The following is a 72,089-nucleotide window of genomic DNA, read 5'->3' on the forward strand; positions in this document are numbered from 1 at the left end:
AAGGGAACCTACTGTGCTTATGAGATGTTGGCTCCTAGAACTATAGGAACATGCAGTTCTACGGTAGAACCTAGGCTACCCTAGAAAATTAAAATATTTTGAAAGAGTTTTTGAAAACAAAAATTTTGAAAGAGGGATTTTTAAAAATAATTTTGAAAAATAAACTGAGTATTAATTTTCAAAAATAAAAAAAAACCTGCTCTATAAATATTACCAAAAGAATACTAACAAAGATCATAATTGAAAAGTACTTAAGATTATTCATAGTCATAGTCCAAGGTAGTGAATATATACAACAAGTCAAAAGTAAGAGACACTAAGATCACTCCTCCGCATCCTCATCATCTCTAAGATAGTCAAATATCCTCTGCTGCTCCTTTTCTAAAGCATCAGTACGATCCATCATCTCCTGACGAAAATCTGCAATCTGACCCTGAAGGGAGCTGTACTGATCATCCATCTTCGTCTCTAAGGAGGTAAATCGACTAAAAATATCCTCACGAAGACGAGTAAAGAAGTCACTAATCGGAGGAGGAGGAGCATATGAACTGCTCTGAGGAAAATCAAAGTAAGGCATCATGGCAAATCCTGGATCAATAAACACCGGAGGAGGCACAGTAGCTGGGACCGAATCATCTTCAGCAATGGATTCTTCAATAGTCGGTGGTATGTAGTATGGATGAGACTGTTTATACACCAGACCCTCGGCGCTAGTCTTAATCTCAGCCAAAGACAACTGTCTAATACCAACAAGATCGAAATCAAATAACTCAATTAGTTCACCATGGTGAACTCCAACCCCTAAAGAGGCAATATAGGCAGTGAGAACATGACACTGGATCATATGAACTTTATTCGAGGTGTTGTACCCTGAATAATAGATGATGGATCGGAATACCCAGTATCCTAAGTCAAAGTCTAGTCTATGTCGCAGTGCATACATCAGAAAAAGATGAACTGGTCGTAAAACACCCTGATCTCTAGATGACAGGGGATGAATGCAGAAAACAACCATCTTATAAAAAGCATTGTCTGTCGGACTAAGGGTACAGTAGACATCTTTTTAGGGTGTGGTCCCTCAAAGAAGTCGGCATACATAAGATCAAGAGTAAGATGTGCAAATGGAGCAGGTAATGGATCTGGAAGAGAAGCACTGAAAAATATACGATTCATCGAGGGTCAGATCCATAGAAATCGAAGAAACATATCTAGATCAAACAACATCTCTCTGGTGGCTACTCTAGTCTTATAGTGATGATGATCAAGTTCACATAGATTGTGATAAAATTCAGAACAGAAGATGGAATTGTAAGCATGCCGGCAAAAGACTATGCTATCTAGTTGAAAGTATTGATGGATCTCTATGACTTCAGGACAGAATGTTTGGTAGAATTGGAGATCTAGACAACGACTACCTATCACCTTAAATTTTTTATTTGAAAAATATTGCCTTAATTCCTCAGTTGAAAACCTAGGGTCCTAACTGGGATTAAGAGAGCTAGTCTCTCTTTGCGCAATTGCTCTTCTCTTTTCACTAAAAATAATAACATAATTTAGCAACATGAAAATTAATTAAGAGAGGAATAAAGGAGAGTACCGAGGCATTATCAGGTGTACTTGAACCGGTGAAGAACTTCTAAGGCAAGGAGGAAGGTAGGTAAAGAGAAAGAGATTTGGGGATGTGGCTTGCGGTTTGCCCGACCCTGTATATATAGAGGTTTATCGGTCGACCGATCCATGGTTCGGTCGACCGATCCCTTTAAATCATCGTCCTTTTTGACCAGGGAAGCAACATTCGGTCGACCGGACACTTGTTCGGTCGACCGATATATTTATTTTGGTACAGATACAGGGCAGGTGTAGAGTAGGAGAACGGGTGAAAAGTTAATACAAGTTATTGGTTCGGTCGACCGATAAAAATGTTCGGTCGACCGATTAATTGATTATCATCCTTGACTGATTCAACGTTGGTTCAGTCGACCGAACACTGGTTTTGATCAACGAATTTTTTTTTAAATAATAATAAATTTTAATTAAGTTTTAAAAAGATTTTTAATTAAGTTTTAAAATAATTTTTAATTAAGTTTTAAAAGGTTTTTAATTAATTTTTTTTTAAAGTTTTTAAGTTAAGTTTAAAAATTTTAATTAAGTTTTAAAAAGATTTTAATTAAGTTTTAAAAAGATTTTTAATAATTTTTAAAAAGATTTTTAATTAATTTTTAAAATAATTTTTAATTAAGTTTTAAAAAGTGTTTAATTAAGTTTTAAAAAAGTTTTTAAGTTAAGTTTAAAAATTTTAATTAAGTTATAAAAAGATTTTAAATATTTTTTTAATTAAGTTTTAAAATAATTTTTAATTAAGTTTTAAAATTACGTTTAATAATTTTTAATTAAATAATTTTTAATTAAGTTTTAAAAAGTTTTTAATTAAGTTTTAAAAAGTTTTTAGTTAATTTTTTTTTTTAAAAAAAATTAAGTTAAGTTTAAAAAATTTTAAAAAGATTTTAATTAAGTTTTAAAAATATTTTAATTAATTTTTAAAAATATTTTTAATTAATTTTTAAAATAATTTTTAATTAAGTTTAAAAATAATTTTAAATTAAGTTTTAAAAAGATTTTAATTAATTTTTAAAAAGATTTTAAATTAAGTTTTAAAAAGATTTTAGTTAAGTTTTTTTTTAAAGTTTTTAAGTTAAGTTTAAAAAGTTTTAAAAAGATTTTAATTAAGTTTTAAAAAGATTTTAATTAATTTTTAATTATGTTTTAAAAAGATTTTAATTAATATTTAATTTAGTTTAAATAATTTTTAAATTATTTTTTTTAAAAGATTAAGTTTAAATAATTTTAAATTAAGTTTTTAGAAAGATTAAGTTTAAATAATTTTTAAATTAAGTTTAAATAATTTATGTTAATTATTTATTAATTATTAAATTATTGAAAAAGGTTGTTGAACCCATGTTAGATTCAAACTTAGCTTTAGGTTAATCAAGCAGGCTTCCTAAGGATAAGCTTTCAGTTCAGTGGCGAGGCTTATGGCCTTCTTGTGTATCAACGGTGGACCACTTGCTGAAGACTTTCTAAACTGTTCCTACCCAAAAAATTTAATACTAAATTCTAGTCTAACTAGCCCATGTTTGACTGGGGTTGCTTCAGTCAGATCTACAAAGTCTAGTGCACTAGGTAGAATTTCATATTCAGCGTAGACATGCATTTGACAAAGTTTCCTTGACGTACTATCATCCCAATTCATTCTGATGCTATGTTGTAGGGTTTGGTAAACTTTTTTCATCTAATCATTCTAAGCAGAAAATAAACCTAATCCTAAGTGTTGAGTTTGGTTAATCAAGTTGGTTGTATTTTTTTTCTACTTGCTTCCCCTGGGTCATAGCTTAGATAAGGCCTATCTAAGTAATGAATCTGACTCTTAGGGATTAAGTATAAGTTTGCTTCAATTTGTTTGGTTAAAAGTTTTGTTTGAACCCATGCTTGGACTTGACTTCTAGCATTTTGGCTGATTAAAGATAAATATGATTTTTTTGTTTTATTTGATTTATAGCCAAGCCCCGATTTGTTGTACACAGCTCGTTGCGATCCAAGTACCATATTTAGGCATTTGGATCCCAGTTCGAACCTATCCAACGTTTTCTTGAGTCGCTCGACTTGACCTTTCAAGTTGAAATTTTCTTCCTCAAGTTTTTCAACTTGAGTTGAAGTTCCAACTTGAACTTGGTTAGTCGAGTCACTCAAGCTAACTTGTTGCTTAAGGTGGTCTATTTCCTTAAGTAACAAGTTGTTTTGTTTTTCTGATTTTGACAATTTTTTAAACAAACACTTAACTACTTTAAGCATATTAGACTTAGAATAAATTGTTACCATATTTGAATCTTTCGATCCGTGGCTTTTGTCGGAATCGAGGTCGATCTCGGACTTGTACTCTTCGTTAGACTTAGAGTCAGAAATTTCATTTTTTGCTATAAATGCAAGATGGCTCGAATGCTTTGTTTGCTTAGTGTCGGATTCGTCGGATGAAGTCTCGTCCCATGTTTCTTGAAGAGCCTTCTTTCGTCTTGTCGATTTAGGTCTTTCTTCCTTCCGATTCGAGCAATCGATTTTGAAATGTCCATTTTTGTTGCACCTGTAACAAATCACTTCTGATTTGTTTTGGGTATGGTTGAGCGGTGTCTTCTTGCCATTTCTTCTAAACTTCTTTTTCGTCAAAAGTCTCCAGACCATGTTGACTAACTCTTCTTCGTTTGTTAAGCCAGAGTCAGACTCACTTTCTAACTCGATCTTTGTTTTTGACTTTGCTTCCTTGCTTGGACCTGTATACAAAGCAACTTCTTTCTCGACATGGCTTATGTTAGACTTAGATTATTCATGTAATTCCAACTCGCAAAATAATTCATCTAACTTAAGTATTAAAAGGTCCTTAGAAACTTTGTACGCATCTACAATTGATGCCCACAAAGCATTCCTTGGAAAAGAGTTCAGAGTGTACCTTATCATGTCGCAGTTTTGAAGATTATGCCCGATCAGGTGGAGGCCGTTTAGGATGTCCTTCAGTCGAGCGTGTAGTTGCAAGGTCGTCTCTCCGGGAAATATTTTTATATTAAATAAATTGTTTAAAAGTAAATCTCGTTTGTTTACCTTGGACTCATCAGTCCCTTCGTGTAGTTTGACTAGCGAGTCCCACAGTTCTTTGGCGTTGTCGTAGGGGCTGACTCGGTTCAATTCCTCCATTGTGAGTCCGCACTGAATGGTGTTGATTGCCTTGTAGTTCAGTTGTGCCTTCTTGATCATTTGGGGAGTTCATTCTTCTGGTTCTAATATTGTTCCATCTTTCGTCGGTAGAGTGTAGCCTTTCAAGATCGTGAACCAGAGTTCGATGTCGGACTTCAAGTAACACTCCATTCTATTCTTCCAATAACTGAAATTTTCTCCTTTGAATGGTGGAGGTCGGACCATACTGTAACCTTCTTGATACGAGTTCATCATCCTTGCAAGGAAAAAATTAAAAGAGAAAATATTTTTAAGACTTTCATCTTGGGATTAGCAGTGCTTGAAAAATAGAAATGAGAAAAGAATTATTCTACAAGAAAAGAAAAAGAAAACAGTTTTAAAAAGTGCTTTGAAAATAGGTTAAGAACTTTCAGAGCTAACGAGGCTATGATACCAATTGATAGATCAGATGTAAGGGATAGAGGGGTTGAATATCGCGCTCTTTTAAAACTCTTGTGAAGTCCAAGAAACTTTATCTTCAAAGGAATGCAACGAAAAGGACAAAGAGGGAGCATACTCTTTGTTCCATGTACAAGATGACGATGAAGAAGCCTCTACCTCTAGGATTGAGGGAGAGCGACCTTTGTTGACATCAGATCAAGAAGAATGAGAAGCTTCTACATCCGGGTCAAATGGAAAAGAAGACATTGCATCCTCCAAAGATCAAGAAACATCAAATGGAGGATCAAGTGTCATCCCTACATGTGAAGGTAAAAATATTTCCATTAAAAATAAAAATCACATCATATGTTTTGAATGTAGGGAACATGGGCACTACAAGAGCAAGTGCCCTAAATTGGCCAAGAAGAAGGGTCAAGTGGCACCAAAGGGCAAGGAGAAGCCCAAGGAGACCGCTCCCGGAATAAAGAAAAGCAAGGAGCACATTGTGTGCTTCTCTTGCAATCAAAAAGGACATTATAGAAGTCAATGTCATAAGGGGAAGAAGGCGGTCAAGCCTAAGGGAGGAAGCATGAGTAAAGGGAGAGCCTCCAAGGTAAAATGAAAGATATCATTTATTGAGCCTACCCCTTTAAATAATGGTAAAAAGCATGCTAATTCTAATTTTTATCATTTTAATGCTATTTACCATAAAAATAGGAAGCATGATAGCATTAAAGAAAAGCATATGACTCTTCATGCTAAAACTACCACACCTAGGGTTAGGAAGGTAGGTAAAAGTTTAGGCAATAACACTAAGGACCATAGTTATAAGCCTAGAAATAAAAATGCTCAAGGATTTAAGGAAAAATCAAAATCTAGGGATTTATGGGAAGAAAATCAAGTCTTGAGGTCAAGGCTTGACAAAATGGAAAAAACCCTAAAAATGATGGAAAATATCCTAAAAGGGAAAAGTGAGCAAAACCTAGATTTAGCACAACAAGGATCATCCAAGGGCCATAGGGGTTTGGGATACAAACATAAAACCAAAAAAGATGTGCCTTCTTACCATATGGTTCCATATAATTATGAAACCAACCCTAGGTCAAATGGTCAAGTCAAAAATACAAGGGAAGTTATCCCTAGAAGTATTTTTGCAATAACAAACGTGACTAAGACTTCTAAGAAGTCTAAGAAAGTCACTAGGAAGATCACAAGGGAAGAAATCCCTAGAGTTGATCTAGAAAAAGTGACCAATGCTTCTAAGAAGCCTAACAAGGTCACTAAGAAGGTATCTTGGGAAGTTATCCCTAGTGAGTACCTAGAGCATCCAAGGAGCTCCAATAGGTTTTGGGTTCCTAGGAGCATTTTCTCTACCCCTTAGATGGGATAGAGAGTGTCAACTCCGATTAGAAGGGTAGTTAACCCAATTTTGATGAAGTTGGCACTCAGAGAGCATTTTCAAGGTTATTATTAACCTTTGAAAATGAAAAGGATTATTGATTTACTCTTGGAAAGAGTAAGATGTGCCATAATGTGAGAAGTTTGATTTTAAAATAGAATTGGCACATTTGGAAAAATCATAAGAACTACCAAGTTGGGATTGTGGTATGTTCTTAGGAAGTTAAAGGAAAATCTAAGCCTTAATTTTTGGTTACTCTTGAAAGAGTAAATTGTGTCAAAATTTGAGGAATATACTTAATTTAAATTGGCACAAAAAAATGTATAAAAGCAAAAGAAATGTCAAATTTGGGCGTTGGCATTTTCTTGGGAAGTAATGGGTAAATCTAGGTTTAAACTTTAAGTTAGCTAAGGTTTAAGGATACTTAGATAGTCATTCTATGTATTTTATTTATGCTAAGTTGCCATGCTTTGTTTTCCCATCATATGTCATGACATCATATTTATTCTTGCACTCATGCCTTATTATGAAAAACATAAAAAAAAAAAAATATCATGTCATGTCATACATAAATCATGTAGTCATAGGAAATTTTCTTTTGAAGATTATTTATCTTTGATGTATGCCATAACACATCATGCATTATTTTAATTCCTTGCAAACCAAGGACAAATGACATTCATTAACAAGTAACATCCTTGGTGGATGTTTCTAACCTCAAAATGCCTAGAGAGATATGCATGATCCCTAGATTAGGACAAAACCAAAGTTTACATCTCACTAAAAAACTATAAGGTGACTTGTATGTGTTTTTGTACACATTAGATGCAAGTGAGATGTTAGGATGATGAACAAAACTCAAGATGTTGATTTAGTGCATTTTTATGAGTTTTAAGTTCATCAAAAACACATAGTTATGTGTTGTCCAATCATTGGGAAAGCTAATGTACAAGTCATGTGCATTGAGCCCAAAGAATATGGTTGGATATTGATTTTGAAAATGATTTTAAATATGTTTTGGAAAACCTTGATAAAGACTATCTTTTGATAGTAATCATCATTGAATAGTTGAGCACAAACTTGGAAGAAAACACTAAACTTTTTACAAGTTTCCAAGTTTGTGTCAATCTTTAAAAATAGAAAGTATTTTCATAAAAAAAAACTATTTTTCCTTGAAAGTATATGCCCTAAGAAATGTCTACATGAATTTTCATGATTTTTCAATTTTTCTAGAATTTTAGGGGAGTTTCTGAAATTCACTGAAATAAATTTTCAATTTTTCAGAGCTCTAATCGATCACCCGATCGATTGGAGTGCCTCAATCGATCGGGTGATCGATTGAGAGGAGTTTTCCCGTGAGCAGAAGCTCGCTAAATCGATCAGTCGATCGATCCACGCAGTCTGAATCGATCAGTGGATCGATTCAGCAGGGTTCAATCGATTAGGACCCAACCCTAATCGATTGGGGGTGCTGATTTTGGCTGGGAAAGCTTATGTTCAGCATTCTAAACCATTTTTATGCTATAAAACCTTTCCTAATCCCTTAAAACACATCTATATACATTTAGGGGGAGTTTTCATGATGAGAACAAGAATGGATTGGTTAAGAAAGCCTAAGTAGAGGTTTAGGTTGAGGTTTGGTTTCATTATTGAATTTATGAACCTTAAAACTTCTAAATTTGGGTTTCCTATATGTTTAGGATTCCAAGCCATTGTTGGTGCAATGACAGAAGTAATGTGCATGTCTTTAGGGGGAGTTTCTCTTTAAGGACATGAAAATCTATTTTTCATACACCTTGGAAGGTGGTTAACCTTCTTTAGTGAAAATGCTCAAGGTTGGGCATTTGAATGTAATGAAGAGTGGATATCTTTATTATTCAAGTGGTGTATGCTCACGAATGAACATTTGATGACAATGAAGGGTATGAGACCTTCATTTGAATCATGTGTAAATATACCAAGTGGTATATGCTCAAGGATGAGCGTTCAGAATAATTAAGAGTATGGGACCTTCGTTATTGTATTGTGAACTGTTAGAGTGTATACTGAAAGCCTAAGCTTTTGTAAACATTTATTTTGAATAAAAAATCACATTTGGTCAAATTATCTACATTTAGTTGTAGTTGTTCAATTAATTTATATTGTAGATAACATAGTATGTGGTGCCACATACAGAAGAGGATGTTATCAGTACTTTATAAATTATAAACAGTAGCTCACGACCAAAATGGAAAGGAACAAACCATTGGAAGGTCGTAGTGTAATTAGGTATTAGTTTATCTTGACTATATAATTACACTAGTACACTTAGAGTGTATTGAGTAGGACCATTAGAGGTCGTTTCTTTTATACTGACTTTATAAAGGAACAAAGACCTCAGTTATCATGGAAGTGTGTACTCTTAATCCTAATATAATAACAAGCACATATATTTGATATTTATTTCTTTAATTTATCAATGGGTGAGATTTAGTTCGATAAATTAATAAGCTCGAAAAGTTGGGAAATGATATTACTTATAGTGTGTGTTGTTGATTATAGAAGGAAACTGTGTCCTAGTAATCTAGGTTGACAATGTCCCCAAGATGAGCTCATAAAGATTGTCATGTTAAACCCTGCAGGTAGACTTAGTCCGACATGACGATAAGGTTGAGTGGTACTATTCTTGTATTAAGATATTAATTAAATGAGTTGTCAGTAACTCACTTAATTAGTGGACATTCGACATCTTAAACACAGGGAGACTAACACACTCATAATAAGAAGGAGCCCAAAAATGTAATTTGGGATTGGTGCGGTAGTTCAATAATAGTTCTCTAGTGGAATGAATTATTATTGATAAAATTAATTGTGTGTTCGGGGCGAACACGGGATGCTTAATTTTATCGGGAGACCAAAACCAATTCCTCCTCTCGGTCCCTATCATAGCATCTTAACTATAGAGTACTATACCCACCTATACCCACCACCTATACCCACCTAAAGGGGGCCGGCTAAGCTAGCTTGGGGATCAAGCTAGGGCCGGCCTAAGCATGGTTTATGGGTGGCCGGCCCTAGCTTGAACCCAAGCTAAAGGGGGCCAGCCCTAATGAATTTAAAAAGAATTTTAATTTAAATTTTTTCTTATGTGGAAGATATAATTTATTGGAGAGAATTAAAATTAAAATATCTCTCTTAAAAGGATCTACAAAAGATTAAAGAAAGATATTAGATCTCTTTCCTTATTTGTAGATTGGAAAGATATTTTATTTTTTCTCTTTGTAAAATTATTCACATGTTGAAAAATAAAATTATAGAAATTTCTTTTTATCAAGCATGAAGGGATTTTTGAAGAGTTTTTTTTTTAAATTTCCATAAACAAATTAGGAAGTTTTATTTTGATTGAAACTCTCCTAATTTATCTATTTGAGGTGGTCGGCCATGATTAATTGATTAAGAAATTTTATTTAATTTTTCTTAATTAATTGTTGTCAAGAAAAGTTAAGGAAATTTTATTATAAATAAATTTCCTTATTTGCCAAAGCCAAGGAATATAAAAGAAGGGGTTGGGGTGCCTTCATGGGATATAACCTCTATTATTCTCTCCCTCTTTTCCTTGGTGTTGTGGCCGCCCATCCTTTCTCCCTTTCTTCCTCTTTGTGGTGGCCGAAACCCTTCTTGGCTTAGAGCTCTTGTGGTGGCCGGATACTACTTGGAGAAGAATAAGAAGAAGGAGAGAAAGCTTGCATCCCTTAGAGCTTGGTTGGTGCTTTTTTTTTTCATCCTTGGTAAAGCTTTTGTTTTGGCCGAACCTAGCTAGGAGGAGAAGAAGGTGCTTTGGTGGTTTCTCATCTCGGAAGATCGTTGCCCACACAACGTTCGAGGTTAGAAGAGGAATACGGTAGAAGATCAAGAGGTCTTTCTAAAAGGTATAACTAGTAATTTTTCCTTTTTGCATCATACTAGTTATTTTTAGAAATAATACCAAATACAAGAGGCTTACGATTTTAGCATTTCGAATTTATTTTCGATGTAGTGTTCTTATGTTTTCTTCTTTTCCATGTGATTTGATTGTTCTTTTCGGTTAACCTAAAGTTATTTTAGGAAATTAAATATTAAGTTTCCTTAAAAGGTTTTGTCTAGTCGGTGGTGGTTGCTCCCATATCCAAGAAGGTCATGTGCCTCGCCACGTCAGTACTGGGAACCAATTATGGAAATTAATATTTAATGGAATTAATAACTTAGGTGATTTGGATCGAACGTGTTAAGTTCCGCAGGAGATCCAAGTCAAAACCTAAAAGAACAAATAGATTAAATTTTGGATCAAACGTGTTAAGTTCCGCAAGTGATCCAAGTTTAATTTAAAAGAACACATGGTAGCTAGGAAAAGGTTTAGACCTTTGTACAAATTTTTTGTACAGTGGAACCATTAGGTTTTCCGAGTAGCAACCAACAACAACGAGTGAAGTTGTAAACAACGTTGGGTAACTCTTCAGGGGGAGAGTTTTTTATGTGTGCCAATAGGGGGAGAATGTAGGATTTAAGTTAGGCCTTCATTACCTAAGAGGGAGTTTGCCCTCTAGAAAAGGAGGAGAATAAAGGGAATCCTCACTCATATATTGGCATGAAGGAGGTTGAGGCTATGAGATTAGCCTAACATAAAGGAGGTATTGTCAAACATCAAAAAGGGGAAGATTGTTGGTGCAATATTCCCTAGGTCAAGGTTGACCTGGTTGACTGAGCTTGAATTGGTTCAAGCTCGAGTCTTGATGTTTGAGTTTCGATATTTGACAATACATGTAGACAATACATGAAGATTGCAGGTGCAATTGTTCATGTGGGGAGATTGTGAAGGAGAGTCAAGTAGGTCAAGGTTGACTGGATACTTGACTAGAAAATCCTGGTGAGTGAAGCCAGGTGAAAGTCCTAACTGGGTGGTTAGGCAGATGCGAAGTCCTGATGAGTGAAGCCAGGCAGATGAGAAGTCCTAGTGAGTGAAGCTAGGCAGAAGGAAAATCCTGGTGAGTGAAGCCAGGCAGATGAGAAGTCCTAATGAGTGAAGTTAGGCAGAAGGAAAATCCTGGTGAGTGAAGCCAGACAGAAGGAAAGTCTTGGTGAGTGAAGCCAGACAGATGTGAAGTCCTAGTGAGTGAAGCTAGGCAGAAGGAAAGTCCTAGTGAGTGAAGCTAGGTAGAAGGAAAGTCCTGGTGAGTGAAGCCAGGCAGATGAGAAGTCCTAGTGAGTGAAGCTAGGCAGAAGAAAAGTCCTAGTGAGTGAAGCTAGGCAGAAGAAAAGTCCTAGTGAGTGAAGCTACGCAGAAGGAAAGTCCTGGTGAGTGAAGCCAGGCAGATGATAAGTCCTAGTGAGTGAAGCTAGGCAGAAGAAAAGTCCTAGTGAGTGAAGCTAGGCAGAAGAAAAGTCCTGGTGAGTGAAGCTAAGCAGAAGAGAAGTCCTAGTGAGTGAAGCTAGGCAGAAGGAAAATCCTAGTGAGTGAAGCTAGGCAGAAGGGAAGTCCTGGTGAGTGAAGCCAGGCAAAGGAAATCCAGATGGGTCAAGATTGACCAGACATCTGGTGAAAGTCCAAGTAAGTCAAAGAGATTAATCGGATACTTGACATGAGGAGAAAAGTCCAAGTGGGTCAAAGGGATTGACCGGACACTTGGTGAGGGAGTCCTAGCAGGTCATGGGTGATCGGATGGTAGGCATGATATACCAACAGGTCATGGTTGACCAAATGTTGATTTAGGGGACTTTGGACTTGGTTTTGGGCAAAAACCATGAGTTGGATCGATCAGCCGATCAATTGGCTCATGCCCAATCGATCGGTTGATCGATTGGATGAGTCCCCGCGACAAGTCTCCTCCCAATCGATCAGTGGATCGATTGGGAGAAGCTCACAATCGCACAGAATAGCTCTGGATCGATCGGCCGATCGATTCAGAGCCTCCAATCGATCAGCCGATCGATTGGGAGCTGCGATTTCGCGCGATAAGCCCTGGATCGATTAGCCGATCGATCCAGGCAATTCCCGAGAGCACAGAGGCGCTCTGGATCGATCAGCCAATCGATCCAAAGCCTCCCCAATCGATTGGGAGCAATCCAATCAATTGGGATTCGACCGTTCGCGTTGTTTTTAACTGTTGGCAAGCGTTTCTCTCAGTAGAACTTCCACGACTTAGATCTTTCTCTAGAGCGATCTTCACAGCTACTCTGCAGAGTTCTCACCGCCAGATCTTGGAGGTTCTTGGAGGCATTTCCAAGTCAAGAGGCGGATCTACAGCAAGAAGAAGAAGATAGGGTTAGGATTTCTTGAGTAAACCGTGTAAGTTTTCCCTTGCATTTGCTTCTCATTGTATCTTGTTGTATTGAGAGTGTTGTAGGGCTTCTCCGCCTTCGGTAGTTACCGTAAAGGAGTGTTTTTATAGTGGAGGGTGTGTGAGTGTGTGGATCCTTGGACTAGTCACCTCTTCTTGAGGTGGATACCAAGTAAATCCTCGAGTTAGCGTTGTGTATTTGTTTCTTGTATTTCTGTTGCACATCATTTCAAAGAAGCGAGCAACGATGAGCACAAGATCGCGCTGAGCTATTCCCCCCCCCCCCCCCCTCTAGCTACATTTTCGTCCCAACAGTAATGACTTCCGACCGGCCTGGGTAGATTTGTATTTCCTCCTTTTCTTCATAAACTAGGGCGGGTGGAGCCTCTTAGATGCCATTGACTTCCATTCGCTATATCTTCTGTGTAGAGTGGGCTTCAGTCTTTATTGTATCAACATAGCACTTGCGTGTTGTTAGTTGATCTCCTCTGACTCCCCATACTTGATCATTCATGGGACACTTTATTTTTTAGTAGAAGGTGAAAACTACTACCTGAAACTCATTTAAGATCGGCCGACCTAAAATGATATTGTTCGTGATATTTGGAATTGAAAATAATGATGTCAGTACAAAGCCGATAAACCAGTAACAAAACCGTTCAAATTCAATTTCCACATATACATGGAACAAATATATACATAATACATAAGAAAATTAGAAAAATAAATTTTCTTTATTTGGGGAGTCTCAGTTGACTGACACATTAGATTTGTAGACCAGCTCATGTATTCGGTCTATTTTTTAATTAGTACTAATCTAATCGGAAAGGAATGTTTTATCTATGTTTGTTCTAATTTTTATGTAATCTATTTCATCAAATCTTGGCCCATTAGGCAATTTGACACATGATTAAATCCGGCCTATTAGAACAAATCCAGTCTAATTTGACCAACCCAACTCCGGTAATTAAACCATCCTAATTAATTCAATAATAAACTAATCTGGTTAAATCAGTCAATGGTCTGAACGAAACATATTGAATCAAATTGGTATAATTAAACTAACTAATAATTTAAATCATACCTGAGTTTGATTGGATCAAACTTAATCGCAATCCATACATAATTAATTGAAATATAATGTTCAAGATTATATTTTCATTTAGAGTTTCTAAAATCAAACACTTTCTTTCCAAACAACTGCGCTTCGTAACAAACTGTTCATCATCATCTTTTCTTTGCACGATAAACACGGTGGCTTGGTCGATCGCTGCCCTTTTAACACGGTTGCTGGTGCTCGCCAGCTATGGACATCGGTCGCTAGCCACCCAACGTGGTTGCCGGCGCTCACGGCTCTCCCGACGACCGCAAAAACTCTACAGAGCAATATCGTCGGGTCAGCAATTTTTTTCGGCATCATACATGGATAACTTTCACACTTTTAGAACTAAGGGATAACTTTCACACTTTTAGAACTAAATTTACTCTATTACCACTGTAACATCTAAAAAACATGATTCACATAACAAATTGGTAAACAATTCACGGTAATCTCCGAGACGATCTTTATCCTGGGTTGAAGTCGGAAGAATGTTCTCAGACGATCGCTCTTTCATCCATGGTCTTATCATCTTTTTATAACTTGGATAAAGCAACGAAACAATGACTGGAGTTAATTGTTTATGTTATATAATAGTTTATCAAAATTACTATATGGATTTAAATTTATCAAAAAATATATATATAATAATTTAAGAATTTTCAAGGAGTAGATCATGCAATTGACTTATTAAGCAGATCATATTTTCAAATAGTCAATTTAACCAGCTTGTTTTGACATATTTGCCACACACACACATTTAGTAGGACACGCGAATTAGAAGGCTATATGGTAGTACTATTTCAGCGCCAAGTGTTTACAAATTTGCATGATGGATTAGATTGAATAAGGTTCAGCCTAATTTATTTAGAAAGATAGGAGAAAAATAAATTTAATAAACAAATAGTAGAAAAGATACCCTTCTAATAATAAATAAATAAATAAAACAAATATTATAGTAAAAAAAATATTTTACTTTGCTCTGTTTACTTTGGAGAGCGGAAAGTAAAATTAAGGAAAAATTTCTATAGTGGAAAAGTTTTCATCGTTTATTTCATTGAAATTTTCAGATGGAAGAGAAACACAATTCATCCATCGATGATTTTGGAGTCAAAATCGATCACCTTAAAATCGGACGAAAAATAACATATAGAAAAAAAAATGATGCATGCACCCCTTTTTATTTATAAAATTACATCATATACCAAAAAATAATGACGCATTTATCCTTTTTAACTTATAAAATTACACCATGTATAAAAAAATGACGCATGTACCCTTTTTTGTTTATAAAATTACATCGCATGTATCCATCTTTCTCAATAAAGATAAATAAGAATACAAAGGAAGGGATTTCTTTACCCTTTCTTTTCTCTTTCTCTAAGAATAATTTTTCACCATAAATTTCTTTCCTTTCTTTATCCGCGCTTGAGAGTAAGCATTAATCTTGTGAGGAAGTTTGAGTATTACCTTATAGATTCAAAAACAGTTATCGCATTTTCATCATACCTATCCCTTTGTTTCACGAAATAATTATGTGAAATCGTGTGTACTTTTAAAATTTTATTTTATCTATATAAAATTCACTACTCTTAATTTATTATATGAATATATTAAAAAATTGATTGATTTATTATATGAATATATTAAAAAATTGATTGATAAATTTAGAGAATTCGAAATTACTTCAAATCAAAATCAATATATTTTTTTAAATTTCTTTAATATATTCATACTCTCAAATCTAAATTTGATAGTATAAATTGAGAACGGTAAATTTTTAAACTTGCTAAGTCTTGAGAAAATTTGTCGCGAGCTCGTTATAAAGTATAAGACAATGATATTTGTTAACTAACACCACCAATGGATTACTAGGAGTCCAATAATGTCAAACTTTTAAATTTCTGAATGACATCAGTCAAACTCTGAATTACTTCAAACCAAAACCAAAATCAAAACCAATTTATTTTTACAAATCTCCTTAATGTATTTGATCTCGTGGTAAGGTGGGGCCCGCCCGATAGGAGGTCAAAGTGATCAACATCCTAGGCAGGCGTTCGATCGAGTGAACTACCTTCCCGATCAGCAGGAAGAGTAGCCGGTCCGACACTTCGACAGCTCGGTCAGACATCGAGCTTCTGACGCTTATAAAGCTCAAAGCAGGGAGGGACGAAAGTCGAGCGGTCGTCCTGCTCAGCTAAACAGTAGAAGAAGCCTCGGGCTGGCAGGCAGGGCTCCCTCGCCCGACAAGGTGGAGTCGGATAGTAGATCGTTGATCGAGCGGACGCTCAGCCCAGCCATTGTATCACCCGGACGGCAGACTGGCCAAGCGGCTCTCCCACTCAGCTCAATAAAAGACAAAAGGGGTAGTTGGCGATATCTTCTTAGGGATCAATGTCATTGACAAGCGGTATGGTCGGTGGCATGGTCAGACAGAGAATCGTATGGTAGAAGCTTCCACTGTCACATCAGGGATATGCTCGGGCTATTAAGCTATGGCGTTAGGCACGCTTTTCTGACACGTCGTTTCTAGGCAGGCTTTGATAAACGTGCACGCCTCGGGAAGCGTGCGCATGCCTCCTGGGAGCCCTATATAAGGACCCCCAGGCTTCAACGGAGGTATGCTCACTACTATAGGTATAGTTACGACGCTGCTCCTTTCTTCTCTACTTCATTCGCTTGTCGGCGGTAACTGACTTGAGCGTCAGAGGGTCATCGCCGGGGAACACCTCCCTGGCTTGCACTAACAACTTGTGGTTGCAGGCTTAGCTCATTGGAAGTCCACGTCATCTTCAGTTGACATCCAGTCAACATGAGTGTCACCTCCCTAGCGTCCGTCGACTCACTCTCGGACAGGATCAAATTTGACACCGTCTGTGGGAACCTGATGATCGACGGAGCACGGATCACTCAAGAGATCGCCGGTGATTAGCAGGGAGAAAATAGCAAAGTGAGCGAGGAGGAAGCGGCGGCTTTATAAAGAATGGCTCGGCCGACCGGAGCTGTTCGATCTAGGGCACGAGGATCAGAACGCACATCCAGCCGTTGAATTCAAACCACCAAACGTCACATCAACAGTTGTCACCTCGGACGTGCGGCGACTGCGACGGCAACACGTGGCGCTCTCCCACAGGGTAGCATTTAATGGGTGTGGGTGCGTGCTCGCCCTTAATGGGGATGGGATGATTTGCACATATCCCGAGGAGATTCGAGTGGCGTCAGCATTGACTGCCCAACTCGCGCCCTTCCGAGAACAATGAGGAAAAAATATCCAAGTACAAAGGCTCAAAGCGCCGACTGGCAAAGAAAGATTAGTCCTACACAAGCCAATCGGGATCCAACCCACCCATTGGTTGATCGGCCAATCGGTCACCAGACTCCATGTCCAGTCAGTCGGACTTGCAGTCTTCTTCGACTAGACTTGAGGGGGAGGCACGTGATCCGGTGGTAAGGTGGGGCCCGTCCGGCAGGAGGTTAAAGTGGTCAACATCCTAGGCAGGCGTCCGATCAGGTGAATTACCTTCCCGATCAGCAGGAAGAGTAGCCGGTCCGACACTTCGACAGCTCGGTCAGACACCGAGCTTCCAACGCTCCTAAAGCTCAAAGCAGGGAGGGACGAAGGTCGAGCGGCCGTCCCACTCAGCTAAATAGTAGACGAAGCCTCGGCCCGGCAGACATGGCTCCCTCGCCCGACAAGGTGGAGCCAAATAGCAGATCGTTGGTTGAGCGGACACTCGGCCCGACCATTGTATCACCCGGACAACAAACTGATCGAGCGGCTCTACTGCTCGGCTCAATAAAAGATAAAAGGGGCAGTTAACGATATCTTCCTAGGGACCAGTGTCATCGACAGGTGGCATGGTCGGCGGCATGGTCAGACAGAGAATCGTACGGTGGAAGCTTCCACTGTTACGTTAGGGATATGCTCAGGCTGTTAAGGTATGGCGTCAGAGACGCTTTTTTGACACGTCCTTTCCAGGTATGCTTTGAGAAATGTGCACGTCTCGAGAAGCGTGCACGCACCTCCTAGTAACCCTATATAAGGACCCCCGGGCTTCGACGGAAGTATGTTCACTACTGTAGCTACAATTACGCTACTGCTCCTTTCTTCTCTACTTCATTCGCTTGCCGCCGGTAACTGACTTGAGCGTCGGAGGGCCATTGCCGGGGAATCCATCCTTGGCTCGACACTAACGACTTGTGGTTGCAGGCTTAGCTCATTGGAAGTCCACGTCATCTTCAGTCGACAGTCAACGTGAGCACCATCTTCCCAGCGTCCGTCGACTCACTCTCGGACAAGATCAATATTCATCCCCTCAAATTTGAATTAGATAGTATAAATTAAGAACAATAAATTTTTAAATTGGCTAAATCTTGAGAAAATTTATCACAAACTCATTATAAGACATACGATAATGATACTTACTAATCAATACCACTAATAGGTTCCTAAAATTCTTTTGATTCAAAAAATATCAAACTTTTAAATTTTTAAATGGTATAGATTCATCAACTGATTTTATCCGAAACTAACTAGTAAACATAAAGAATTACAAATCATTTCAAATCAAAATTAAAATATTTCTACAAGTCTCCTTAATGTATTCAACTCTCATATTTGAATTTGATAGGAGAAATTGAGAGCATTAAATTTTTAAACTTATAAAGTCTTGAGAAAATTTGTCACAAATTCATTATAAGGTCTAAGATAATGATACTTACTAACCAATGAATTTGTAAGACTTTTCTGATTTGAAAATATTAATTTTTTAAAATTTCTGGATGATGTAAATCTATCAATCAGTTTTTTCTTAAATTAACCGATGAAACTATTTAAAATGTCAAAAGAATAATTACACTTTAATTTATATGTGTGTGTGAAATTGACATACTACCCAACGTCTCCTTAGCGACCGTGAGCGAAATCTGATTGGCGTGGGCTATTTTACACAGTGAAAACCTAATTTTGTAATCTCTTTCATCTGCATGTAATAACTTTTCTATTTTTTTCTCTTAAATTAAAATAAACAACTTTTATCTTTTTTTTCTTAAATTAAAATAAAATTCTTATTTCTCTTTCCTATGATTACATGTAACAATTACTGATACTGATTTTTAAAGATAGTGTATAACTACTACACATTATAACAACTACTATGTAGTAACTATTATAACGTGTAGCAATTATTATGTAGCTACTATATCATTGTAACAGTTATTGCACAGTTATTATAGCTATAGTTACTATAATGTTGTAGCAACTATAACACCATTGTAGCAGTAACTGTAATATTGTAACATCAATACTACATTGATTGTTACATGTAATAATAGAATAGAGAAAATAAAATTTTATTTTAATTTAAGAGAAAAAAGAAAAAAAAAATTATTATATGCAAATAAGAAAGATTAAAAAAATTAAATTTTTGACTATATCATATAGCCCTCATCAGATGTCGCTTAAGGTCGCGCAAGTTGCGTCACACTACATATCATATCTCTTTCCCTCTCTATATATAAAAAGAGATTTAATTTATTAATTTTTACATCCGTTCCATATATATTCTTAGACGACCTTTGTATATCCGAACGCCTGTAAGTCCCTCCCAAACGTCTTAATTCTCAAAAGTTACTTTTGAGGCATCCGGAAAAGACTCTGAACACCCGAGTATATGAAGATCATCTAAGAATATCCACGGAATGGTTGTACAGATTATATATATACACTCTCTTGCAAGTTTTTATTTTGGTCAATCTCCCACAAATGGCGTCTACGATTGTATATTTATATTGCATGAAATCACCCGCCAACGGAGCACCCCCCCTCGCACCACGCGTTCAACGAGCGCAGTCGACGCATGCAGAGCCGCGTCACACGCGTCGCCCTTCTCGTCACCGCTCCATCCCTCTCTCCCCGTCTCAGAAAGCTCTCGCGCTTCTTCTCGATAATAAAAACGCACGCGTCCTCGGATTCGGTTCGGCAATGGCAGCCCACGTCGCCAGCAGCGAAGTTGTACGCTCGCAGCCCTCGTCGGGCGGTGGCATTTTGGCCCGCGTGGATCGGTTGGATATCATGCTGGGTTACCTTGAGGAGCTCCGTGGCAGTCACAGCAGCCGCAGCACCTCCGCCGCTGCGTCCGGCGACGCTGGAGCCGTGACGACGAGCGAAGTCAGCATCTCTTCGGTCGACTCTTCACCTAGAAGCACCGACCGGCGCCGGTGTCGGCCTATCGGAGCAGTCGTCGTCGAAACGCAGGTCAAAGGCAACCTCATGGACCGCGTGGAATACCTTGAGAAACGCCTGCTTAAGGCGAGTTATTATGTATTCGCTAATCCTTTACAATTAATTCATTTTGAATAACTTATTCGGTGGAATTTTGCAGTTCGAGGAAGCGAGAGAGTTGGAGGAGGAGGAGAAGACGAGTGGGGGTGAAGAGATGAAGAGGAGTAATGCGGAGAAGGTGAAGAGAAAGCGTGGCAAAGGGTTGCAGCGGCTGGTGGCTTCGTGTGTAAAGGGAGATCTGGAAACGCAGTAATATCTCATGTATAGATACTGCTGGTTGTGATTTGTGAATGGAATAAGTGCTGTCATTTTGGTTTTAATTTGGTGCATGTAAATTAATGTACGAGGGCCTTGTTTTCTGGAAGAAGATGGAGAAGTTTCTGATGAGAATTGATGAAATGAATACGTTCTAGTATAATTGAGAAGTAATTGGATGATATTAAAGAACAGAACCTCACTTAAAAAAGACAGAATCCAGCGTACCTTTGACAAAATTGTCCAATCTTCTCTCTAAATAATTCCTCATTTGGATCAAAATATGGGCCAAGAGAATGCTTCCGTATGCTTGTGGAAACATGTACGTGCCAAATAATTGATGGGGAACAGCTATCTGTACAATTTACCTCTTCTGTTGTGGGATCCAAAGAATTGCGTGGAATTAATGTTCTTGAAGAATACTAGAGTTTTCTTCTCAAGCAAGCATTTGGCATGCCATAATCCCTCGCTCGGGCTAGATTTCGTCTCCATGGATCATTATGCAGTTTATAATGCAGTATCTGCATGATTGAAAAAAAAAAAACAGAGGGAGAAGAGAGATAATTAACAAGATAAACAAATTCGGCTGACCAATCTACTAAGTTCAGTTTTGAGGATAGTATTGACACAATCGTACGATACTAAGACCCAAGTCTATTGTCTTAATCTTATTCTTAGCCAAAGCTCAAATAGATTACCTCGAACCACTAGTTAGGGATAAATAACGCATGAAAGACTTATTACTGCTTAACTTTTAGCTACAGCGAAAGCATGTGGAAAAATTGTGGAAACTCAGCTAATACATACCGATGAAGATGATTGTTTTACCTGTATAAATGTCGCGAAGACATCATCTTCCTCCAATTTAGAGAATTCTACTGCCCATCCTTCCTCATCGGGGAAAATTTTCTTTTGCCTTTGAGCTTCAAGCAGCACAGAATCACGATATAGAAACCTCTGCCAGATTTGATGTAGATTTGCCAACATAAGATCTATTTCTGTCTCATCTAACCGCTGTCCAATTAAAAAAAAAAAAATGTTAACAAGATCATCAGGAATTTTCTACATAAGCAACAGATAGTATGAGAGGACTGGTATACTACCTGAAGAATTTGAAGCAAGTTTGTAATCTCATCTTCTTGAATTCTAACCGAAAAGCTACTGTAGTCCAGGGCATTCTCATATGGAAGGTAGATACCATCCTACGCCAATGTGTCAAGATTAGTAAGACAATGTATGTGATAAATTAAACACTAATATAAGGCCTAATGTGCCCTAAAAGTATAACAAACTTTTAAAGCTTGGACACCTCTTAATAATTTAACAAACTTAACAAAGTATAACAAACAATAGCCCTTCCAACCACATCAGTTTTATGAGGCATGTTGTGAGGAAGTGCTCTGATAAAGAAACCTTGTAAATGGATCGTCTTGAAATTCAGCTTGGGGAAGGGTATTGACGCCACACTCAAGCAAGATGAGAAGGTGAGTAATAAGTCATGGAGTTTTGATCGCCACAAGTTGCCTTGATAAGATCGAAATTAGTTCTTTGCCTAAGAACAAGAAGGAAGCTCTCACAAAAGAGAAACTCAAATTTTCATTCAAACTTACATGATTTGTCATACAAGAGTTCTCCTATTTAACATCCCTTAAGATCCCCTGTGTACTAATTATGCAATAAATATCATGCTTGCATGCATGGGTTTTATTATCCACTAATGCAACCACTAATCCCTAATACTAGCTTAATGCAACCATGCATGCATGGTATTTGTTATACTAGCTTAGGAACTTTCAAAAATGCATTAAAAACCCACAAAGGACATCAAAAGTCACTTTAGAAAAACCCTCCACGCATGCACACGAAAATGGTCCTCATGTTGGTCCAATTTTACTTTCAAATTGAAGGAATGTGATCCACTTAGTTGTTGCCTCCATTGTGCATTGATCTTCCTTTTCCTTGAGCCTCATTATTAAGCCTTCCAAAGCTTGCTTCATTCTCTTAGTCTTGGACCTTGTCATGGGTCCCCCAATTCCCTTCAATGCCTCTTCTTGGCTCACATCATTCCCTCCTTCTTTAGGTGAATTCGTCCTCGAATTTAGGTCTTCATCTCCTACATCAAAAGGACTCAAATCAGCCACATTAAATGTTGCACTAACACCATACTCACCGGGCAAATCAATTTTGTAAGCATTGTCATTAATTCTTTCCAACACTTGGAATGGTACATCTCCTCTTGGTTGAAGCTTTGATTTCCTTTGGGTAGGAAACCGTTCCTTCCTCATATGAACCCACACCCAATCACCGGGTTCAAGGACCACTCTTTATCTCCCTTTATTGGCTCGATTTGCATATTGCTCCATTTTCTTCTCAATTTGAGCTTTAACTTGCTCATGAAGCTTCTTCACATATTCTGCCTTTGTTTTGCCATCCTTGTGAACTAAAGAAGAAGTGTTAGGTAAAGGAAGCAAATCAAGAGGTGTTAGTGGATTGAACCCATAAACAATCTCAAAAGGAGAAAATTGAGTAGTAGAATGGACCGCCCTATTATAAGCAAATTCAACGTGAGGTAAACATTCTTCCCAAGACTTAATGTTCTTCTTAATAATTGCTCTAAGAAGAGTAGAAAGTGTCCTATTTACCACCTCAGTCTGGCTGTCAGTTTGTGGGTGGCATGTGGTGGAGAAAAGAAGCTTTGTTCCCAGCTTGTTCCATAAGGTCCTCCAAAAATGGCTTAAAAATTTGGTGTCACGATCTGAAACAATGCTCCTAGGCATGCCATGAAGTCTTACCACCTCTTTGAAAAACAAATCTGCCACATGAGTTACATCATCCACTTTGTGGCAAGGTATGAAGTGTGTCATCTTGGAGAATCTATCAACTACCACAAAAATGGAGTCCTTACCTTTTTGAGTACGTGGTAGCCCTAAAACAAAATTCATAGACAAGTCAGTCCAAGGAAAATTAGGAATAGGCAAAGGCGTGTAAAGTCCATGAGGTAATGTCTTAGATTTTGCTTTTCTACACACAATGCACTGTACACAAAATTTCTGCACATCGTGTTTCATGTGTGGCCAATAAAAATGTTCAAGCAGCATTTCTAAGGTCTTTTGAACCCCAAAGTGTCTCATTAAACCCCCCTCATGTGCTTCCCTAACTAGCGATTTACGCATGGATCCTCTAGGCACACAAAGTCTGTTATTCTTAAACAAGTAGTTGTCATGCCTAGCAAACCCATTTTGTGATTTCTTTTCACACGCAGCATATAATTGGGAAAACTCATTATCATGTATATACAATTCCTTAATATGTTCAAAGCCAAGCAATTTAGTTTCACGTGTAGCTCACAAGTTATACCTTCTTGAAAGTGCATCTGCTACAACGTTTACCTTTCCTTGCTTATGCTTAATCACATAAGGAAATTGTTCAAGAAATTCGACCCATTTGGCATGCCTTTTGTTGAGCTTCCCTTGCCCTTTCAAATACTTCAAAGATTCATGATCACTATGAATGACAAATTCTTTAGACAAAAGATAATGCTGCCATGTTTGTAATGCTCTAACAAGTGCATACAATTCTATATCATAAGTGGAATAGTTGAGAGTGGCGCCACTTAGTTTCTCACTAAAATATGCAATGGGATGACCATCTTGAAGTAAAACAGCCCCAATACCCACATGAGATGCATCACATTCAATTTCAAAAGATTTGGAAAAATCAGGTAAAGCAAGAATGGGTGCATGTGTGAGTTTATCCTTAAGTGTTTGAAATGCCTTTTCTTGATTCTCTCCCCATCTAAAACCCATGTTTTTCTTAACAATTTCATTTAGAGGTGCTGCCACTGTGCTGAAGTCCTTCACAAACCTCCTATAGAAACTTGCCAACCCATGGAAGCTCCTAACCTCACTCACAGTTTTAGGAGTTGGCCAATCTCTAATGGCCTTAACTTTCCCTTCATCAATCTGCACTCCTTTAGAACTTATGACAAAACCAAGAAAAACCACATGAGTAGTGCAAAAAGAACATTTTTCCAAGTTAGCATATAGTTTTTCCTTTCTAAGGACATGCAAGACAGATTGGAGATGTGCAAGATGCTCAACAAAACTCTTGGAATATACCAAAATATCATCAAAGTATACTACCACAAATTTTCCAAGAAATTCTCGTAAGACATGGTTCATAAGCCTCATAAAAGTACTTGGTGCATTAGTTAATCCAAAAGGCATTACCAACCATTCATACAATCCATATTTGGTTTTGAAAGCTGTTTTCCATTCATCCCCTTCCCTTATCCTAATTTGATGGTACCCACTTTTCAAATCAATTTTAGAAAAGAAGCAAGCACCATGCAATTCATCAAGCAAATCATCAAGTCTAGGGATAGGATGTCTATACCGAATTGTGATGTTGTTGATTGCTCTACAATCAGTGCACATCCTCCATGATCCATCCTTTTTAGGCACCAAAATTACGGGTACAACACAAGGACTTAAACTTTCTCTGACCCATCCTTTTTGCAATAACTCCTCCACTTGATTTTGTATCTCCTTTGTTTCTTGAGGATTGCTCCTATAAGCTGGCCTATTGGGCAGAGAAGCGCCAGGAATAAGGTCTATTTGGTGTTCAATCCCCCTCATTGGTGGCAAACTGTGAGGTACTTCCTTGGGAAACACATCCTCAAAATCCTGTAAAATAACAACAACATCACTAGGCAAGGAGTTAGGGTTAGATTCCAAGCAAGTTTCCTTGCTCAAAAGAATAAATATAGGCTGCCTTGTCAAATAAGCTTTCTTCACCTCACTTCCTTTTGTAAACAAATTTTCTATTTTTCTCTCTTTCTTTTCCTCATTCTCTCTTTTCTTTTGAATTTTGTCCTCAAAATCAAGTATTTTCTTTTTCACACATTCTTTCTTTTTCTTAAGCTCTCGCTCTTCTTTTTATCTTTTCTCTCTCATTTTTATTTGATCCTCACAAACCTCCCTTGGTGATAACGGTACAAGTGTGACTTTGCGAGAATTGTGAACAAAAGAGAACTTGTTGGAGAATCCATCATGGTGAGCTCGCCTATCAAACTGCCAAGGTCTTCCAAGAAGAATGTGGCTTGCCTCCATAGGCACAATATCACATAGAACTTGATCTTCATATTTGCCAATGGAGAAATTAATCAACACTTGCTGATTCACTACCAATTCTCCACTATTACTAAGCCATTGGAGTTTATATGGTCTTGCATGTGGTGTAGTCTTGAGGTTGAGTTTGGTGACCATCCTAGTACTTGCCACATTGGTACAACTTCCACCATCAATGATCATAGAGCATGTTTTACCTTGAATAAGGCAGCGGGTATGAAAAATATTTTCTCTTTGGTCCTCCTCATGCTCCTTGGCTTGGCTTCCCAATAATCTCCTAACCACCAAGAGATCTCCATCTTGCGCATAGGCTGCTCCATCATTTTCCTCATCGCTTGAGGAAGAGGAATGAGAAGTAATTTCTTCACTAGAGATACTCCCATTATCTCTCACCACCATAGTCTTCTTATTCGGGCATTCGGATGCAATATGACCTTTTCCCAAACACCTAAAACACTTGATATCCCTACTCTTAGAAGTGGAAGAAGAGGTAGTAGGAATAGGCTTCTTAGTGCTTGCTGCCTCCTTAGAATTTGAAGAAGAACCCTCCTTCTTTGGCTTGTCCTTCCAACTTGAAGAGTAGTTTGGAGAAGATGATTTCTTCATAACGCCCTTTCTCTTTAATTGTTGCTCTATTTTCATTGCTTGATGCACTAAGTCGTCAAGCTCCACATAATGTTGTAACTCCACAATGTCTCCAATGTCTCGGTTTAGGCCATGGAGAAACCGAGCCATGGTAGCTTCCCTATCCTCCACAATATTGGCCCTAATCAAAGCCACCTCCATCTCCTTGTAGTAATCATCCACACTCCTACTCCCTTGGGTGAGTCTTTGCAATTTGTTGTGCAATTCCCTATGGTAGTGGGAAGGCACAAATCTCCTTCTCATCAAAGTCTTCATTTCGTCCCAAGTGTTGATAGGATGCTCTCCATACCTTCTTCTCTCCTTTTGCAATTGATCCCACCAAATTAAGGCATAATCGGTGAACTCAAGGGCAGCCACCTTTACTTTCTTTGCATCATTGTAATTGTGGCATGAGAAAATTTGTTCTATTTTCATCTCCCATGCAAGATATGTTTCAGGATCATTCCTCCCTTGGAAGGAAGGTATCTGGACTTTCACACCTCCTAGATCATCTCCTCGTCTATGGTCTCTACCTCCTCTTTCACGTCTTCTTCCCCCTTCATGCCTCCTTCTTTCTCTTGGTGAATCATAGAATGGTTCACTTTGATGAAATTCTTCATGATTAGAATTGCCCCCACGGTTCGAAACTTTTTCTCCTTCAAGTCGGTCCATCCTTTCGTGTATTTCTTCAAGTTGTCTTTGAAGTATTCTCTCAAATTGTTGAGTAAGTGCCTCCATTTGAAGCATATTAAGATCTCGCCTAGGGGAATGAGGTGATTTTTCCCCACTCATGCTTGCAAAAAAAAAAAAAAAATAGAAGATGACAAGGAAAATTACAAAAGAAATGTTAGACGGACCTCACCACTCTACTCACGTGGTTGCACTCAAATTTATCCACTCAGCTTCCTTTATAAGCTCTTAAGGAAAGAACCTTATCAATATCTTTCTCAAGACAACAAGTAGGCAATCAAGTGAATAAAAAACCAACAAGAGAAATATGAGTAGAACAAGAGAAATAAACGGATAAAACGAGAAATTCAGCAATGATCAAGAGCAATGGAAGGAATATATCTTTGAATTCAGATTTCACAAAGAAAGAATATTGAGTCCTTTCAATTCACAAATCCTCCTCTTTTTTTTTCAATCAGAAATCAATGACTCTAATGATTCTTTTTTTTCTTTTGTTTTTTTTTTTCCGAATTTTCCTTTTTTTTTTTTTTTTTTTTTTTTTTGAGTTGAGGACCCAAATAGCGAATAGAAATTTATGATAGATAGGGACGAAGAGATCAACAAAGATGGACAAGAACAAAGATGAAAACAAGATACAAACCTGAAAATCAAGGAGCCAAGGCTCTGATACCAAATGATAAAGAAACCTTGTAAATAGATCGCCTTGAAATTCAGCTTGGGGAAGGGTATTGATGTCACACTCAAGCAAGATGAGAAGGTGAGTGATAAGTCATGGAGTTTTGATCGTCACAAGTTGCCTTCATAAGATCGAAATTAGTTCTTTGCCTAAGAACAAGAAGGAAGCTCTCACAAAAGAGAAACTCAAATTTTCATTCAAACTTACATGATTTGTCATACAAGAGTTCTCCTATTTAACATCCCTTAAGATCCCCTGTGCACTAATTATGCAATAAATATCATGCTTGCATGCATGGGTTTTATTATCCACTAATGCAACCACTAATCCCTAATACTAGCTTAATGCAACCATGCATGCATGGTATTTGTTATACTAGCTTAGGAACTTTCAAAAATGCATTAAAAACCCACAAAGGACATCAAAAGTCACTTTAGAAAAACCCCCCATGCATGCACACGAAAATGGCCCTCATGTTGGTCCAATTTCACTTTCAAATTGAAGGAATGTGATCCACTTAGTTGTTGCCTCCATTGTGCATTGATCCTCCTTTTCCTTGAGCCTCATTATTAAGCCTTCCAAAGTTTGCTTCATTCTCTTAGTCTTGGACCTTGTCATGGGTCCCCCAATTCCCTTCAATGCCTCTTCTTGGCTCACATCATACTCCAAGGAGAAAATTGGACCAAAATACGAGAAGTGGGAAACCCAAGATCAAGCTTTGGTTTCATTAATGTCGCCATTGTACAATTTGAAACTCAATTAATCAAGTTTGAAAAAGAAAAGAGCCATGGTACATGGGACAACATTGCATATAAACTCCTGGTGTGCAATTGGTTAACTCTATTTTAAAAGCAAAGCAAGAATGTCTGCTTACCTGAATTATTACAGGAATGCATCCTTGCAAAATGCTATCTTCCAAGCGTCCACTCCATCCATCCCCAGGCAAGACACCACAGAAGATAGAGCTAGCTACATCATCATAATACTTGGAAGAGCGTATATTGGTAACAGTTACATTTGGAGTATGCTGTCTCCCAAACTTGCCCGCTTTGTTAGGTGTAGAACCAAATTCCTCAGCAAGCTTCTGTCGAATGCCCATACTATATCTGAAATGTTGTTTGGAAAAAGAAGCTACTAAATGACTGACAGTAAAATCACTGATGCCAATCCCATGATGTTCAAAGATAATTTACTCACGTGTCTTCAGGTCTACCATTCTCATAGGCAGGTCCTAAGTTTCCATTGAAGTAGAATAATGTAGTACGCTCTTTGCGTGGTCTATGACATTCAGTTATAACAATGTCAGACAAAGTAATCATGAAAAGCCTACAAATGGATACTCTTGATATGTACCTTGCCCAAAGTTTTGCCCATATTGCACCTGGTTCAGGCCTTTTCCATGCAGGAAGGACAAGATCCTTTTCTGGATCAAAGCAGGGGTGAGTACCTGTTTTAGAAGAAGGAATTGGATCCCAGTTGTCGGCCCAATAAGCTGTTGTAGAGTGATTATGCTTTGAGTTTGTATTGCCCCAATGAACTAACATAGTGCTATTCCAGATCTCTTTTGGGGCATAGCAAGCACCTTCATCCCATGAAAAAAACTGTCAGATACGAGCAATGAAGTTAGGTTCCCATCAGAAAGTTGAAAATTTTAAATTCTCACTTGGGATAGTGTCATACCCAAATATGGTCCTTCCCAGCAGAGCGATTCCAGTAAGGATACTTCTCAACTATATGATCATAAACTCTCTTGTAGAATTCCAAAGCAAAGTAACTTCTTAGACCTTTTTGTTCCTAAGATTAAAGTGATATATAATTGCTAGGGTTTCAATGAAATTTGTTACGAATCATAGCTATTCAATAAAAACAATAACTTGAATCACTCTTAAAAAATGAGATAATTGCTAAATCTAGCATGAATTTTTAACCAATCTAACAAAAATTTTAAGTTCTAACAAATCTATATACGAAAGAGTCTCATCTCCACTGTTAAATGGAGAGGAGACAGAATGAAGCAATGTGGCCCCTCAATAAACTACAGAGCATCATGCAACATAGATACCTCCATTGGGGTCAGAATTCATAATTCACAACATCGTGATGGAGTCATAATTCACAATCTCATCAATAATGTCAATGGAACCAGAGCAAAAGATAATGGACTCAACCATCTATTGAATCCACTCCAAGGATGGCAGGTTCAATGCAAATACTCACTGATCAAACCAGATTCTCCAAGCCACCCTTGTCTGCATGCAGCTAACAACATCAATGGATTAGCAGATCACTGATGCATATAGCCGGTGGCCTACTGATTCAGACAAGAATTTCCTACACAGGCAATTCAACGAAGAAGTGATCCTTGCTGTGACAAAGAGGGTTCAATCTACATGCCACCCAAGCAGTTGTACTCCCATATGACTTGTTCCTAAAGCAACATATACATGTAGAAAGTGAATCCACGCAAATGATATCAAAGGCCCCATAAAAACTTAGCATGTGGAGGATAGGTCGATTGCATGACACAATTCACTTTAAGGGCTAGAGGACATAGAGATACCTCCATATAGGAGGGAACCAACTTAAACTTGGAGAAAAAGTCATCTCAGCTGTTGTTCTTCAATAATTTTAAAGTTGAAGTTAATTTTACTTAAACAGGATCTACTAGTTAAATCATTTGATCATTCTAAGACAATGACAAGAACATCATGATGCTATGCATATTTAATATGAATAAATTAAATTAAAATTTGTAAATGTAAAAAATAACCATTGAAGGGGCAGTATATTAAACTAAATGTATAATATAATAGATAACAGTATAAAATTCACAAATACTTGAGATTAAAATAATTAAATAAATTATATACATTAAAATATGCAAGGTAAGCACCGGACTGTGTACAATGGATCCTTCTCCGGGATCCCGCATAGCGGGAGATTTGTGCACCGGACTACTTTTTTTTATTATTATTAAAATATGCAAGATTTAGATACATAAATGATGTTTAAATTATGACTGTAAATATTTAAATGATACCAAAAACAAGAAATAAAATATGATTTGGATAGGAGCTATCATGTTCATGCTTAATTCATGTGTCATATATTACTTTCCTGCATTACCCAGAAACTAGAGGATACTATCCATCTCATCCTCATACATAATATAGAATTTAGTAAAGGTAAAAAAAAATTAGGAAAGAAAAAAATATTGTATTGCTTTTGTTAATGGGATAGCTATTACAATGTCTAGGTCTATAAACATAACCCTAAATCTAAAATACCAATGCAAGATTAACCCTGCTACACTAATAACCTTATTAAAACTAATTCCTCTAACGGTCCCTCTCAAACTAGAGTCCAAATACTATCCATGTTCACTCTGTTACCTGAACTAAAGAACCTCTTATAGGTCGGCAACAAATAAGATATTACAATTATGTGATGAAAATATAATATTCACACACTCGAGAAACAAAAATATAGTGAATAAAGCAAGCAGCCAATGACATGGTTTGACCTTGATTAACAAAGCTCACAATATAGTTGGAGTACACAGGACCACAAGCAAAGGAAAGGTTGGTACTGTTTGTGCTTGCCTTCATTTGAAGCATGACCATCAAATGGATGCCCTTGCAACAAACTCAAAAGATAAGAGTTCTTAACAGAGACGTGCTCCCCCGTCAACTATATATTGCAGTGTTGCATTGCTCCCCTCCACCTGTTTCCAAAAGTTGGTTATCCATAGTCATGCTGTCAAGATCGCACGATATTGCATAGAGGGCTTGGAAGTAATTGTGCAGATGACTTAGCTATGATGGAGAATGAGACAAAGGAGAAAGGATCAAAGATGTTGACCTCTCCCTTAGGAATACAAAATACTCTAAGCTAAATGGGTGACTTTGATCCTCTATAGAGTTTAGGAGAGAGAAAATAATGTATTGTTTCTGTTAATGGGACAACTGTTATGGTAACCCTAAACTTAAAAAAACTAATGCTTAACTAAACCTCCTTCACTAATATCCCTTAACACTAACACCTCTAATATGCACTACCAAATATATGAAAAATAAGTTTTCTTAACAAATTTAAAACATTTTCCTAGAATAGTATTTTAGTCGACCCTACCTAGTGGGATAAGGTTTTGTTGTTGCTGTTGTTGTTAGAAGAGTATTTTAAAGAAACAAATGAAGCATTTTGCATTGCAAGATTTGTTCATTAGAAGAAACAATGTAAATCAACAAAGGAGCAATTATAAGATTTCATAAATGTACTCATACCTTCATTCGTAAATGAGGTGCATCATCTGCACGAGTAATTATACATGAATCAAGAACAGGAACATATAAGAAATCTGCTTCATCACCGTTCATTGTTCGATAAGGACTAGCAAGAATGCTCTCATAGAGTGCCATCTAAACATAAATAAATAATTGTAAGGATATGTTAAGGTGAAATAATAGATTATGGTTTTGTAAGTTCACACCTGTGACCCATATAATTGATCTGTCCACAATGTCCTGTTCTTGTCTGTATATATTCTGTTAACACACTCAAATTTGAAATGTCGACCCTATAAGGGCAAAAGGTGAAGAAATGAAGCGTTTCTGAACATTAAATCAAACAAAGACAATAAGTCACAAGCTTACTTCAAGAAGGTGTGCATTGAACTCTGGTGGCAGGTCATAAACATAGATTAGTGGCCTTTTCTTTTTTACTACAGCTTTGATGGTCATCAGCTCACCATTGATGGATACCTTGTCAGGTAAATCAACTTTAGCTGGTCGAAGCCATACTGGCCAGTCTTGCATAGGTGATAAGGCAGATGGAACACTACAATCTATCCCATAATAACCTCTGTCACACTGAAAAACTTTATGTATTATAAAATTGTAAAGAGGATGTCTTATGAGTATCAATGTATCATAACTTCAAGTATATCAACTAGGAACAGAATAAAAGTAGATACATGAACAACAAGAAGCTGCTATGAAACTGAACTATTTCTGAACAGCTACATAGATAATATCCGAGCATTGAACTTTATACAAGACTATATTGCTAGTAATATCAGATGTCTCACTGTTGATTAAGCTTAATAGAATTTTCTTTGGTGTCCCTCTAAGCCTTACACCATCAACACTTCAATTGATTCAACTACCCTGAATGTAAAACTTATTGTCTTTAGTCATGATAGTACTATCTTATCCTATTGTCTTGCATTTAACTTTTAGAATTATACCCAACTATTCTAGGATAAACATCCTCATACATTCATTTTGACCTTTTCATTTATATTTAACTTTTTGTATGTATTGTTTCTTAACTATTCAACACTCTGGCACATGACATATGGTTGGGTGAGCTACATGTGTATAAAGTAGAACTATAGAAGTAACTAAACATCATAATTCAGAAGTACAATATGTTCATTAATTAGAACACAATTAGACTTAGTAAGTTTAGAATTATGTCATTGGCAGACTATCAGAAAATGGAAGAAAATTTATGGTGCTTAGTTTCTCTTAGGAGTTCCTTTTTTAGTTTAGCATACAACAACCACCAAATCTTATCCCACTAGGTGGGGTTGGCTATTTTTTAGTTTAGCATACCTCACAAAATCCACCACGACAATGTCCGTGTCCAGAGCACTGGTTGACACAACTACATAATGTTGGAATCTCACAGAACTGTCCCAAAAGACAGTCATACTTGCAATCACATTCCACTTTAAATTTTACTTTTGAAGCATATGCATCCTCTGGGTCTACATTGCACCATCCAGGTTTGGAACCATTCGTTGTAAAAATATTTTCAAAATCAGCCTTTGTCCAATTAGTAACTTTTGGATCACCAGGTTTGGAAGGTGAGCTGATCAGAGATAATAACTATAAGCATCACGATAAGTGACAGAAAAATACATTTTGAAAGAAAACTAACTCACTTTATTTTAAATCCGCAAGCCTCTGCCACTGGACGATTTGGATATTTTGTTTCTTGTCCACAAAAACACATTGCTCGTGTTGTGTCACAATAAGCAGGGCATATTGATACAATCCATGGGCCATAAGGTTGTTCTGGTGAATGAGGAAGATTACACTTAAGCTCCAACTTTGTTTCACATCCTTCACCTGCTTGAATACAATAGCATTTTTATCTTACAAATCTGTTGCTCATTTCAAAGTTGTATCATGGAATAAAGTGAACCTTTAATTTTTCAATATGAGGAACTTATCAAATGAAACTACATAATTCAGCATTGAGAAAATAAAGGCCAATCAAAATGATAAAAGAATACTCAATAACAAACAAAAAACAAGCAAATGCCTTCTCTCTCTCTCTCTTCCTGTGCCTATGCATATAGAAGTGAGCATTCAGTTAACAACCGAACCAACCAAACTGAACAAACCGAAACTGAACTATTTTTTAGACAAGCTGAACCGAACGAACTTTGCCACTAAAACCGAACAAATCAAACCAATAAAAAATCAGTTAATTCAGTCGGTTACTGAATTAATCGAACTTTTCATAGTAGTCAATTGATACTACATCATCAATCGACCACTATTGGACAGAGTCACATCTACCAATCGACTGCTAAACATACTATTCCGCTGTCTGGTTTAATCGATTGATACCGTTCAATTTAATCGGTTTAACCGAATTCTAAATTTTAAAATTGAAGCTGAATCAAATAAACCGAAATAATCAGGATTTTTAAAAAATAAATAAATTTCCAAATTAACCGAACCGAACTTCCAAATTCATTATTTTGGTTTAACTGAGATTTTGCTCACCCCTATATGCATATTATCAAATAGTTATTTCCTAAAACTCTTAGACTTCCCAAGATCTTTTTACTAAAATTCAGTGATTGTTTGCTTATTCAAAGATTCCAATCAATATGTCCATAAGCTAGGTTTATGGTTTTGTTCAACATTTGCCGAACTTCACACTTATCTTTAAATTTAAACATTCTGCAGTTTCCTAGGTCAATCAGCATAAGCGTGACCAAAATAAATGGAACCATGTATAAACAAATCAATCTTGTTCAGAACAAACAGAACTAAGATTTATTTCTGCCTGATTTATCTACTTATAGAAGAGTAGATTGGTCAAGTTTTTCAAAATCATCTCAAGTTGACCAAATTTTAACTGATTTCATCCATTTAACTCTCAGTTTAACCAAATTTCAATCGATTTCATCAATTTTCTACTCTAATATAATCTAACTAATTGCTAGCTAATTTGTTTGAATCTCTAGTGTGTTTTTTTTTTATTTTTTTCCCCCAAACATTCCTCAATCTTTATATGATGCTGGTTTCTCAGAAAAAAAAAAATCAGATAGTCATTTACAATAGCAATCCCACTTGGGTGATCATGCTGGTATCAGTTGATTCTGTCAATTATGTTATGAACATGAACAAATTGAGAGATTAATAAGCACGGAAAAATGTTAAAAATAAAAAAAGTAGAAAAGAATTCCAACATTTGAGTATATATGCTGGGAGAAGGAAATAAATGTTGAATCATTTTTCTTCACAAAGGGAGAAAATGTTCAACAACAACCAAGTTATATCTCACTAGATGAGGTCGGCTATATAGATCTTTTTACGTCATTAAGTTCTATCTCCTACTATATCATCATCTATACTTAAATAAATTTTATCTTATTTTATTGCGGATAACCAAGTCTCTTTTGGTCTTCCTCTTCTTTGTTTGATATGTGTGTTTGTCATAGTTTCACATCGCCTAACTGGAGCATTTATTAGTTATCTAAGTACAGGCTCGAACCATCTTAAACGTGTCTCTCGGAATTTTCCCTTAATAGATGCAACTCTGACTTTCTCTCTAATGCACTCATTTCTTATTCTGTCCATCTTCATATGTCCATACATCCACCTTAACATCCTCATCTCCACAACTCTCATTTTCTGCTCATGTGCTCGAGTTATAGCCCAACATTTAGCTCCATATAATATAGCAGACCTAATTACGATTTTGTAGAACTTTCCTTTAAGTTTTAGAGGTACTTTACGATCACATAAAATATCCAACGCTCTCCTCCATTTCAACCATTCTACTTGTATTTTATATAAAATATCTCTCTCAATCCCTCTATCATTTTGTAAAAATGATCCTATATATTTAAAGCTCTTGGTTCCTTGCAACTCAACATTTCCTATCTTAACTGTAGTATCTGAAAATCCAATGGCTAAGAGAGTTCATTTGATTTAATTGAGAATTTATAAATGTAGATAGTCTAAAAATTAATTTAGTCTACAATTATGGAAAATAGTAGGACATAAACATATATATAAAAAATATATATATAAGATTAATATATTATATATATAACGTGTAACATGTAAAATAAATAGTATATATAATAACTAAGTAACTATAATACATGAACTAAATATATATATATATATATGAAATTTAATGCAATGTCAGATTGGTGACTTAGTATCATAAAATTTAAGAAACTATAATATTTTATATATATATATATATGGATGAAAATTAAATGCAATTGATGACTTAGCATAATAAAAATTGTATGCCAATTAGAGGAATTCTTTTTAGTTGATAAAACTTGAGATGTTCTCTTAAATTGGTTATGTGGTTTTGGAGGATTCGACGGGCCCTAGGAAGTTCCTCCTCCTCCCCATTGCTCTTCCACCGGTTCTAGAGCTCCAAGGGAAGACCAAGAAAGGAGAGTTAATAGCCGAAGATTTAAGGCATGTTCTCTACTTGGGTTATGTTTTTGTTAGTTCTATGTCCTTGTGTGGTTTCGGATCCTTTAGCTTGTTGTTCCTGATTGTTTTGTGAGTATGGTGCTCTAGTTAGGTCCTCTTCTTATGCTCCAACTTGTTTGGATAGATGTGACATTTCGGATATTGTAAGTAGTGGTTTTAAAACCCCTTGTTTAGCTTATGAACCTTGAGTTTTAATTCGGATTTTATGTGCACCATCCTCATAGTTGAATCCGATTTTGTGGCTAATCATCTTAGTTGCAAATTCTATTTCTATGAAAGACATGCATCTTAGTTTAACCACTGATTTTAGGGGTTCATTATCTTGAGGATAACTCTATAAATGTTTTATGACCTTCCATGTGATTATCCTTAGGGATTAGAGAACTTGGTGTGTTGAATTTATGTTATAGAATTCTTAAGTTCCGGATTATTTTAGAGAAGTTGTATTCACTGATTTTAGGGGTTAATTATCTTGACGAATATCTACAATAGCTTCATGTTTTCCATGTGTTTATTCCTTGAAGTTTGAGAACCTTGCATGCTCAACTAGTAGTATAGGAATTATAAGATTCAGATTCTTTAAGAGGAATTTAAAATTCTATTTTAGGAGTTACTCATTTAAATGATGCATTACCTTTTTGCTCCATACTTACTAATTGTTTTCCCTTAGAAGTTAGAAAATATGTATGCTCAAATTCTAGAGTAGAAGGCCCAACCTTCGGATGTTATAGATTTCTATAATCTATTGTGTTTTAAAAGGATGATACCATGTTAGCTCCTATGAATTTTGTAAGGTCCAAATTTTTTTTAAGGTCCTTATGCTCTATTGTGTTTTAGAAGATGATGCCATGTTAGCTCCTAGAACTTGCAAGTTTCGGAATTTGCCTTGTATGCTTGTGTTTACTCTTGCTTCACAACATGATAGTTTAGTAGGCTATAGGTATAATATGAATTTGTATGCTTATGTTTAGGTTTACAGTTATGTCATGTTTAAGTTGCTATGCATACTCATGCTATGTTAATGCACAAGTCTTTGCTTAAGCTTATGATATAAATTTGCATGCTTATGTTTAGGGTTGACGATTATGCTGTGTTTAAGTTGTTATGCATGCTCATGCTATATTGATGCGCAAATCTATGCTTAAGCTTATGTTATGATTTGGCATGCTTATGTTATGATTTTCGATTATGTCCATGTTTAAGTAGTGATCAAGCTTATGTTAAGTGCATGATTATACTTATGTCCATGTTTATGTAATTATGTGGTCGAGTGTGACCAGTGTCCTTAGCCCGGGAGCTCACCAAATCTACGTGATCGAGTATGACCGGTGTCCTTAGCCCGAGAGCTTACCAAATCTACGTGGTCGAGTGTGACCAGTGTTCTTAGCTCAGGAGCTCGCGAAAACTATGTGGTTGAGTGTGACCGGTGATCATATCCCAGGAGCTCGCCAAACCCTAAGTAGTTGAGTGTGACCGATGACCTTAACCCGGGAGCTCACTAACCCTATGTAGTTATGTTTATTTCCATGCTTAGCTTAATTACACGCTGATGCTTATGATTAAGTCTATACTTAGGTGTGTATCCCATGCAAGTATGTTTATGCCTATGCATATGTACATGCTCATGATTATGTCTATTTCATGCTTAGTTTATGTTTATACTCGTATGCTATGTCGACGCCTATGAGCATGCCCACAATATATTAGTAGGTAAGTCATAAGTTATATAACCTAGATATCCCTTAGCACACTAGATCATGGGTGCTAACTATTTCATAACATAGTTTGAATATGCTGAGTCTCTAGACTCACAGATTACGACCTTTTTCTTTTTCAGGAAATGAGGCGAATGAGGCAGGAAGAAATGACCAATGAGCCAGCTTAGGGTATTGGTGGCACAACCCGAAGACCCTCTTTAGTTACCTTTCCGCATAGTCTAGTAGTTTATTGTTTACAAATAATTCAAGAACTCATGCTAAGAATTCAATATTTTTCCTTCATGTCGACAGTGTTGGTTTAAGTTTACACACACACTAGGGATGCTACATTACCAATTGTCTCATTACACTAATATTGCTAAGCTTAAATTCCATATATTCTGTCTTTATTCTACTAAACCTAAAACTTTTCTCTTTTAGTGTTTCCGGTCAAGATTCTAGTTTAGCATTTACTCCTATACGTGCTTTATCTACCAAAATAATATCATCTGCAAATAACATGCACCACAATCCTGTGTCTTGAATATGTGTAGTGAGTTCGTTCATAATTAGTGTAAAAAATAGACTTAAAGTTGATCCTTGATGTAACCTATCTTTATTGGAAAAACTTCAGTTACTCCGCTTTAAGTTTTTACTCTGGTTGTCACATCCTCATATATATTCTTAATTAGTTCAATATATGTTACACTAACACCTCTCTTTTCTAGAATTCTCTATATAATTTTTCTTAGAACTCTATCATAAGTTTTTCTAAGTCAAGAATACCATGTATAGATATTGTTTTTGCTCCCGATATTTTTCAATTAGTTGTCTAAAAAGATGTATAACTTTTATTGTCGACCTTCCAAGCATTAACCCAAATTACTTTTCAATCACTATGGTCTCATTCATAATTTTTTTTTCTATTTCTTTTTTCCAAAGTTTAAAGGGGAGCCTTGGCGCAATGGTAAAGTTGTTGTGTGACCAAAAGGTCACGAGTTCGAATCCTGGAAACAGCCTCTTACAAAAAACAAGATAAGATTGCGTACAATGGATCCTTCCCCGAGACCCCGCATAACGAGAGCTTCGTGCAACGAGCTGCCCTTTTACTTTTTTCCAAAGTTTCATGGTATAACTCATTAGCTTAATACCCTATAGTTTGCACAATTTTGTACGTCTCCCTTATTCTTATATAATGGAACTAGAGTACTTATCCTTCATTGATCAAACATTTTTTTCGTTTCTTATATCATGTTAAATAATTTTATAAATCATTCAATATCTTATTTTGTACACCGGGCTGTCCTTTTTTATTCAATATCTTATTTCCCTAGGCACTTCCATACGTCTATCAAAATATCATCTGGTCCAACAACTTTTCAATTATGCATTCCATTTAAAACTTGTTCTACTTCTGAAGTTTGGATTCTATGATAAAAATTTAAAATTCAATACTCATTTAACCTACTTAAATTACCTAAGTTAAGTTGGTCACCTGAACCTTCATTAAAAATTTGATAAAAATATCTCTTCCACTGTTGTTTTATTTCTCCATCGTTTACTTAGTACTCTATTACATTTATCTTTAATACATTTTATTTGGATAAGATCTCTTGTCTTCCTTTTTCTCACTTTAGCTATTCTATAAATGTCTCTTTCTCCTTCTTTTGTATCCAATTTTTGATATAATCATTCAAAAGTTTCATTCTTTACTCCATTCACTACTTTCTTAGCCTCTTTCTTGGCTATTGTATATTTTTTAAAATTTCCTCATTCTTACAAATATATAATTTCATATAAGCTATTCGTTTTTCCTTCACTTTCTCTTGTACTTTCTCATTCCACCACCAAAATTCCTTATTTAGTAGTGCATGTCCCTTTGACTTACCGAGAACACTCTTAGCTACTATTTTCAACTTTAATACCATCTTATCCCATGTCGTATTAGAGTCACCATATATTTTACCTAATACTTGTACTCTTACCTTCTCCTTAAGGAAGGAAGAAAATGTTAAGAGAGAAAATTTATAGACAACTTTGAGAGAAGAACGAATTGAGAGAAACAATAATAGTCTCCTGTGAAATCTTTCACAGAAGATAAAAAATAATGGAAATAAAAAAAATATATTATGAAATAATCTAGATGTGTGTCAACTTGAGGCAAAGAAGAGGTAAGTGGAAGATTTATGATATAGATGGCGAAGAATAAATGCATTTGATAGACATTGAAGAAGAAGAAGAAGAAGAAAGGAGTGGAGTATCCCTTGAACCCTAAAGGAAAGGGAGGGAGGGGAGAAATATGTTAGTGCGACAATATTTCTAAGTGGTTTAGGAAGATTGTTAGTGCCACAATGCTCATAAATGGTAGCTTTCAACCACATTGTCTTGAGGATGTTTTAATGTGTTTGACAAAGGATTTAAGTTAGTGCAACAATATTTCTAAGTGGTTTAGGAAGATTGTAAGTGCAACAATGCTCATAAATGGTAGTTTTCAACCACGTTGTCTTGAGGATGTTTTAATGTATTTGACAAAGGATTTAAGTTAGTTATGCCTATAACATTGACGTGTGCATTAAGTTTCCAAGGACTTAGCAAGTTCGACTAGTCAGAGTTGAGTCATGTTGGTTGAAGACCTAAAAGCAAGGACTTTGGTAAAGTGGTTGAAGACATGGAGGCAATGCTTTTGGGCAAGTGGTAAAGACGTTTTGGGTATGTGAAGACCTGTAGGCATGACCTTTAGGCATATGAAGACCTGAAACCATGGAGTCTTTTGGCAACATCATTGTGGATGATGTAGAGATCGAAGAAAGGCTTTGAGCATGCAAACATCTGAAGCATAGAGCTTTAAGCAATATTATCGTGGATGATGTGGAGGTTAAAGACTAGGAACATGGAGGCTTTGGGCATTTGAAGACGTGGAGAATGGAATTTTGGGCAACATCATCATGGATAATATGGAAGTTGAAAACCTAGAAGATGACGAGCTATAAGGGAGTACATATGAAAATGTAATCTGAAGCTTACAGTTTTTAGTAACATCATCCGAAGATAATGTGGATTAAACAAACTAGGTAAGGGATACCTAATTGGTATATGCAGAGCTTTATGTAGGCTTAAAAAGGGTAAACCAAGTAAAGTTAGAATCTTTGAACCGATTGAAGGTTAGCTCAGTCAATTGAAGTGCTATGTCAACTGCCGAGTTGATTCTAAAATCCTTATTCAAAAACATAATGTTCTCTGTTGGACTTGGACCGACTGAATATTGAGTCAACTAAAGACAGTTCCAGTTAACTAAAGGATTGGTCCAGACAAGCTCGATCTTGGAGCTTTGCATAGGCTTACAAGGAGTAAGCCAGGTGAAGTTGGTTGATTGGAGTGTTGAGTCAATTGGTGAGTTGATTGGAGTATTGAAGCAATATTATCATGAGGACACTGAAAATCAATACCGACCTTTTACCATCTATACAAGATTTACAATGTTTTAATCAGCATCTTTCAACCAATCGCAAGAAAAGATTATCACAAAAACTCGAGTTCTTAATCCGAGTATCTAGGTGAATGATTAGCATTTGTGGAAACGAACCAACTAAATTCAGATAATTATTTCTCGCTAAAAACATACCCACGTAAACACTAAAGTCAATATGTGACCAAAAAGGAATACAAAGTTACTAAATAGGGATGAGCAAATTACGCATTGCAAATTTTACCAACCAGCATATCCATGAAAGCACCTGCATTGCCCCAATTCCCTATTGCATACGCCTCGACCGCCACACTCGTCCTTGCAAATCATGTCACTTATATTCTACACATAAGACCTTCTGAAATCAAACAATTCGCTTTTTGCTCCATAAATGCAAAAAAAAAAAAAAAAAAGAGAGAGAGAGAGAGATAAGATTTGCATTGACCTCAACGACCTCAACCGCGACCGATAAAGGATCGCAACGGGAGAGCCACCTCCCAATCTCAGCTTTCCAAGGCGCGCCGCGGTAGGCCACCGGGACATGCGAGGTGGCCGGAGACCGGGTCCCTAAATCTTCACTCGCTCCTCCACCAGACAACCTTTCGTTCCTCCCGCCGAAGTAGTCAAAGGAGGGGAGGAGCGGGGGCAAAAACATGTGGGCGAAGGAGACGAGGATGAGAAGGAAACCGATAGCCGCGACGAGAGAGCCCGGCGACTTCCATGAGGGAAGGGAGATCATCCTCTGACTCAAATGGATCGGAAATGGAAGAAAGAACAGAACCTCGACAATCTTTGGGTTCGGCCCGCGGATCAAATCATTGGGCATTCATTATTTTGGTACGTGGCAACGATCCGATGGTTGAAGGCGTGGGCGATTCGAACATCGAGCGGATGCCCGCAAACTTGCACCTCGCCGTTTGCAACCACCCGATCTCCACGGCTAGCCACGTAGGAAAATGAGTTTTCTTAACTGATAAATAAAATATAAAATCTATAAATTTAATATCAAAATTATTATTTTTTTAATTTAAAAGTTAATTCATGAACTTAACGAACATATTCACGAGTTAACGAGTCGAGTATTGCGAAGCTTACACTTGATTTGTTTATCTTAACGAGCCACATTAAATGAGCTTTTATCGAATCGAGTTTCGAATAGCTCACGAGCGGCTTGGTTCATTTACATCCCTATAGTGGTTTGAGAAGAAAAATTTTTTTTAGAAATGTTTATTTATAAAAGATCAAATTCAATGAAAGGTAGGAATTTTTTATTAATTAATTATATATATATATATATATATATATATATATATATATATTTTAATGAAGTTATGAATATTTTTATCAATTACTTTGATTAGTATGTATAAGTTTGAAAAAATTTATTAGACATTTTTTAAAATATATTTATTTATAAAATGATCAAATTCAATGGAATGTAGAATTTTTTTTTTTTTTTTTTTGCCGTGGACTTACTCGTCTAATCCGTCTAATTCAAAACTTTTCTTGGATTGGGCTTAGTTGACGTCAGTTAGGAAATTCTTAGTCTGTCAAAATAGTGAACCGGCCTGCTCATCTTGTCTCTATCAGATCATAATTTTTTGACCCTCCACCACTGAGGATGTCAGATATTTCAGCACATCTCTTTGATGAGGGATCAAGGGAGCTGAATAGGCATTACGAGGGGGGTAGTGACGTTGGGGGTCGAGATGCTGGGGCGATCTTGGGCCATGACGATGAAGGAGGAGGTGATCTCTCCGGCCTCAGCTTCGACGTCGGCAAACTTATCCATGCCCTGCCACCCCACATCACACTAAATGGAATAGGCAAATTGAATTTTCCCCTTTTATGGAGACTATTGAGAAGGCATGACTTTGATCCAAAACCAATCTCCATCGAAGCTTGCGAGCTTCATCCTTTTGATTATTTATTGAGGTAAATAAGGGAGAGAATATGAAGGATCGAAAAGAAAGAGAGAGAGGATGAATCCCGTTTTTAAAATTTTTTTCTTTTTCGATTTTTAAAACCTTTTTGAAAACACGAGTATGCAGCGAAAATAAGGATTACAAAAAAAACAACGAGAGTATGCAAGTTGATTTTACTTGGTTCAAAGTTTTCGATGACTCCTACTCCAAGGCTCACGATCCCTTAAACTGTATCGATTAGGAAATCTACTAAAACTCGAATCTCAGTTACAAATAAAGAAAGTGTAACATGTTACACTGTCTTATGTAAGAATAATAGACAATTAACTTGATTAGAAAACACTGATTTTACCAACAAAAATGTAGTTAAGGATCGAAGCTCCATGTCAGTGTGTCTGTTGTAGTTAGGCATAGTAGAGCTGTAGCAGTACGGCATCAGAGAGACGACATAATAGAAAGAGCTAGAATGCTTGTGTGAAAGTTATATTGAAAGAGTTGGATGAATTGTTAGTATTATCCCTATTACCAATTATGAGATGATTGTAAAGGGCTCATTTTGTATCATATATCATTATTAATAAAAGGCAAAGTTGGTTATTATATTTATTTCAGTTCAGTGCCGATTGAATAAGTATAATAATATTCTTAGGTAGTAGGTTCTTATCTACAGCATATCAATTGGTTGAATTGATAGCGAGATATTGTAGATATACATAGAACACTACTCTTAACTATTCCTAGTCGAGCATTAATATACAAGGACAATATTAATGTGTTGAGACTAGCATGTAGGTCAACGGATGACTTAATCTCACAAGTCATGGATATGAGATATCAAGTTGACACATGGATATATATTAGAGAATATATACTGAATGACCCGCCATGAGAATGTTTCATGGATCGTTATATGAGTGTCATAAACATTCTCATGTGACTTGTCACGCCCCGGAGGAGTCCCTGTCCGAGAAAATTTCGGCAGCATCTCGCTTGTATGGCGGACAATCTGAAACTTTTCTACATCCTCATCTACCTCAGCCACATGCGGTTGGAATAATAACATGTAAATAAACCATCACCACGCAGTTTATATAAATATAAGCAAACCAAAGCAGTAATACCATGACTCAAAATCAACCCTACTCAACTACACTCGTAAAGCTCAAATCCGATAAACTCACCTCTTCTGCCGTCCAGGCAGGCATGTAGTAGAATAAATCCAAATCATACCACAAATCCATCAAACGATAAGAATCCATACAATATCCATAAGTAAAATAATACAAGACTAAAAACAAAGTCTGATAGAGAAACTAAGATAAAATAACAACTCAAGACCAGCAGAGGACTAGCACTACGTGCAGATGGGGACTAGCGACTGGACAGCCTCAACCTAAAAATATAACAACAATGGAGGCGGGTGAGTCCAACACTCACAGATACAACTGATATGCAAAATAAAGTAAATAACAGACAACACTAATCATGTAGTCTCCTGAATACGAGAAGGATAAATGCAACTGAAAAAAACAGGAGAAAAGCTGTACTAACCCGGATCAAGGTATAAAGGTAATCGGTCAGATCGGAAGTGTCATAATCCCGTATGCATGTCAATCATATGCATCCAAATAAATGCAGCAAGTAAATGCACAAACAATAAATGCATCATGCATATGATGCCAATGACATGGTCACCCCGACGCCAACCATCTCACACACAATGGTGAGTCCGGTGGGTGACAACCGTGCACTCGACATCACCGCCTCGATGAGTGACCGAGTGGACGGATGCTTCGAGTACACATACTCCTACCCCGAAATAATAAATGAGGGAGCGCATGCTCATCTCCCACGATGACGGGGAGGACTCTCTGCCGGCTACTACGCTGAGTCACACTACCCATGAGCGGACGAACGGAGCCAAACAAAGTCCAACTGTCTGCCGGCTACAACGCTGCTACACTAAACCAACGGAGCCAAACAGAGTGGAACTGTCTGCCGGCTACCACGCTGAGTCACCAGACCAACGGAGCCAAACAGCAGAACTGTCACACACCTGTCTGATATACCACTAACCCATGAGTGGTGGTGTGTACAGATATATGTAACTGGCGATGCGCTCACAATAATGGAGTAGACAATCGCACAGCATGCAATCATGCAAGATGATGCATGACTCTAAACATGACAATATCATGAATAGCATAGCAAGATCCATACATAAATAAAAGGTGTACCACAAGTGAATGTATCAGTTGGAAGGTACACAAACAGATAGGGTATCAAATAAACCCTAGGTCCTGAACATAATGTATCATATGGTTGGGTCACTACCTAAAGCATGTATGATCAGGTAAATAGTAACATGCAGTGCATAACGAGTAAACAAGCAAACATGTAATAGATCATGTAGTGACCAACCGAAACAAATGGAAAACACAATCATGCTATATGTTAAACACATTATTATGCATATCAAAAGACATAAGTCAAAGTACCCGCCTCCAATATAGATCGAGCTAGACAACCTCTGCGTCAAAGTGCTCGTCACAAATTAATGTCCTGTGATATTAAACATATACAGATTTAGCTAATACCCTTATGCATTTAATTAGCTAACCAACCATTAATCCAAATTTAACTAGGTTTAACTTAACTCATTTCACCATTACAATGGATTAGATATCCCCAATTATCTACAATCAAATTGAATTAGATTAATACATGAACTAATCCAAAACTCACCTAACACGATAATGTTCGCTGATGGCTCACGACCGAAGGAATTTGTGATAGGAACTCAACGACCTGATCTGTATTTAGAAATGGCTGAAACTACAAGATTGATCAACCAATTAAACATAATATACCCACACAAAGAAAACAAAAATGTGATCAGATCCTTACAAGCCTGATACCAAACACATCGTACCCCAATCAGGTCCGAAGCTTCCTCTGGCGAAGTCCCAATGCCACTGTGGTGCTGAGCCGGGACAAACAAAGGTGGCAACGATGCTAGGGCACGAGCACAGCGGAGAAGAAGTTCGACGTCGATGCTGCACTGTGCGGTATCGGCGGCTGTGAACCCTAAACTAGAGCACAGATGAACCTCGGCCGGCAAGACGATGTTGGGCACTAGGGTTTGGCACAGAGGAGGAAAAGGGGAATCGGGAAGCAGAGGAAGGAAGGCCGACACTGCCCGGCGTCGGCGGAGATGCTAGGGCACAGAGGATACTCGGCCAAGGAGTCTCGGTAGCGGCAGCGCTAGGGCACAGGCGACGCTACTCCGGTCCAGAGAGGGCAGCGGCGTCGGCAGGGCTGTGGAGGAGCGGCGATGTCGGCTCTGTGAGTTGCGGCCGGCGGTGGATCTAGGGTATGGCTGGCGCAAGCGTCGCCGGCGCTTGGGAGAAGAGAAGAAGATGTGGCGGCGGAGGAAACTGTCGTGGCCGGCGGTTAGGGCAAAGAGGAGAAGGCTTCGGGCGCAAGGAGGAGAAACTGCGGCTCGGGTGCATGAGGGAGAGAAGAAACGGCGAGGAAGAGAGAAAATAAAGAAAAATATAAAGAAAAAGAAAAAGAAAAGGAAAAGAAAATAAAACTTTTCCTTATTAAAACTGGGTAGCCTAAACAGGCCTTTTCAGGACCCACTTTTATCCCCGTAATCTCATCCGTACGAGCTCCGAAAAATTCTCGAAAAATTTCCAAAAATTTCGATAAATCCCCTTATTAATATTCGCCTATTTTCGGTATTTTACATTCTCCCCCACCAACAAAAATTTGGTCCCCAAATTTTATTATCTACTATTAGCAAGTACTAACAACAGATATAAAGTATAAATGCTGAACGGTAAATTAAATCACATACCTCAAGTGAAAAAATAAGGGTATCGAGCTCGGATAGTATCCTCGAGCTCCCAAGTAGCCTCCTCATCCGAATGATGCTGCCATCCGACTTTAACCAGCTGGATAGTCTTGTTCCGCAACTGACGCTCTTTTCGGTCCAAAATCCGTACCGGAACCTCCTCATAAGTAATGTCAGGCTGAACTGGAACTGGAATATCTGCCAGCACATGCGTCGGGTCTGGCACGTATCTCCGCAGCATAGATACGTGGAATACATCGTGAACGCCTAACAGGGACGGTGGTAGTGCCAGTCGGTAAGCTACCGCTCCGATCCTCTCCAAGATCTCGAAAGGGCCAATGTACCGCGGAGCTAGCTTACCTCTAAGGTCAAATCTCTTCACCCCTTTCGTGGGTGAAACTCACAGAAATACATGATCGCCAACAGAGAACTCTAGTGGTCTGCGTCTCCGATCAGCAGAACTCTTCTGGCGGTCTTGCGCCTCTGACATCCTCCGTCTGATAGTACGGACCAACTCTGCATCCTGCTGAACTCTATGAGGTCCCAACAACTGGGCCTCTCCAACCTCATCCCAGAGGACGGGTGTCCGACAAGGTCTACCATACAACGCCTCAAACGGTGCCATCTGGATAGCCGAATGAAAGTTATTGTTATAGGCAAACTCTACCAACGGCAGATGGTCCTCCCAACTGCCTCCGAAATCCATAACACATGACCTCAGCAGGTCCTCTAAAGTTTGAATGGTCCGTTCTGACTGTCCATCTGTCTGTGGATGGAAAGTTGTACTGAAACGGAGTTGTGTGCCCAAGGCTTGCTGCAGACTCTGCCAGAAACAAGACGTGAACCGTGGATCTCAATTCGAAATGATACTCAGCGGAACACCATGTAGTCTGATGATCTCTTGACAATACAGATCTGCTAATCGATCCAGGGAATCAGTCCTCTGGATCGCTAAGAAGTGCGCGGATTTGGTTAATCGATCAACGATTACCCAAATCGCGTCATGGCCTCGTCGTGTCCTCGGCAAACCCACCACAAAGTCCATGGTAAAGTGATCCCACTTCCACTCAGGAATAGGAATCCGCTGAAGTAATCATGCAGGTCTCTGATGCTCAGCCTTCACCTGCTGACAAACAAGACATCTAGATACGAAATCCGCGATGTCTTTCTTCATGTCGTTCCACCAATAGGAACGCCTCAAGTCTAGATACATACGGGTCCCGCCTGGATGGATCGCAAATCGAGAACGGTGAGCCTCCTGAAGTAGCTCCTGTAAGACCGGATGAGACTGAGGTACGCATAATCTGCCTCGGAAGTACATAATACTCTCCTCGTCTCGTGTAAACTCGGTCTGCTGCCCGGAAGCTATCTGACTACTAATGAACTGCAAATGCTGATCACCAGCATGTGCCTCTCGAATCCTCGTCCTGATCGACGACTGAGCAACTATGGTAACAAGAATACCCTGCTCTGTCGGTCCCTGCTCCTCAAGGTTTAACTCAGAGAAACCCTGAATCAAATCCGTGACTGAAGTCCGGTGGCAAGCCAAAGTCCCTCTGGACTTCCTGCTGAGTGCATCCACAACCACATTAGCTTTCCCCGGGTGGTAGCTAATGGTACAATCGTAGTCCTTCAGGAACTCCATCCATCTCCTCTGTCGGAGATTAAGCTCCTTCTGGGTAAAAATGTATTTGAGACTCTTATGATCAGTGAGAATCTCAAATGTAATACCGTATAGATGATGACGCCAAATCTTCAAAGCATATATAATGGCGGCTAACTCCAGGTCATGAACTGGGTAGTTCTTCTCATTCTCCTTTAGCTGACGAGAAGCATAAGAGACTACTCTACCGTGCTGCATCAGAACAGCACCCAAATCCTGTAGAGAAGCGTCGGTGTAGAGTACAAATCCGTCATCTCCAGAAGGTAAAACCAGCTCCTGAAAGCTGGTCTCGCAATCCTTGGACTACGTGAACTTCACACCTTTCCTAGTAAGGCGTGTCAACGGCATAGCAATACGCGAGAAACCCTCGACAAAACGTCGGTAATATCCTGCTAGTCCCAGAAAACTACGGATCTCCTGCACTGACTTCGGCTGCTCCCAACTGGTGACAGCCTCGATCTTCTGAGGATCAACTGAAATACCTCTGCTAGAGACCACGTGTCCTAGAAAACTGACTGAGGATAACCAGAATGCACACTTGCTGAACTTCACGTACAGCTGATGCCGTCTAAGAGTCTCCAAGACTATACGAAGATGATGTGCATGCTCCTCCTCGGAATGCGAGTAGACCAATATGTCATCAATGAAAATGATAACAAACTGATCCAGATACTCTAGAAAGATGCGGTTCATCAAGTCCATAAACACCGCTGGAGCATTGGTAAGCCCAAATGGCATTACCAAAAACTCATAATGACCGTATCTGGTACGGAAAGCTGTCTTCTAGATATCTGAGTCTCTGACCCTCAACTGATGATATCCGGATCGCAGATCAATCTTAGAATACACTGAAGTACCTCTGAGCTGATCAAACAAATCCTCGATCCGTAGTAAAGGATATTTATTTCTGACGGTTACTGCATTCAGCTGTCTGTAGTCAATACATAACCTCATGGTGCCGTCATTTTTCTTGACAAATAATACCGGAGAACCCCATGGAGAAACACTAGGGCGAATAAATCCTCTATCCAAAAGCTCCTGGAGTTGAACCTTCAGCTCGTTCAACTCTTTTGGTGCCATACGATAAGGAGCTTTCGATGCTGGTGCGATCTCCGGAATCAGCTCAATAGCGAACTCGACTTGCCTTTTGGGAGGCAAACCTGGCAGCTCCTCTGGAAATACATCTGGGTACTCCCGGACTACAGGAACGTCGGAGAGCTGCGATCTACTGCTGTCCTCAGTACTAATCAAAGATAGCAGAAAACCCTGACAGCCATGTGACAGCAACTTCTGAGCCTGAATCGCCGAAATGATCGATATGCTGTCATCTCTGATGCCAGTGAAATCCCACGAGGGTTGGTTCGGAGGCCGGAAGGTGACCACCCTCGTCTGGCAATCAACGGTAGCATGATATACTGACAGCCAATCCATGCCAAGAATGATATCAAACTCAACCATCTCCAATACTAAAAGATCTACCGTAAGTATCATGTTGCCAAAGTCTAACGGGCAACCTCTGACCTCCTGGGTGACGTCTAAAGTATCTCCGGACGGTAGGGAGACGGTCAATCGTTGCAGTCTAAAAGTAGATAATCTACCAATCTCCCGCATAAAGGTACGAGATATAAAAGAATGCGAGCCACCAATATCAATCAATATATCATCGGAAAATGCATAAATGGAAATCATACTGCGGAAAACGGATCCGTCAGCTCGCTGCGCATCCTCTCTGGTAATAGCATGAATACGTCCAGTCTTTGGCGGAGGAGGAGGTGGTAACGCTGCCAGCGGCTGCTGTGACTGGGCAGAGGCCTGCCACTAAGGCGGTGCTGGATAATGTGCCAGAGAAGACTGAGAGGATGGTGACTGATACTGTGCAACTGGTTGGGACTGAGTCTGGTACTGGCCTAAAGGCTGAGGCTGCATCTGATACTGCCCCTGCGTCGGATAATAAAGTCCCGGAACAGAACTCTGGGGTGCTATCGAAGCACTGGAGTACTCCTGTCCAAGCATACCAAATGCCGCTGCTGCAGGTGAAGCACTCCGCTACTGGCCATGCGAAGGTTGGGCTCTTCGCCCTCCTTGATAAGTTCCGGACTGACTGGACTGTCCTCCATGATCAGACCCTCCGGAAGTCATATGCTGAGTCTTCTACGGACAATCTCGACTTTGGTGCCCAGGCAGTTTGCAATGAAAGCAAACTGACTATCCTAGAGAGCAGGCTGAGGTGATATGATCTCTGGACCCACATCTGAAACAGCGAATGTCGCTGGCGGGTTGTTTCCGGTTCTGCTGGGGAGACCGGAAACGTCTTGAAGAAGACTGCCCTGATTTCTGAGGTTTACGTGATACTCCAGATGTACCCTGATCTGGATCTGTCCAGATGTCTGACTCGGCTGCTTCCTTTTCCTATCCGGAAAAACTCTCTGCTGAGCTGACTCAATAATGAGGGCTCTATCCAACATCTCCGCATAAGATGTGATACCAAGACCGACAAGTCTTAGTTGCAAATGTCCATCCAGCCCCTGAATGAACTGCTGCATACGTGAACTGTCCTCAGCAACAAGCTCTTCAGTCACTGTCCAATTATTCTGTCGCAAACTCAGAAAATCCTGCCGGCGAGCTATCTGATAAGCTCGTGGAAAGAAACGGCTCTCAAAAGCCTCTCTGAATCTGGCCCAAGTAATGTTCTGCTCACCGATGATGGAACGTTGGGTAAGCCACCAGGTGTCGGCCGCGTCCCGTAAATGAAAAGCAGCCAGCTCTGCTTTCTCCCACTCGGAGCAAGCCATATAGAAGAAGGTCCGCTCCATAGTCTTAATCCAAGACAAGGCCACACTCAGATCTCGGTCTCCTCGGAAGAGTGTGAATCGACTCTTCATCGACTCTGCCAACACTGGAATCCTGGCTCGTGCCGCGACAAAGTCAGTGAGGTGTGTCGGAACGACTGTCGGAACTGGAGCATATGTCGTCGGTGGCACTGTAGGGTGAACATAGGTGGCCGCGACTGGAGGTACAGTAGGTAATGGTACCGGATGTGGAGCAGCCGGTATCCCTAATGCAGGTGCTGCTGGGTACACCGTATGTACTGGGAGCACAGGTGTCGTTGGTGTCGGGTACACTGTAGGCCCAGGTGGCGGTGGTGCCGCGTACGCCATAGGCTGGGCTGGAGCTGGTGTCGAGTATGCCAATGGTACCCTTGGTGGTACCAGAAATACAGTAGCAGTGGATACTTTCGGTGCAGCTGAGGTAGGTACCTCTAAGGGAGCCATCGGGGTCTGAGATCCCGACGCGCCCGCAACATGCTGAGTCTGTCCCTGGCTGACAGACTTATCAACAGAAGGCATCTCTGGCATATCCAGAGATCCCACGGTCCTCGTACGTGGTCCTCCAGCACCACGTCTCGCAGCAATACATGTAGATCGCCTCATATCTGTTAAATTATTATAGATATTACTACCAGTATAACCAATTACCAAAATAACATCATACCTAATTGCTGTCTGGAGATGTTCCGTCGCTGTCCAGTTCCCAAATTGACCTCGGAATTCCGTACAAGAAAATCATCGGAAATCCATATAAATTCAAAACGAAAGTCCAAAACATATACGTAATGGAAAATCCGTGCAATTAGAATAACTACTCAGTTTGACTCGCAAACTTGGGCTAGCACAATATATCCAAAATACTAAAATCAAGTATCACACCCTGCTCTGATACCAATAAATTGGTATAAGATAAATCTCGAAAATCCAACACACGGAAACCCAACAAGTATCGCCAAACTTTGGCGCTCTGATACCAAATAAATTGGTATCAGGTTATCCCAAATATCCAAAATACGAAAACAACGATCGTAAAACCTCGCTCTGATACCAAATAAATTGTCACGCCCCGGAGGAGTCCCTGTCCGAGAAAATTTCGGCAACATCTCGCCTGTACGGCGGACAATCTGAAACTTTTCTACATCCTCATCTACCTCAGCCACATGCGGCTGGAATAATAACATGTAAATAAACCATCACCACGCAGTTTATATAAATATAAGCAAACCAAAGCAGTAATACCATGACTCAAAATCAACCCTACTCAGCTACACTCGTAAAGCTCACCTCTTCTGCCGTCCAGGCAGACATGTAGTAGAATAAATCCAAATCATACCAAAAATCCATCAAACGATAAGAATCCATACAATATCCATAAGTAAAACAATACAAGACTAAAAACAAAGTCTGATAGAGAAACTAAGATAAAATAACAACTCAAGACCAGCAGAGGACTAACACTACGTGCAGATGGGGACTAGCGACTGGAACTGCTCCGGACAGCCTCAACCTGAAAATATAACAACAATGGAGACGGGGTGAGTCCAACACTCAGCAGATACAACTGATATGCAAAATAAAGTAAATAACAGACAATACTAATCATGTGTACAGTCTCCTGAATACTAGAAGGATAAATGCAACTGGAACAAAAACAGGAGAAAACTGTACTAACCAGGATCAAGGTATAAAGGTAACTGGGTCGTCAGACCGAGAGTGTCATAATCCTGTATGCATGTCAATCATATGCATCCAAATAAATGCAGCAAGTAAATGCAGCAAACACAAACAATAAATGCATCATGCATATGATGCCAAAGACATGGTCACCCTTGACGCCAATCAGTCATCTCACACACAATGGTGAGTCCGAGTGGGTAGGGCTGTGACAACCGTGCACTCTGACATCATTGCTCCTGATGAGTGCCCGAGTGAACGGGATGCTGTCGGAGTACACACATACTCCTACCCCGAAATAATAAATGGGGGAGCGCAATACTCTCATCTCCCGATACACAATGACGGGGAGGACTCTCTGCCGGCTACTACACTGAGTCACACTACCCATGAACGGACCAACAAAGCCAAACAAAGTCCAACTGCCTGCCGGCTACAATGCTGCTACACTAAACCAACGGAGCCAAACAGAGCGGAACTGTCTGCAGGCTACCACGCTGAGTCACCAGACCAACGGAGTCAAACAGCAGAACTGCCACACACCTGTCTGATATACCACTAATCCATGAGTGGTGGTGTGTACAGATACATGTAACTGGCGATGCGCTCACAATAATGGAGCAAACAATCGCACAGCATGCAATCATACAAGATGATGCATGACTCTAAACATGGCAATATCATGAATAGCATAGCAAGATCCATACATAAATAAAAGGTGTACCACAAGTCAATGTATCAGATGGAAGGTACACAAACAGATAGGGTATCAAATAAACCCTAGGTCCTGAACATAATGTATCATATGGTTGGGTCACTACCTAAAGCATGTATGATCAGGTAAATAGTAACATGCAGTGCATAACGAGTAAACAAGCAAACATGTAATAGATCATGTAGTGACCAACCGAAACAAATGGAAAACACAATCATGCTATATGTTAAACACATTATTATGCATATCAAAAGACATAAGTCAAAGTATCCGCCTCCAATATAGATCGAGCTAGACAACCTCTACGTCAAAGTGCTTGTCACAAATTAATGTCCTGTGATATCAAACATATACGGATTTAGCTAATACCCTTATGCATTTAATTAGCTAACCAACCATTAATCCAAATTCAACTAGGTTTAACTTAACTCATTTCACCATTACAATGGATTAGATATCCCCAATTATCTACAATCAAATTGAATTAGATTAATACATGAACTAATCCAAAACTCACCTAACGCGATAATGTTCACTGATGGCTCACGACCGAAGGAATTTGTGATCGGAACTCAACGACCTGATCTGTATTTAGAAATGGCTGAAACTACAAGATTGATCAACCAATTAAACATAATATACCCACACAAAGAAAACAAAAATGTGATCAGATCCTTACAAGCCTGATACCAAACACATCGTACCCTAATCAGGTCCGAAGGTTCCTCTGGCGAAGTCCCAATGCCACTGTGGTGCTGAGCCGGGACAAACAAAGGTGGCAACGATGCTAGGGCACGAGCACAGCGGAGAAGAAGTTCGACGTCGATGCTGCTCTGTACGGTATCGGCGGCTGTGAACCCTAAACTAGAGCACAGATGAACCTCGGCCGGCAAGACGACGTTGGGCACTAGGGTTCGGCATAGAGGAGGAAAAGGGGAATCGGGAAGCAGAGGAAGGAAGGCCGATACTGCCCGGCGTCGGCGGAGATGCTAGGGCACAGAGGATACTCGGCCAAGGAGTCTCAGTAACGGCAGCGCTAGGGCATAGGCGACGCTACTTCGGTCCAGAGAGGGCATCGGCGTCGGCAGGGCTGTGGAGGAGCGGCGATGTCGGCTCTTTGAGTTGCGGCCGGTGGTGGATCTAGGGTACGGCTGGCGCAAGCGTCGCCGGCGCTTGGGAGAAGAGAAGAAGATGTGGCGGCGGAGGAAACTGCCGTGGCCGGCGGTTAGGGCAAAGAGGAGAAGGCTTCGGGCGCGAGGAGGAGAATCAGCAACGCTCGCTGGAACACTTGGTTAGCCGCGCTTTGCTAAATCTTGAGGTCGCGGGTTCGATTACTTAGACATCCCTTTATTCCCATTTATTTTCCGTTTCCTATTAACTATTACTTAAATAAATTTCATTACCTTTTTTAATCAGCAACGTTTGCTGGGACACTTGGTCAGCCGCGCTTTGCTAAATCTTGAGGTCGTGGGTTCGATTCCTTAGCCGAATCCTTTTTCTCCTATTTATTTCCTATTTATTAACTACTGCTTAAATAAATTTGTTCCTTCCTTTAATTAGTATTGCTCGTTGGAACACTTGGTCAGCCAGATTCGCTTGAGAGTTGGCTCGACCGAGGTCTCCTATTCGAATCTCGGCTTGGACATTATTTTTGTCGAAACTTCTTTCGTTTAGTAAAAATACCAAACGATCTCCAAAAATTTCTAAAAACCTCTAGATTTTTTCTAAAGTATTTCTAAATGTTTTTACGTACTATTAGGACTTGTAATGAGGAATTTTGGGTCGTTACATATTGGGTCACACACAAAGAACAAGTAGATTTGGAGATGAGTTCATATGATAAATCATTAGATTAAGTCTTATCCGAATTGGACTTATTGAGTTAGACTCAATTAAATCTAATTGTTGGATTAAGTCCAATTCAAACTAGACTCAAAGAGTCAATTCAAATTAATGAAATGTGATTCATTGAATTTAAAATTGCATGAGATTAATTGAGTAAGACTCGATTGAATTATACTTGAGTTAGACTCAAGTGAATTAGATTTGAGTTAGACACAAGTGAGGATTAATGGAGAGATTTATTGAATTTCGAAATTCAATGATTCATTTCATTCAATTTTTGAAATTGAATTTGAAATGAGGAGTTTCAAGTGTAGTCCTTAATGGAGTGTAAATGCTCATTAAGGCTATTAATGCTAATTAAGTGTTTTCATTGGATGAAAATAGTTAAGCAATTTCTCTTCATTTTTTGAGTTAGTTCTTCATTCTCCTTGCTCTTCTCCTCTCTTGATCGAAATCCTTTCTCTAGGTTGCTAGCACAACCTATCTCCATTTTGTGAGTTTGTGAGACAAACGAACACTTGTTCGTGTGGATACTGTAGAGGCGCGAACGTGAGATCGTGCTGTAATCCGAGCTGTCGGGAGATCGTGTGCACGTGCCAAAGGTATAACCTCTTATAATCTTATGAAAAACTTAGTATATTTTTCTTTCCCTTCGCATAGATCTCCTGGAAGGAACTAGATGATTTCCGCTGCGCATAAGCGTGTTTAGAGCTCTAGTTCCTTACACAAACTTCTTTTATGCTGCATTGGAGGTGCCTCCAATGACCCGGGGAACCTCTATTCGAGCTTATCTGATCCAAAGGCTATGGACTTTATCCTTCTGGAGGCACCCCAAATCGTTTGAGGGAGTCTCCATTGTCATCTGAGGAACCTCCAACCAACTCAAGGTGCCTCCGATGGATGAAACTTTATCCGTGAAGTTTATCTATACGGAGGCACCTCAAATACTATTTATCCAAGGTATATTTTTTACTCATGTAAAACATGTTAGTCCAATAACAATAAAAAAAAACCTACAAAATAGAGTTATCACACATAAAAAATTATGAATTAGATCTTGTCTGACATGACAGGATATGGTTTCAACTTAGATTTTTAAATAGATCTAAGTTCGACCAGCACTTACAACCCCACCGAGACTCGTTTTCACTGGATCTCTCTCCTCTAGTGATTTACCTTACTTACCATTTGTAGAATCACTTGACTTGTTGTCTGACCCACCAGGTCTTCATCTCAGATGCCATATTTGGACTTTAGCCAGTTGTCAAGTCCTATAAACCTAACTGGATTTTCTGTAAGATATCAGGTCTTCTCTTGACCTATCTGGACTTCTTTCTAATTATCAGGTCCTTCGAACCTAACTGTAGTTCAGCCTGAAATCAAGTCCTCTAGACTCATCAAGTCATTTACTCTAGATACTTGGTGAAAATTAAATCACACATAATCTTACTTTAACATGTTGTCATACATCAAAGTCTGAGTTTGATTATTAGTGTTGACTACACCAATAATCTCCTCATTTTTGATATAATGACAACCACGATTAAAGTTAGAAAATAATAGAAAAATAACAACATAAATAACAACATGATTTTTGTTTTGATTTTTTTCTTGAGTTTTTGAGTTATCTAATTATCTAATCCATTATCCTCCCCCTTTGACATATATCAAAATATGCGAAAAATAAGTAGAAAGCAATCAATAGATATCCAAAGTAATAGATAAATATAATCCAAAAGAGCTAGTAAATAAGTTAAATAGATGAAAAGAATCCATCGAATAAGTACAAGAATATCTAAAAGAAACAATCCAAAATAACTATAAAGTGTTGGTACAGCGGAGGTCGGCAAGAGGGGGGTGAATTGCTTGAAAAATAAAAACTATACCATCCTCGTACTTTCAACTCAAAAATGCAATAGTAATAATAAAATAACTGAAATAAAGAAACAGAAATAAAATAGAGACTCAGCAGTTAACCTGGTTACAACCAAGAACGTTGTTAATCCAGGGTGATGAAAAGCACACTAGAAAAAGTTTCCTTTATTGAAGGCGGAGAAGCCTTTTACACTCTAATAGCTTAGAACTGTTGCTAGGAATGAATACAGAGTTGATTGAACAATTGATATATAATTCTTAGGTCCATGGGTCCTTTTATAGGCCCTGGAAACTCTATCTCGTAGGTCTAAGACGCCTCCAATGAGTTGTTTGGATAGAACTCTATCCGAACCTCAATGGTCATTTTGACTTGGCTCAAGGCGCCTTCAACAAGCAATGACAGCGCCTTCAATGTTGAAGGCGCCTTCAATGCATATTTAAGGCGCCTTCAAGGTTCCTGCTATAAATACCTTCCTACTTGCATGGTATAAATAGTTTTCAGCCTCTTTTGACTCCTTTTCTTCTTTGCGTTGACTTCCAAAGCTCCGTTTGCTTGGGTGATTTCGGCCAACCGAAATAGGGCTCACCCGAACCCAATTTCCAGCCTTCTCCTCGAGCAGCCTTCCTCCCCGACTTAACGTCCCTCGAATGTCGCACACGTTCTTCTCGCCTACCGGTATACTCTTCCACAACTCTCTCATCCTTCGGACGCACCGAGCCTGTCGGCTCTCTTCCCGTGTCGTCCTTCTCGCTAGCTGCATCTTCTGATTGACTTTCTGCGCTCCTAAGCTCCTGCACACTCAGACACAGGAATCAAACACAAAGCAGGACCTAACCAACTTGGGTGATCACATCAAAACAACCACGGGGTCTAACATAAAGTCTAAGAATCGTCAGCTGATTGGGGTGGAAGAGGGTGAGTCACACGTGATTAAAGAATAAGGTTCTCTATCCGCTGAAATCCAATAGCAACCTTCGCAGAAAGACTGGCGACTGGCTGCTGTATAATAGATACTGACTCCTCTAGCCTAGAAACTCTCTCCTCCAAGGGATGGGCAGTCGAAGGTGGGGTCAGAGATGAGAGAGATGCAAATATAACGGGAAAGGTGAAGTCTGACTGCCTCATCGGCCTTGGCTGGTATAGCTAACAGGATACCCCCTCGTCAAATTAGATCCCCCAACAACTTCTATATATACTAATGATAACTGCCTCTGACAAAAGATATTATACTCACTAAGGGAAGTGAGAGTACCCTGGGTGACATATACTCCTATAACCGAAAACATAGACATCAACATGTGACAGTAGGATATATGGACTCACCCCCTAGTGACAATGCTAGATGCATGAATAATGATATAAAACATATGAAGTACAATATCTATGTCCAACCCCTAACATAATGCATACATAAAAAAATAATAAGAAGGACATATCATAACAACATCGCAAGATGTGACTGGAAGGATAAAGACAGTAAAGATTCAATACAAAACATAGTCTTGTACCCTCAGGGAGAGGGATATAAAGTCAATCACAGTAGGAACCCTTTCTGCCCTCAAAAAATACAAATGGATGGTATCCAAAATAATATGGGAATAGGGTGTGTCAAATGATAACTCCCTACTAGGGTAATACAAAAGTTGACAGAAGATGGCCTCAGTCCTACGTGATCAACTAGGATTGTAGGAGAAAATCTAAAATTCTTACAAGCAACTCTGGTAGAAAAAGTCAAGTCATCTACCTAAACTAGATTATTATAAAATTGTGCACATAGGTCTATGTTAATCGATTAGTTACAGTAAACTAGCCTATGTAACCTATAATATGCAATAACCTCAATAACACTCGGGCAATGACTTGTAAAGTAAGCTCTATTTAGATATCTAGTTTTAAGGGGAATAGATGTATGATCTAAGAGCCTTAATTTAAGTAGCTCAGCAGGGAATCTATTATCAGTGGAAGAGGTATCACTAGTAGAAGCCATAGACGAATTAAGGATCCACTTTTTCCTAAACAAGCATATATTGATAACAATCACAAAAAACATTGCTTTGAAGGGAAAAGTTTAGTGGAGGGGTTATCTAGGAGGGATGTTACTTGATAAACACGTAAAAAGTGGGAGATGTAGAGATGGGAAGAGGTTGAAGGCACCTTCGCGATGAGAAATGAAGTGAAAATGCAACAGAGCTTTGGTTATGTTCGAAGCATATTTCGGATTGGAGGCACCTCCGTTAAAGGAAGGCACCTCAAATAGCTTAAATCAGAGGCGCCTTTATTGATATAAGACACCTCTGTTCAGTTTTGGTGGGATTTTTTCCACCTTAATGGGAGGCACCATGAATGGTCCGAGGTGCCTTGAGTGGTCTTAACCGAGCGTGTCTATTGATCTAAGGTGGCTTGGGTTAGTTTAGGTGATGATTAAGTTGTTGTTGTTGTGGGGCGCCCGGTTATTCTGGGGCACCTCTAAACATTTTTTTTAATATAAATTTTAATTAAGTTTAGTTAAGTTTACTTTAATCAAGTTTATTTTTAGTTTTAAGTTAAGTTTTAAATTTTTTATATGGTTTTAAGTTTAATTAGATTTAATTTTTAGTTTTAAGTTAAGTTTTAAAGTTTTAAGTTTAATTATATAATTAAGTTTAATTTAAGTTTTAATTTAAAAAAATTTAGTTTAAAAATAATTATCCTGAACAAATGTTTAACTTTTCTGACTTAAATGATATAAGGATCATTAAGTCTTTGAACAAGTTAGCCACAAGTGGTTGATTTTTATACAAAAAAAAAAAAACCCCTTTTTGGTTCATGCTAATGCACCGTATCTAGAACCTAGGGTACACTCTATGACTACAACAAGTATGACTTTCCGTAATGCATAATTACGCTATCCACAACGTGCATTGCACGCTACACAATTGTAAGCTGTTAAAAGTCATAAAACATCAACAACGCACGTCGCACGTTGTGGTTAAGAGCAATTGCAGCTAACGGTGCACACTGCGATTAAGAACATTCGTAGCACATGCTGTGCACTGCGATTAAGAACATTCGCAGCACGCTGCGTTTAAGAGTAATCGACAGCATTCACAGCGCATCGAGCTCTGCGAATGCATTTAATCGCAGCATGCGACGCATGTTGCGATTACGATAATTCAAATATCATATATAGATACCACATACATTATAATACCATATACATATATCACATACAATTATAATACCACGTACATATATCACATACAATTATAATACCTCATATAAATTATAATACCACATAGTTATAAAAGTAAAATTTAAATAATTATAATATCACATTCAATCATAAACATCACTTAAGTAAATCAATCCAAACTAGTAACAAAAAATTTATTTAGTAACATAATTTCTTTCCTAAAAGAGCATATAACTTTAAAATTAGTAGAATCTATATCAGTCATACAAAACTATAAACTTAGATAACCAAGCGACTGTACTTCCTATTGTATCCTTGAGAAAAAATATTTCATCATTTGGTCGAATTAGATCTATCTTCTACACAAAAACTCTATCAATCCAAACTTTCCAATAAGATCCACCAAGAAGAACGTGATGCACTTTTACTTTTGGATATATGGATGCAAATTGACCTTATACAACAACTCCATCAACACACTAATGAAGTAGGCTTCCACGACTACCGCCGCCAACATCATTCTCAAAACCTCAATACCGCTATCAATACCACCACTAGTAACCTAAATTTACAAACAAATTGTGTCAAGTAATATAATCATAAGATAATTTTACTAACAAATAATGAAGGAACAAGGTAAATCAGATAATTATGTGATAAATAATTAATGAAGGAACAAGGTTGTTTAGGAGTTTCATTTGGATAGATTAATGGATCAATTATACTAAGAGAAACATCTTTTCTGTTGCATCCATCTAGCTAACAAAAATATTGTCCAACATATCAAAAGATCATTCTTTTAGAAATCATTGCATTATAAAAAGTTGACATAAAATCAGGGTTGGCATAGAAATCTTACAAACTCTAGGAAGCTTCAAGTCAAACATCTTATGAAGTTTCAAATCAAACAGCTTCTGACCTTCTTCTACTTAGACAAATCAAATTCCAATGGCCAAATCGCCTAGCTAACAAAGCTAACTTTGCCAACCACAATAAGATATTAGTAAACTCATTTTAGACTATGTTTTGTAGATACACAAAATTTTCAAGGAATTGGACTACCTAATACTTAGCTATTAGGCATTCTTATTTTTCTTCTTGAACACAAGTTATTATAAGTTTCTATTTAGGTAGAATGGAAGAGCAGAGAATTGATGTAACAACACATCTAAATGATGTAAAGGAGAACAAACTAAACCAAAACAATAAGTACAAAATTAGGTCAATTCTAGTAGTAGATTGATTGACTCTAGAGAATGATAAGGAGAAAATTGTCCACCTTGATTGATGATAATGCACTTCGGATTTTAATTGATTGTATTTAATTATGCTCCTTAATTGGAGGTATAATTATAGATTCTATATACTTTGCTTATCATCATTAGAAGATGAAGATTTTGTTGCTGAGATGATAATAAAAGTGAATCTTGTAACGACCATTCTTCTAACTACTACTACTCTCTAAAAGTGACCGTTACTTAACTACTAACTCTACTTAACCGGTATGATTAAATCCAAATGGAAACCCTACCGAAAAATTTCGGCAGAATCTCCCCTGTATCGGTGACCTTAAACTGATATACATACAAAGTATACATCAGCCACAGGCGGCTGGAACATATATCAACAACTCACGCAGTAAATAATCCAAAACAAAAGAGAACTATATTACTCAAGATCCCAAATCATCTACTATGTCCTAATAATATCAAAATAACATATATCATCCCAATTACTAAAATGCGGAAACTTAATAATGAAATACAACTTCTTACTTCCTAATTTTCTTATCATCCTAAATAAAGAATTAACCTAGACAAATCCTTAACTAAGTCCCAAGGCTTCCATAGTCCTGGCATCACACATCCATCGAACACCTCCTTGTCGCCTTCCTTTCTATATCTTTTCCTTTCCTATATCTGCAGTAAGAGGAAATGCAATCTATAAGCAAAATGCTTAGTAAGCGCTATCTAACTCACAAAATCTCGATATGCATGTACATATATCTATAACATGATCTAACTGATTACTTACTGAAGACTACTCATGCTCATCTACTAATAAAAGAACAAGACATGCTGAAATGCTAAACATGTAAAGCTACTCATGCTCAGAAAATAACAAAGAACAGTAAGCTAATCTAAATAACATGCTAGCATAAAAGAAAACTCAACTTGCTGATTTTAAAACAAAGTGAAACTTAATTCATCTGTTCTAAGCTTATTCTTTTATCTCACTTGTTTAAAACTTATTCTTTAATACTTTATACTTATGTAAAACTTGCTTTACTTGTTCAAAAACTTATACTTATAATACTTCAAAATAATAATCAACTTTCTTTTTGGACCCAGGCATAGTACCATCTTATGTGCGTTCCCTAATAGGTTGGGGTAGCGAGCCACCAATCCTAAAAGAGCAGACCTCAGTATACCAGGGCCAAGACCTCGGAATTGGACACCTGGATTTGTTTAACGACAACCTCGAAAGTCGGGTACTAGCGTCTTCTTAAAAGTAAAATACTTATAATCTTATTTACTTCTTCTTTAAATGCCTTGTCATTTTAATAGGCACCTTGTGTGCCAAAAATCCCTAAAGTCTTGACTTTGGGATCTACTTAAGGCTTTGGCCTTTCTCTTTCTTTTCTTTATCTTTCTTATAGTTTTCTTTATCTTTCTTATGCATCTATGAATGAAACTAACTATGTAACACATAATCATGCATAGAATACAAAAGAAATCTGCACATACAATACTTATCAAAAATCTGCACTAATGCTTAACAGAAATCTGCATACTAGCTTAATAAAAATCTGCATACTAAGCTTATCTAAGATCTGCATACTAAGCTCATCAAAAATATGTATCTTAATACTTTATAAAATCTACATTGATCAACATGTAAATCTCTTTTCTCATTTTCTAAACTAAACTTCTATTCTGAACTTATTACTTGCATAACTAAATCACCCACATACTTCTCACCTTTAGACTAAACTAACCTCAATAATCGGTACAGGAATTATCTTCCTAAACATAGAACCCAAACTTACATCAAACCAATTTCATCCAAACCTTTCTAAAACAGTTCATAGCTATTTCAGTTAACAGGAGCATATAAGAACTTAAATCCTATTGCTTCACACAAGAACTTCACTCCAACGTGAGGATTTCTAAATCTTCCAAAGCAACTAAACTGTACAGCAAACTCTAATACAATTCAGACTTCACAGAATTCTTCCAAGGCAACTAAACTGTACAGCAAATATAAACAACCATTCATGTTCTTCTTTGAAACTTATGGCAACAACTTAACATTTCTTCCGAATCTAAACAAATCTGCATTAAGTTTCATAACAACAAGTATCAAATAGAACAAGATGAAACCTCTACTAATCCCCTATTCAGTACCCCGGCAAGGAAACCATTGTAACTAGTAAAGGGTTTGCTACTGGAAAACAAAACAAATACCATTCCTCATACTCAAATTTAACAAAAGAAATTCTGGAATTGAAAACTATACTACACAACCAATGGATCAAACATTGTATGCTTAAAAACTAATAACAATGAAATCTATTCCAGAATCTCTACAAGCTGAAATGCTAAACTACATGCTCATCTGATCAATTTGTTCATTTCCAAACCTAAACAAATCTGAAATTGAGATTCACGGCAGCAAACCTCAAGAACAACACTCCTATTGCATACTTCAGCCAAACAAGAAGAAAACAGAATTCGGAAAAAAGAAAGAAACAAGGAATAAAACCTCAGAGCTATCCTACTGCAGGTAAGTAGCAACTTACACTTCGTTTCTTGGACTTACAATCCGAATTAGGCAGCTAGGGCTTCGGAAGAACTCGGGCTCTCGACCTCTCCTTGCACCCACTTGCTCTTCTCGACGAGGGGATCACGAAGGTGAAGGAGATCCTCGGAGTTAGCCACTCGTCGGCGCCGGAGACGTGCCCTAGCCTTTTCTCTGTTTCCGCTCGAGAAGAGGAAATCGCGGCGTCGGGAGCGAGAGAGGAGGAAAAGATTTTTAGGGTTCGGGAAAATAAAACAATTCCTTTTTAAAACTAGGGTTTCATTATCAACTATACCTTAAATAATTTTACTATCTATTCTTAAACAAAACCGCCCGCAGCACACTTGGTTAGCTAGGTTTTAACCAAATCAAAGATCTCGGCTTCGATTCCTCAGTCGCGCACTTTTATTTTCAATTTATTTTACTGTTCCTAACTACTAGTTAAATATATATCGCTCCATATATGATTAACAAAACATCCGTAGATCAGATGGTTGGGCTGAGTTCGTTAAGACTCGGGTTCGAGTCCGTGATCTTGGGTTCAAAACCCGATTATTATTATTATTATTTTACTTCTTCCTCTTGGTAAAAATACCAAACGAACTCCAAAAATTGTGTAAAAATACTCTAAAAATTCCTAAAAATCTCTAGAATTTTTCTATAGCATTTAAAAATATTTTTGAGTTTTTTTTTGGAGCTCAAAATGAGGAAATTTGGGTCGTTACAATTCCCCACACCTTATAAAAAGTTCGTTCTCGAACTTAGAATAATTCTAAATCTCTCTATCTCATACTGTCCTTACGCTCCTAAATAATTTCCTCGTGCTTCTGGTTCTAAATAACTTTCACTAATGGTACTCTTTGCTCTTTAGTCTCTTAACTTCTCAGTTCTCTATTATTCATATTGCATCGTACCCATTAGTGGTCCTTGGAAGACTTGATATCTTCTCTATCCTTTCTAGGCATACTTATGTATATGAATATAAGAGAAACAAAATTTCTATCTTACTAAAGTGCATATAAACAATTACTCCATACTGCAAATAATAAAGAAAGCATAAAAGGAAAACTTAAATACTTTCTTACTTGAAGACGGCAAAGATGGTGCTGATGTGTGATGCTGGAGAATGGGAACTGTTCTGATACCAACTGTAACGACCACTCTTCTTACTACTAATACTCTCTAAAAGTGACCGTTACTTAACTACTAACTCTACTTAACCGGTATGATTAAATCCAAATGGAAACCCTACCGAAAAATTTTGGCAGAATCTCCCCTGTACCGGTGACCTTAAACTGATATACATACAAAGTATACATCAGCCACAGGCGGCTGGAACATATATTAACAACTCACGCAGTAAATAATCCAAAACAAAAGAGAACTATATTACTCAAGATCCCAAATCATCTACTATGTCCTAATAACATCAAAATAACATATATCATCCCAATTACTAAAATGCGGAAACTTAATAATGAAATACAACTTCTTACTTCCTAATTTTCTTATCATCTTAAATAAAGAATTAACCTAGACAAATCCTTAACTAAGTCCCAAGGCTTCCATAGTCCTGGCATCACACATCCTTCAAACACCTCCTTGTCGCCTTCCTTTCTATATCTTTTCCTTTCCTGTATCTGCAGTAAGAGGAAATGCAATCTATAAGCAAAATGCTTAGTAAGCGCTATCTAACTCACAAAATCTCGATATGCATGTACATATATCTATAACATGATCTAACTGATTACTTACTGAAGACTACTCATGCTCATCTACTAATAAAAGAACAAGACATGTTGAAATGCTAAACATATAAACCTACTCATGCTCAGAAAATAACAAAGAACACTAAGCTAATCTAAATAACATGCTAGCATAAAAGAAAACTCAACTTGCTGATTTTAAAACAAAGTGAAACTTAATTCATCTGTTCTAAGCTTATTCTTTTATCTCACTTGTTTAAAACTTATTCTTTAATACTTTATACTTATGTAAAACTTGCTTTACTTGTTCAAAAACTTATACTTATAATACTTCAAAATAATAATCAACTTTCTTTTTGGACCCAGGCATAGTACCATCTTATGTGCGTTCCCTAATAGGTTGGGGTAGCGAGCCACCAATCCTAAAAGAGCAGACCTCAGTATACCAGGGCCAAGACCTCGGAATTGGACACCTGGATTTGTTTAACGACAACCTCGAAAGTCGGGTACTAGCGTCTTCTTAAAAGTAAAATACTTATAATCTTATTTACTTCTTCTTTAAATGCCTTGTCATTTTAATAGGCACCTTGTGTGCCAAAAATCCCTAAAGTCTTGACTTTGGGATCTACTTAAGGCTTTGGCCTTTCTCTTTCTTTTCTTTATCTTTCTTATAGTTTTCTTTATCTTTCTTATGCATCTATGAATGAAACTAACTATGTAACACATAATCATGCATAGAATACAAAAGAAATCTGCACATACAATACTTATCAAAAATCTGCACTAATGCTTAACAGAAATCTGCATACTAGCTTAATAAAAATCTGCATACTAAGCTTATCTAAGATCTGCATACTAAGCTCATCAAAAATATGTATCTTAATACTTTATAAAATCTACATTGATCAACATGTAAATCTCTTTTCTCATTTTCTAAACTAAACTTCTATTCTGAACTTATTACTTGCATAACTAAATCACCCACATACTTCTCACCTTTAGACTAAACTAACCTCAATAATCGGTACAGGAATTATCTTCCTAAACATAGAACCCAAACTTACATCAAACCAATTTCATCCAAACCTTTCTAAAACAGTTCATAGCTATTTCAGTTAACAGGAGCATATAAGAACTTAAATCCTATTGCTTCACACAAGAACTTCACTCCAACGTGAGGATTTCTAAATCTTCCAAAGCAACTAAACTGTACAGCAAACTCTAATACAATTCAGACTTCACAGAATTCTTCCAAGGCAACTAAACTGTACAGCAAATATAAACAACCATTCATGTTCTTCTTTGAAACTTATGGCAACAACTTAACATTTCTTCCGAATCTAAACAAATCTGCATTAAGTTTCATAACAACAAGTATCAAATAGAACAAGCCGAAACCTCTACTAATCCCCTGTTCAGTACCCCGACAAGGAAACCATTGTAACTAGTAAAGGGTTTGCTACTGGAAAACAAAACAAATACCATTCCTCATACTCAGATTTAACAAAAGAAATTCTGGAATTGAAAACTATACTACACAACCAATGGATCAAACACTGTATGCTTAAAAACTAATAACAAAGAAATCTATTCCAGAATCTCTACAAGCTGAAATGCTAAACTACATGCTCATCTGATCAATTTGTTCATTTTCCAAACCTAAACAAATCTGAAATTGAGATTCACGGCAGCAAACCTCAAGAACAACACTCCTACTGCATACTTCGGCCAAACAAGAAGAAAACAGAATCCGGAAAAAAGAAAGAAACAAGGAATAAAACCTCAGAGCTATCCTACTGAGGTGAGTAGCAACTTACACTTCGTTTCTTGGACTTACAATCCGAATTAGGCAGCTAGGGCTTCGGAAGAACTCGGGCTCTCGACCTCTCCTTGCGCCCACTTGCTCTTCTCGACGAGGGGATCACGAAGGTGAAGGAGATCCTCGGAGTTAGCCACTCGCCGGCGCCGAAGACGTGCCCTAGCCTTTTCTCTGTTTCCGCTCGAGAAGAGGAAATCGCGGCGTCGGGAGCGAGAGAGGAGGAAAAGATTTTTAGGGTTCGGGAAAATAAAACAATTCCTTTTTAAAACTAGGGTTTCATTATCAACTATACCTTAAATAATTTAGTATCTATTCTTAAACAAAACCACCCGCAGCACACTTGGTTAGCGAGGTTTTAACCAAGTCAGAGATCTCAGCTTCGATTCCTCAGTCGCGTACTTTTATTTCCAATTTATTTTACTGTTCCTAACTACTAGTTAAATATATATCGCTCCATATATGATTAACAAAACATCCATAGACCAGATGGTTGGGCTGAGTTTGTTAAGACTCGGGTTCGGGTCCGTGATGTTGGGTTCAAAACCCAACTTCAACATATATTATTTTTTTTTTTACTCCTTCCTCTTGGTAAAAATACCAAACGAACTCCAAAAATTGTGTAAAAATACTCTAAAAATTTCTAAAAATCTCTAGAATTTTTCTATATCATTTCAAAATATTTTTGAATTATTTTTTTTTGGAGCTCAAAATGAGGAAATTTGGGTCGTTACAAATCTACCATACCAAGCATTAACATCAAGATTATGATGCTCCTAACATAGTTTTCTCGGGATGGTCTAATGGCTAGCACATGAGGTATTATCACCATGATGTATGGGGTTCAAATCTCGGTAAAGCCGAGGTAAATGTCTCCCTTATGTGCTAGTCATTATTCTAAAGACTAGTAACCGCCCGTAATTACCTCCTTCGTATTGCCCTATGACGGATTGACGGAGATATTAGAGACGAGTGTATTCATCTTTTGCCACCATGATACCCCTAACATAACCTATACAAATTAGAACTAACCACTTTCACATCCTAGCTATGATGATATTTTGTGAATTTATATATATATATATATAAATAAACTAAAGTTTATTAATAGATCAACAAGAATACAGTGTGCCTCTCAAATCACTAAATTATTTAAAATTTCTAAATATGTATAAGTTTTTTTTTCCATTGATCCACTAAAAAAATATGAATTCTGAAACTGATTTTGGAAATAAATTGGCTTAGAGCATGAGAAACATAGCAACCTTATTGGAATAAAGTTCATTAGAATATCGGTAACTTTAGTTTGAGTAGGATTAGTTTATACCTATACATTAACTCTATTTAAAAAATGGCAACTAGCCAATTTAATTAGCAACATGAAGCTACACAATTCAAGCAATGCCATTTTTTTTATAACATAAATATACAACAACATCAACGAGAGAATATGAATCACAAGTAGACCATCTCTAACAACTCATATATATAGTTTGAACAACAAAATGGACAATTTTTAAATTGAAGATCAAGAATACATACCTAAAGTAATGCTCCTTTTGAACATCACTAAAACACTTCAATTCAATTAGATAAATTATTCTGAGCACTTTCTTCACCATGTTCATAATGAACTTGAGTCCATGTTGTTTTGTCCTCTTGAATGGGTCTAGTGGCTAACGTATGAAGTGTTGTCATTATGAGATATGGGGTTCGAATCTCGGCAAAGCCAAGTAAATACCTCCCTTATGTGCTAGTCACTATTCCAAAGGCTAGTAGCCGTCCGTGATTTACCTCCTCCGTGTTGGCCCTGGGACGGGTTGGTGGGGGCGCTGGGAGCAAGCATATTCGCCTTTTTGCCATCTTGAGTTCATGTTGTTTTCTTTTCTTGAAAGGCTTTCAAAAACAATGAACAAAAAATGAGCAACTCCCATGATTTGAAACCAACATGAGAACTTATTTGATCTCATAACTAGTTAATTGTCATCGTGTGATTGTTAACGAGAACTAGCAATGTAATTTTAAACAAGTATATAAGTATCCTGCATTTAGACCTTAATGCATTGTTCATTAGATAGGGAAGTGGCAGAACAATAACAAAAAATTTCATGTACCAACAGATAAAACAAAGAAGCAAATATGTTATCCAATCTATGTTATCCTGCATTTAGACACTCCATATCTTGTCATTACGATTGCTAGGAACTAAAGAACAAAAGAGAAGATTCAGGTCCCACTATGAATTAGGTTAAAGAAAGATTGAGATCACAATAGAGGGAAGAATCAGCTGAGGTTTATGTAAAGAAAATACATATTGAGATTAGAAGGAAGGATTCACCGAGGATTTGGTTAATGAAAAGAAAGAATGAGATCTCAATAAAGGGTAAGATCCATAATGGTTTAGGTTAAAGAAAAGAAGAATCAAACAATATTAGTTTAAAAAGATGGTAAAACCTAAACCAAGATGAAGCATTCATTTCAAAAATTAAAAGAATCATTTTCAGATTATTCTGAATAAGAAATTTGATATTGGAATCAAACCTTTGAATCTTCAAAGAATGAAAGAGTTGAAAAAAATGGAATCAAGTAGATAGCGACATTGACATTTGACAACGAGATATAAGGTGAGACGAATATGAATCAAACCTTTCAGGTCATCTTGAAAAAATAGATACAGGACCTTGAAAGATAAAAATAACAAGATTAAAACATCAAATAGAAAATGATATTTGTGAAGAAAAAAGACATATCTTTTCAGATTTTAAGAAAAAAGAGGGAAGACTTCTTCATCTGTAGGGGAGAAAATGACAATGGAACCGAACCTTCAAAGAACAAAAAAATGAATCGTTTGCAAATAATAGCATGGATAATAACAAAAAAAAGAATCAAATTGTTTGTAGATAATAGCATCAATAATAATTTCTTTGAAAGATGAATCATACCTTGAAGACTACTAAATCCCAAGGCTTAAATTGACAAGGGAAAAAACCCAAAGAAGATAAAGAACTCAAAGTGAGACTGAGGCTTTTGGGCGAAGAAAAGATCCACCAGATGAAGAATCCTAAGACTTTCGATTAACAGAGGATCAGGGTTCGCGACTTTGCAGTGGAGGGAGGGAGTTCGCGACTGCATGAGGAGGAGTAGGGTTTGCGACTACTTGAGGAGGTTTGGGTTCGCAACATCGCGCTTCACGTGAGTAGGCTCGAGCATCCACATCAGATACCCTATTTAAAAATTTTACCTTAAATTTTGGATAGGGTAGCTAAAATTTTTTTATAACAACTACCCAATCGATTCCCTAAATTATGCATTTATGAACAGTACTTCTCTAAATTTAGGGAATGGATTTCATTCCCTAAACATTATAGAGAGAGAAGAAATAGGGAAGATATATGATGTATTGAAAAATGGATATCCAAATTTAATAAAGTAACTTTTTTACCCTAAATTATGCATTTTGGATAGGGAAGCTGGTGTGGATGGTCTTATAATCGAGCCGAGTTCGAGCTTTATTTAACGAATATATTCATGGCTCACGAGCTTATTCGAGCTTTTATCGAGCCTAAACGAGCTTAATAAATATAAATTATAAATTTAAATATTCATTAAAAACTAAATTATATATTTTAAAAAAATTATAATATTCTTGTTAAAATTTATAATTTTATTCTAA

At 37.8% G+C, this 72,089-nt stretch overlaps 2 protein-coding genes across 3 annotated transcripts; one reads left to right on the forward strand and one right to left on the reverse strand.

Annotated features, from left to right (window-relative positions):
* The first annotated feature begins 19,891 nt into the window (after positions 1 to 19,891).
* On the forward strand, positions 19,892 to 20,652 carry LOC122001857. Its single transcript, XM_042556820.1, has 2 exons — positions 19,892 to 20,261; positions 20,335 to 20,652. Exons 1-2 carry the CDS (start codon positions 19,935 to 19,937, stop codon positions 20,485 to 20,487), a joined length of 480 nt encoding a protein of 159 aa, XP_042412754.1. The 5' UTR covers positions 19,892 to 19,934; the 3' UTR covers positions 20,488 to 20,652.
* On the reverse strand, positions 20,653 to 42,314 carry LOC122001856. 2 transcript variants are annotated; one of them, XM_042556818.1, is made up of 14 exons: positions 41,982 to 42,314; positions 41,785 to 41,878; positions 33,556 to 33,742; positions 33,224 to 33,482; positions 32,261 to 32,476; positions 32,098 to 32,184; positions 31,892 to 32,026; positions 29,289 to 29,402; positions 28,962 to 29,209; positions 28,806 to 28,886; positions 28,483 to 28,714; positions 21,593 to 21,691; positions 21,318 to 21,503; positions 20,653 to 21,010 (listed from the first exon to the last, which is right to left on the reverse strand). In XM_042556818.1, exons 1-14 carry the CDS (start codon positions 42,273 to 42,275, stop codon positions 20,912 to 20,914), a joined length of 2,331 nt encoding a protein of 776 aa, XP_042412752.1. In that variant the 5' UTR covers positions 42,276 to 42,314; the 3' UTR covers positions 20,653 to 20,911. The 2 variants fall into 2 exon arrangements, with proteins under 2 accessions (XP_042412752.1, XP_042412753.1); XM_042556819.1 differs by having other exon boundaries at positions 41,785 to 41,894; positions 41,982 to 42,118.
* Between the last annotated feature and the right edge of the window lie 29,775 nt (positions 42,315 to 72,089).

The sequence above is a fragment of the Zingiber officinale genome, chromosome 7A (genome assembly GCF_018446385.1).
Source record: "Zingiber officinale cultivar Zhangliang chromosome 7A, Zo_v1.1, whole genome shotgun sequence".
NCBI classification, from domain to species: Eukaryota; Viridiplantae; Streptophyta; class Magnoliopsida; order Zingiberales; family Zingiberaceae; genus Zingiber; species Zingiber officinale.

Excerpts from the sequence above, each read along its gene's own strand:
- LOC122001857 (XM_042556820.1), top strand. The coding sequence starts at position 19,935 with ATGGCAGCCCACGTCGCCAGCAGCGAAGTTGTACGCTCGCAGCCCTCG. Across the intron at positions 20,262-20,334 it reads TTGAGAAACGCCTGCTTAAG|TTCGAGGAAGCGAGAGAGTT; the intron begins GCGAGTTATTAT and ends GGAATTTTGCAG.
- LOC122001856 (XM_042556818.1), bottom strand. The coding sequence starts at position 42,275 with ATGATCTCCCTTCCCTCATGGAAGTCGCCGGGCTCTCTCGTCGCGGCT. Across the intron at positions 41,879-41,981 it reads TCGCGGTTGAGGTCGTTGAG|AATATAAGTGACATGATTTG; the intron begins GTCAATGCAAAT and ends TCTTATGTGTAG. Across the intron at positions 29,210-29,288 it reads CTGGGAAGGACCATATTTGG|TTTTTTTCATGGGATGAAGG; the intron begins GTATGACACTAT and ends CGTATCTGACAG.